This window comes from Populus nigra, chromosome 9 (assembly GCF_951802175.1).
Source record: "Populus nigra chromosome 9, ddPopNigr1.1, whole genome shotgun sequence".
Lineage (NCBI taxonomy): Eukaryota > Viridiplantae > Streptophyta > Magnoliopsida > Malpighiales > Salicaceae > Populus > Populus nigra.
The window spans coordinates 5,209,383-5,281,471 of record NC_084860.1 but is presented as its reverse complement, the minus strand read 5'-3'; the positions used below and the strand labels follow the sequence as shown (position 1 = coordinate 5,281,471).

The window sequence follows — 72,089 nt, the reverse complement described above, 5'->3', positions numbered from 1 at the left end:
CAACTCGAGGATCAATCTGAGGCCAGACCTGGATCACGAGTTGGGTTGACTATTGACTTAAGTCAATGTATGGATAAAAATGGTTGTTATCATAGTTTTAAAACCCGACTTGATGATCGACCAAGGGTTAGACCTGGGTCACGGACGGGTTGACCATTGACCCAGGTTAATGTAAGGATAAAACTGTTATTATTATAGTTTTAAAACCTGATTCAGGGATCAACCCTAGGCTAGACCTAGGTCACAAGTCAAGTTGACTATTGACTCAAGTCAATGTAAGGATAAAAATGATTATTATAATAGTTTTAAAACCCAACTCAGAGTTCAGCCTAAAGTTAGGCCTGGGTTATGGGTTGGGTTGACTAATGACCCGGGTCAACATAAGAATAAAAATGATTATTATCATAGTTTTGAAACCCGACTCAGAAATCAGTTAGGGGTCAGGCTCGGGCCACGAGTTGGGTTGACCATTGACATGGGTCAATGTAAAAATAAAAATAGATATTATCATAATTTTAAAAACCGACTCAGTTGTAGGCTTTAGGCCAGACATGGGTAATGATTTGAGTTAAACATTGACCTGGGTCAATGTAAAGATAAAAATGATTCTTATTATAGTTTTAAAACTCGATTTGGGGGTCGATCCAGAGCCAAGTCCGGGTCATGAATTAGGTTGACCATTGATTTAAGTTAAAGAAATGATAAAAATAGTTATTATCATAGTTTTCGTTTAAAAGAGGATTAATTGATGAAGATGATAGATTTTTTTGCACTTTCTGTAGTCCCTGCCAATTTAAAATAGTTTCTCATATCTTCCTTCACTGCCCTCATGTTTGGAAATCATGGAGTTGTGTGATGCGTTGGTGGGGACATGAATGAGTGTGGTTCCAATTTCAGTTGATGATCCTTTGCAAAATTGGTTTTTTTTTTTTGAAGAAAATAGAAGCCACGCAGAAATAAAGATGTGGTTTCTATTACTTGATGCTGTATTATGGTCTATTTGACTAGCCAGAAATGCTATACGATCTTTGATGAAGATGTGGCGGATTGGGAGGCAATCCATGCTTTAATCTTTCATTGATTAGCAGAATGGGCAAAGCAAATTGATGAGCACTTCATCTACACATGAAATGATCTTCTACAGACTGCACAAGGCATTCACCTATGAATTAATCCAGCTAGATGTCATTTTTTTATATTTTGTTTTCATTTTTTCTCTGTTTTAGAGAATGGTTTTACGTATCTAGGCCATTTTTTAACCATCTCCTTGATGGTATTACTTTTTTTAATATATCTTCTCGGTTTTCATTTGAAAAGAACATGTGTGCAAGGTTGTATAATAAATGATAATATGCACAAATAAATTGATCTGTGCCTGAAATATACAGGACAAGTTATGTGAGCTTGAACTTGAACGTAGAGATTTTCCACAAACAATATATATTCGACATCAAATTTGCTAACGTAAAACCACAGAAGATATATTATCAGTGATCAATGATTATTCAGTCATGAAGACCGATCGCACAGCCAGTTTCCAATAAATCGCAATAAGGATGACTACATTAAAGGAAAGCAGCAATTTCGTAGAAAACGTTCACGCACAAGCAAAAATCCCCTCGACTTGCGCTAAGTCAAATCTCTATTGGAGAATTTTCTCTTCTTTTAGTTCTCTTTTCTAGACAAATATACAGTATCATTACATGGAAATTTACTCGATATACTTGTTCACGAACCGCCCTTAAAATTTCAAAGTAAATGCACAAGAACAACATACTGAACGTGTTTTTTTGCTAATCTTCAGGGGGCCAAAACTGTTGATTTTCCAGCAATGGAAAACAAAAAAATAAGGATAGCAGGACAAGCAAGTGCCGGGTCGGCCTGTTTGACGAAGTCTAACTAGCTTGGCTTCTATGAAAGGAATTTACTTCGATAATTTAGTGGAATCAGGCCCCATGTACGTGTTCTCTTTGAACACTATAATTAGCCCACCTTGCCTTTCCATTTCATACCACAACTACACAAGCTTCTCTTACAGATCTCCTGCCTTCTCTCTACTTTCAAATTGCTTGTTTGTTGTAACATTAAAAAACTGTTCCTTTGTTTCTTGTCCTGAGAAACATGCAAAGTCCAGTGAGGTTTTCAAGCTGCCGAGGAGTGGCCTTTGAAATCAAACCTCATGAAAATCCATTTGCCATTACTGCACCATCCAATGATGAGCTAAAAGGCAGCAAACGAATTTGGTTTCCTTGGCCTCTAGGGAGCTCCTCCAAGGTGTTCCCTTCTTTCATCATCAGGTCAACTAGTAGAGCTAGTAGCCATTTCTGTGACCTAGATCTCGATGGTGAAGATGACATTTCTTTGGAAGCATTAGAAGAAGGAAAAGAGGAGCAAAAGGGGCAAAAACTAACTCCATTTCCATACGCAACTAAGAAAGAGCAGCCACCAAAACCTGCTCGAAAGCAAGAATCAAGATTGTCAGTTATATTGCTGGACCAAGGTTTGTTCACGGTATACAAACGACTTTTTGTCGTCTGCTTGACCCTGAACATCACTGGTTTGGTACTTGCAGAAACTGGGAAATTCCCATATGCAAGAAATAGAGCTACCCTTTTCTCCATAGCCAACATTCTTGCATTGACACTCTGCAGGAGTGAGGCCTTTTTGCGAGTTGTTTTCTGGCTTGCAGTCGAGGTCTTTGGAAGGTCTTGGATCCCTCTTCCAATAAAAACCGCCACCACATCTCTGCTTCAAAGTCTTGGTGGCATACACAGCAGTTGTGGAATTTCTTCAGTTGCTTGGCTCATATATGCCTTAGTCCTTACTCTTAAGAACAGAGAAAACACATCGTCAGAGATTATAGCAGTGGCCTCTATTATTCTTTCCCTCCTCTGCCTCTCTTGTCTGGCTGCTTTTCCTCTCGTCCGCCATCTCCATCACAATGTCTTTGAAAGGTTTCACAGGTTTACTGGATGGACAGCTCTAGCTCTCCTCTGGACCTTTATCATTCTCACTACCTCATATGACCCCAAAGCCAAATCCTATAGTAATGAACTAGGCTCCAGGCTTATAAAACAACAAGAGTTTTGGATGACAGCAGCAATCACAATTCTAATTATAATCCCATGGATAACAGTGAGAAGAGTTCCTGTCAAAGTATCCGCTCCTTCTGGCCACGCCTCCATTATAAAATTTGAGGGAGGAGTAAAAGCTGGTATATTGGGAAGGATTAGCCCATCCCCATTATCTGAATGGCACGCTTTCGGTATTATTTCTGATGGGAAGACGGAACATATGATGCTTGCTGGTGCTGTTGGTGACTTCACCAAGTCCTTGGTCTCAAACCCGCCAAGCCATTTGTGGGTTAGGCAAGTGCACTTTGCTGGTTTGCCATACCTAGTGAATATGTATGATAGGGTTCTTTTGGTGGCAACAGGTTCTGGCATTTGTGTTTTCTTATCATTCCTTTTGCAGCCATGTCGAGCCAACGTATGTGTACTTTGGGTAGCCAAAGGGATTGAACAAAACTTTGGCGAAGAAATTCAAGATATGATGAGCAGACATCCTAAAGATAAAGTGATTGTGCATGATACAGCAGTGCTCGGTCGGCCCAATGTATCTGAAATGAGTGTTGAAGCTGCTAAAAAATGGGGCGCTGAAGTTGTCGTTGTTACTAGCAATCCAGAAGGAAGCAGGGATGTCGTTAATTCCTGCAAAGCAGCAGGGATTGCAGCCTTCGGTCCTATTTGGGACTCCTAGTTCAATGATGATCGAACTTCTATTTCATTTTTTAATAGCCGTACTGTGTTTATGTACTGGAATGCAATGGTTACAAATTCTTCTACTTTTCGAAACGGGATAAAAGTACATTATTACTTAATGTGTATCGTGTTGATAATTTTTATGGTTTAAAAAACTATAAATTGTAGTTTTTTTTTTAAACTAAAGTTTCAAGAAAGAGTTTCTGTACTATATGTTAATTAACTAAATGTTTTTAAATTTATAATTAAAGTAAAATATAAACCACACCATAAAAATATACAGAATCTTAGTTAGCAACAAAACCCATGTTTTTCATAAATTAACAAAACAAAAAAAAAATTGAGTCAATAAAAAGAAACAATTCATTAATAGCTTTTGATTATTATCTCAAGATAGAAAAAACAGAAATAATAAAAACATATATATAAAACATATCTCTTTATACTTTCTGTTTTGAAAATATAAAAATTCACTCTAAAATTATTATAGGGATAAATTTATTTATTTTTTATTTATATCTCTTCAACCAAACACCTTTTTGTCCTTATTATTTATGTTTCTTATGTCTTAAGATAATTACTAAACACTAATTTTATGATATTTAAATTTATTCCATTAGTTGCTGACAAAAACAAGAGGAGTTAATCCCACTACTTGGTCAATTTTAGCAAGAATCATTTATTTTATAACATATTTTATATTAGCATCTCATTATTAAAATTCTTCTTCTGGATACACTTGAGAAACTAGAGGATCATAGGTGAACTTAAGCTCTATTGACCACCTAAACTTTTTGGAATTTTATACATATCCTGTTTTCAGCTATTTCAATTTTTTTAAAAAATTTCATATATGTTCTCTTACTTCTCTAACCTTTTTGTGCTGATGGTTTTTAGCCCCCCAACTATCATCATCATCATCATTATCATCTACCCACCACTCTCTCTCTCTCTCTCTCTCTATATATATATATATATATATATATATATATATATTCATTAAAATTTAGAAAGATATATATTTTGGTACCCTAATCTTAGAATATAACACAATGTGATGTGATTTTTCTAGCTATTGAATATGTCTATGGCACATGCTATTTTTGTTACCACATATTCATTTCTTGTAATGGTCCCTAGGTTTCATATTTATAAAGGAAACAATTAGTAAATAGTCTTTTATGATAAAGAAAATTGATTTGTCAGAAGAGGATTATATGGACATAAGCAAAATCAAAAGTGTATGATCCATCAATCGGGAGATGATACCACATCAATTATAGGTGGAAAGCAGTTAGGATTCACTAAGGAAGAAATGACAGTGCTTGGGATTGTTTTCAAGTTCAATAAAATGACAACATAGAGGGAATGGATTTGTTAGAATCAAATTGAAAATTGAAAATCCCTATCTTTTAGATTTTCTTTGGGTTATTTAAGTAAATTGTTTGTTAGGTATGCATAAATGTTATAAATGGATTTTAGTCCTTTGAGGATCAAGTCACCTCGAATGATTCACTAAAAATTGTTTCTTTTAATCCAGTTCTTATTTTCTTGTAATTACTTCCATTTTTATTCAATAAAATTATCTAGTTTTGTCCTTAATAATATAAGGTTGTTACAACTTGATATTAAAGCTTGACAAACTATGGCTGATGGAACAAGGATGTCACAATTATTGAAAACAATCTTTAGCATGAAACTATAATAGGAAGAACAATAACAAAACTGACATACACAACAAAAGGTTTTGAAAGTTCTTCAACAATTACAACATATAACCATAAGGTTGACCAAATAGAGAAGGTAAAAAAAAAGGATGGTAGACTTCTCTCCTCACACTCCAATAACTTCAGTTAATAGGCATCACCACGCTAGAGTAGATCATGCAGGAGACCAACAAATTCATTTGTGAGCAATGAAGTTAGATTTTCCGTAGTCAATAGGGATGACCTAGTTAATAGGTGTACTAAGCAAATCAATTCTTTATCTATCACAGTACTCCTTGTCAAAATAGGTTATTTATGACAAGTTTTCACATGGAATGAAGGGTCGTCATATGGTTTTAAGAGATGGAAGAAGATGGAGAAATCGCCACTTAAGAATATTTTGTATAAGCTTCACATAATCAGTTCGGGAAATCCATATATAATGGTCCTATAAAAGCTTTAATAAATCTATAATATGTTTCTATAATAGAGAGTTATAAGACTCAATTTAAGTAAATCTCAAATATAGTTAGAGACTTTTTAGATGCATATTGTTTAAGCTGTTTCTTAAGGGGGCTAAATGAGTAAATCAAGATCGAGGTTAAAATGTTAAACCTTTAGAATTTGGTTATAGTTTAGAGGTTATCAAGGATGTAGGAAGAAAATATCACAATAACTCACTAAAATTAGAAGTTCGATACTAGTGAAATCCTAATGAAGGGTTTTTCATCCACCCAACACAAGGTTGATTCAAAATCTAATCTACCAATTCAGAAGTTGACACTGATCAAGATAAAGGAGAAAAAGAAAAAAGTTTGTATTTCAAGTGTAATGAAAATTGGATTGAGCCACAAGTGTGCAAGCTCATAATTATTTCTATTTGAAGAAGAGAAAGGGGAAGCTCAACTGATATTGAAGACCTTATTTTTTTTTTTAAAACCCTTATATTGTTATTGAAGAGGTTAAGATACCCCTAAATGTTATAGTTAGAATTCCTAATCCTAGGACCATAAGGGTTAAGACATTATTAATAATCATTCCATTATAACATTAGTATACGTTAGCAACACTTATAATTTTATCTATTTGATGGTTGTTAAGAAAATAGGAATTGATGTTAAAGAGCACAAGCCTATTGAGGTGATGATAACATATGAGACTATAAACCAAAATGAAGGTAGTTGCTTAAGGTTCATATTTGGAATACAAGGGATCCATAGATATGCCTTGATGATCCAACTAAGAGGATGTGATATGGTTTTTGATATATAGTGGTTAAAAGGCTTAAGACCCATCCTTTGGGATTTATCTAATTTAACTATGAAACTCTAATTGAATTGACAAAAAAATTAAACTTAAAGACATAGGAGAGTTCACAAATTAGATATTGATTATGGGTTAGGATTTATGCATAAGAAAAAAAAAAGGCCAAAGAATTACTATTGTTATAAGGGACATCTTAACAAGCTTGATTTAAAATTGATAAGGAAAATAGAAAACATGAGTCACCACTTAGTTTTATGGTAACAAAAAATATTAACTAGTCTTTCTAGATTCTCGGTTAGGGGTTGGTTATGTTAAAGTGTGGACAAAGATCATCAGAAAACATCACATCTAAGGTAAGATGCACTAATGCTTGTTTTTAATGATAAGAGTATCTATTGTACTATTGCTAAAGTTTTCTTATATGCATTTTTGTTATTAAAAAGAAAAAAACTACCAAAACCTAAGACACTGATTTGAAATCTGAGCTTAACAATAAAGCCTAATCCTCATTTTTAAATTATGTATGTTGGATCTAAGAGGATGGTGAATAACAAATTTGGGCTTTGACCCATTTTCCTTGAATATGTTCAAAATGAGCTCGAATGCCAACAATCATACTCAATGTGATTTTATAGGGTTATATAGACCTAGTCTAGGTTTACTTGCAATGATAAGGTAATAGATTTTTCAAGGATTAAGACAACTATAACACTTAAGAGGGGGCTGAATTGAGTATATCACTAATATTGACAAATAATACAAATAACTTCAAATAAATTTAATGTTATAAAGTAAAGAGATAAAAGAAAAGAATTTGCAAACTCGTTTTTAACGTGGTTTGACAAGCTTACACCCACACTTTATGTGCCGATATATACTTGAGTATTGTATTCATTCACTAGTCCAAGTTCAAACGTACAACAGTCACTTGATGAAATGACCTCACCAATACCAAGATTTTTACACCACTTGAAGATATTTCATTTTCAAGATTTTTTCTTGATGAAATTACTTCACAAATACCTAGAGTTTTTACCTAATTCTCAAAGATTTACAAGACTAATTTTGTTATCATAATTAACTCTCTCAATAGAGTGGATAATAAAATTGCAAGTTCTAATATCTCTATATCTCACAAGATAGCACTTATAGGATTTGAAGGTATTTATGTGTAGTGAAAATGATATGAAATACTATTGTGCTAGATTATAAAGGTTTAATAGTATAAATTAGTTTATAATCAAGGATTAATGATTTTGTGGTGTTTTTACTTTTATAATAGCTTGTATATCATATATGTCTGAAATCCCTTTTTAGTTATATATTTATATATAAAGCTAGACATTTATAGCCATTAAAATCCCACTAATGACTCAAATGGTCGATCGATTTAGATTGGTTAAGCCAATCGATTGACTGGTTCCTATAGAATTTTCATGTGTTTATCACTAATGAATAAATAGTTGATTGATTCATTTGGTTATACCAAACGGTCAACCAGTTAATGTAAAATTCTAGTTTTGACATATTAATCTATGTGAATTCTTAGAACCATTTGTCTTAGATTCTATCATATGATTTATCAATCCTTTAAATGTATGAATAATGTAATGTGTGATTTTATTTTAATTGTGCTATTAAGTAAGATATAAAAATTTAAATTGAGCACTTAAAATCAATACTTAATCTAAGTCTTCACTTTGCTTCTTTCTTAGATTGCTTGATTGATTTTTTTTATGAAATCTGTCATGCTTGTTGATGTGTTCTTTGAATAAACTTGTGTAAAATTCATTCTTAACAAGACATATTATTAGTCAATTTTTCATTTTATTATTATCATAAAAATATATAAAAACATGAATATTTGACCTAAAGGTCAACAATCTCCCTCTAGAATGAATATATAACTTAGATATGAAAAAAACATCTTCGTTTATTTTTTGTAATGCAATATATAAGAGATTTTAACAATCTAAGTAATGTCAAAATAATTGCATGTTCAATAATAACTTATGCATTTAGAAAAACATATCTCTCCCCCTAAATATAATAATTTATGCATTTAGAAAAATATATCCCCCCTAATTGTATGTAGATGTTGTTGATCGCATTTCTTCCCTTTTTGCAATGGAATTCATATCATATCTTTTCATTTGTTCTCTCCCTCTTTTTCATCAACAAAAACATATATAATAGAGAGGAATTTAGCAAATATATTATGAAAATCATAAATAATAAATTCATTGCATAATCTCTAAAATACATTATCCATTATAATTAAAACATAAATAACATGAAAACATGAAACACAATTTATATGCTAGTACTAGATCTAAGGTAGTGGATAACGAGTGAGAAGATTATCCATCATACTCTTTATCTCTGTCAAATTGTCGACCATATCATCTTGCTCACAAATACGACTATGTCTCTTTAATATAACATAAATTCATCTCAAGCCGTGTTATGTGACTCTCAATCCTAAAAGTCCATGTACTAGTTGAATACTCTTTAGGCTAGAATGAAAGCGGTGTTGTTTCAAACATTGCTTTAATTTCCTCAATCCTCCCAACATTATGCTTTTTTTCCTCATCATACTCTTCTTTAGCATATACTCTTATATGGTCCTTAGAAACCCAAGCACCATCTTCATTCAACACATACTTCATCTTGGTGAGGATCCTATTATCTATTTTCATGAGCTTAGGATACGAGTTCCTATTTATACCCGTTAAAAGAATCCCAAAATACTCAAATATAGATGTCAAAACTTGACCGTAAGAAAGAGATTTCTGCTTTTGATCATGTGTCATGATTATATTTCTAATCATTATATATGAAAGGTTAATAGGATAACCTCTAATCATACATTCAATCAAGCACATATCAATAAAAGTGACCTCATCATAATGTTATTTTTTTGGCAATATGTTATCTGCTATGATTCTGTAAAGTACCTTAGATCGTAAAAACAAGTCTTGGATTTTAATTTGAGCTCTTAGTGCAAAATCACGCCTATTAGTATGCAAGACTATAACTTCATCATATATAAATCCTTTATTGATGAGTATTACTTTCATATAAAAAACTCCAAGTCATTCATTTCTAATACCTAAAATGTCTATAAGTATTTGACAATCAAATTCAATGTGTTGACCTTGTAAGTTACTGACATTCCTAAGTTCAACATTAATCCTATATTGGTAATAATCAATTTAGGATAAGTAACTTTCTTTAAATAGAATAATATGGTCCAACCTATATCCTCAAATATAGTATTTATCTCAAAGACACATAAATCAACTCTTAAACCTCTTTCTATTGCAATAAACCTATTAGAAAAAGAGTTTAAAAACCTTTTAATATTGTCACATTGGTAGGAGGTTGGATTATTAGCCCCTTTTCTCTTTGATTTGACCTTTCTTGATGTTTTCTAGGTGCCATGTCTCTTTAATCTTTAAACATCACCTAGAAAATATGATTGATTTGGTGAGATTGAGTGAATTTTTGAGAGATTGTTTGGGTTAAGGTTTTAAATAAAGGGTTTTTTTTTTCTTTTGCTATGAAAAATGACATATATATATAAACACACACACACACACACACACTATTAAACAACCGATTGATCGATTGCTATGAATTAAGTTCAATCGGTTGACCAATTAAAACCCAAGCTGATAATTTTTCAAAATTCTTTTTTGATCCTTTATTTGCACTTAAAATAAATAAAGCCTTTTCATGTAAAAATTAAGTTCAAAACACAAAAAAATCAAGGGCCAAAATCTCAATATTTAGGTAATAGCCTTATTACCAGTCTTCTAGCTCAATCAGCCAACTGGTTCATACAAAAACCATAATTTTTTAAACTTTTCTTCCAAATATATTTTATGGTCAAAATATATGTCTTTGTATAACTTGTAGACTTAAAAACCTGATTCCAAATAAATTCTGAAAAAGTTACTTTTCATCTAGTAATTGTCCTTCTATTTTTTTGGCTTAACCAGTTGGCTGTTTGAACTAACCATAACAAACTGTCAATTGGTTTGTCTTAGACCTAGACATGCAATAAAAATTGTAGAACAAATATGGTTTTCATGCTTAGAGGGTATTCATTTGATCACCAAAATATGTTTGACTAATATCCATTAATGTATACATAAAATGATAACCTCAAACATCTTTAGCTTGAATAAAGCCTAAATTCTTTCTTATTTTGCAAAAGCAATCCTTACTTAAAGGCTTATTATACTCAACTTGTTTATCAAGGTCTACATCCAAATAGCTAATCAAACTCATCCAGCTTCCTTTCGGATACCATAATCCTAAATGTATAGTACCATACAAATATTAAAAAAAAAGTTTTATGGCACCAATATGCGATTTTATAGGTAAGCTTGAAAATATACACATAGACATATACAAAGCATGATATCATATCTATTAGTAATTTAATTATATAAGTGAACCGATCATACCTTGATATTTATATTCTTACCATTTTCATTCATATCAAGTTTCGTTGATATTCCTCTATGTTTCATCCAAGTCTTTAGAAGATTTTTGATGTACTTGCTTTAGTTGATGAAGATAGTATCACGGGGTTAAATTTTTCACAACGAAATTCAACCCAATGCGGCAGTCTAGTCCCGACTAGACTCAGCCTTGCCTCACCCTTTTCGCTCGTGTTTCCTACGACTATGTGTTTCGCTCACCCAAAGAGGTTCTCACAGTAGCTTCATCGTAAATAAGGAAACCAACACAAGCAAGCACAACAAGATTACAAGAATCCCTCTCAACCTTTATTTATCTCATTAACAAAGGAATACACAACAAGAGTGTGTGTGCTATGCACAAAATCGCATGCTACACAGCAAAGGCTTGACAGCCTATTTATAGACAGATATGAGCTGCAGGCTCCCCTCCATTATCCCTTATTTTCGGGACCTAGTGGAGCACTTCCTCTAACCCATGATCCCATGTTTTTAGGACATAGTGGAGCACTACCTCTTACCCATGATCCCATGTTTCCAGGACTTAGTGGCATGGAGAACACCCTAGTTATGCTCCCACGTTTTGCCTCCCATGAAGCTGCCACTTCCCCCATTTCCTGGTTGTCTACTTGGCAGCCCCAACTGCCAGTTTCTGCTGCGTCAATTGCTGACTTAGAAGGTCCGTTATCTAAGTTCCCTCGTCCATGCTAAGTCGCAAGCTCGCATAGACCATCGCACGCTGCCTGCCGAATTCGTTTCTGCCTATGCAAGGCTACCGCTGTCCATCGCTGCCGAATTCTAGGCAGTGTGCTTTCGTTGGCGCGTCCCTGCGCCTAGAGCCCTAACAGATACCATCTATCATTTGTTGAGAAAACACTATCTAAAAACTACTCTTCATACTTTCTTGGTTTCTACACACAAAGATCAAGATAAAGTTTTTGGTATCCATACCTTCTTGGGTTTTTTTTATTATTAAGGGTGGTTTATTTTGGAACCCATGCTATATTATAAACTTTTTTCTTTTTAACAGGACAAACATAAATTAAATGACCTATAGTTCCATAATAATTTCATTTATGGTTAGGGTCATAGGATTGTTTATCTTTAACAAAATAATTTTTTCAAATATTTTTAGTTCTTCTTAGGTTGATAACCTAAATCTCTTTTGTTAAAAGCACATTTTTGGCTTAAAAGCATAGTTTCTAGAATTTTAGAACCTTATGTGAGTTTAGCTAAGGTTGTGTTCAACTTATCTACTTTTCTTTAAAGGATTTGTTTTTATTCTTATGTTGATTCACATTATCATTTTCATTAATAACAATGCAAGCTTTCTTTTCTAAAGTTTTTTTTAATAAGTAAGCATGTATAATTCTTTTTCAATGTACTATATTTTGAACATAACTTCTTAAATTCATCATATAAGGATTTAAATGCATCATGCAATTCATCATAAGTAGGGTCATTCATCATCCAAAGATTGCAACTCATTCTCGTTTTTTATTGCCATGAAGCACATGTACGCCATGAACTCTTTTTCATCACTTGAACTTGGGTTCGAATCATCACTCCATGTAGCTTTCATTGCTTTCTTATGATGACGATTTTTATTTTTATTTTGAAAAAATGGACAATCTACTTTTGTGTGACCTATTTTATTATATTGTAGAACCTTAAAAGTTCCTTACTTGATTCTTTTTTTTTTCCATCATTCTTGAAGTTTAAGAATTTTTTATTCCCTTACTTATTCTTTAAGAAATTTCAGAATTGCACAATGTACTCTTCAATGTCTTCATGATGATCTTCACATCTTTATCATCATCATTATCATTGTAGTGGATGATTTTGAATGCCAAATTCTTCTTTGGATTTTCTTCTCGTTCTTGATTCTCTATGGCAATCTTATGAGTCATTAGGGAACTAATGAGCTCCTCCAATGAAATTTTTGTGAGATCTTTGGCTTCTCAAATTGCCATCACCTTTTCTTCCCAAGTATTTAATAGAGACCTAAAAATTTTGCTCATAATTTTTGCATTAGTATAATATATGTCTTACCAAGTGCATCCAAACTATTAATAATGACAGTTATTCTTATAAACATGCTAGTTATGGATTCACTAGGGAGCATTTTAAACAATTCATATTGAAGAACTAACATGTCATTTTTATATTCTTTGACTTGGTTAGTTCCTTTATGAGTTACTCTAATGCATACCAAATGTCTCTAACGTTTTTACATGATGTGATTTCATTAAATTCACTTCTAATTAATGCATAATAGAGAGTGTTCATAGCTTTAGCATCCACAAAACTTTTTTTTTATCATTAACTGTATATTCACTTTTAGCTTCAGAAATCTCAATATTATTTTCAACTTTAATATGCATATGAGATCCATTCTATATAGATAACTATAAATCATAATAAATAGATTGAAGATAGATAATCATTCTAGCTTTGTAGCATATGATATAGAAGTTTGATGCCATAAATCACCACATCTGATGCACTAAAACTTATAACAAGATCTAGATCTAGAACCCTCACTAATGGTTTGTTTAGCTACTGACTCAAAATAAATATATGACTTCTACTTGTTGGTGCACCTTTATTATTTTGGTTAAATCGAAAGCCACCTTTGTTAATTATCCTAGTAACTTATTGTTTCTCCACAATCAAAGCTCTCTAATATGCTTCTAAAATTGTTCTTTAAAAACTACAAAACATCACGTCCTAGATTGACAAATATTTAGATACTTGGCGAATAACTACTTTTATATTTATGATAGATCATTTTTAGTTATTAGTTGATAGAAATTATTAGTCTATTCATCAACATTTTCCCACCCTATCTTAACGTACAAAGTCATTGGTACAAAGTCTAAGTGCACTCAAATAGAATAAAACATTCTTTCATCTTCTCCTAATCACTGATCTTTTATTTGTCTTATTTTTCCCAAGACATCTCAATTGCTCTCATTATGCAAAAGCTCACCCATTTAATTTGATGGTGATTAAATTCACCCTCATCTATTCTAAGACTTTCTTGAAAATACTCTCTAGTTTATTCAACTAGTCAATAAACTCATATGTGACAAAGTTTTGAAAAACTTAAAGAGTTTTTATCTGAAACCTTAAATATCCACAATACTCATCCTAACAAGAGGTTATCGTTTTTGCTCGTCTTTGAAATGAATTTTCAAAGTTGGTCATTGGTTTGTGATCAGTCTCTTCATGATCTCTCAAGTTCCTCACTTTTATCAATTGACGGGCCAGCTCTTTAATTTGTCACTGTATTTCTTATATCATCTGTTCCTTAATGTCTCTTTTTCGAAGGGGAACCTCATCACCCGTTTTTACACGAGCACATTCTGTTTTATGATTTCTTGAAAAAAAACACTAAAAGAACTCGAAAAATAAGCTGGAAAAAATATAAAAAAACTTTTAAAAAATAAATAAAAAACTTTAAATTCCTAGATAATAAATAAAAAACTTTAAAACCAAAGAGAAGAAAAGAAAAAAAAATCTTTTTTATCCTAGAAAACATAGGAAATAATATACTGTGAAAATTCAAGATTTCAAAAATCCTAAAATAATTAAGATGAAAAAAAATTGAAAAACTTAAAAAACAATTGGTTTTGCTTAAAAACAACTGTTGGCGGTTGTAATTTATCTTTATATCTAGCATTATGCTTTATCTTTCATATATTTTATTTTTATAAATTTAGTTCTTTCTTTACCACTTTTCTTACCTATTAGTATTTTTTTAAAAGTTTTGCTCTATTAAAAAACCTTTATAGTTTATTAGTTTTTTTTTTTTTAAATCTAGAAACCTTAACTAATCTCTAAGTAATCTATTTTGATCTAATGTTTTTTTTAAAAGAATAAGTGATCTATTTGATTTTGGAAGCATAACCTTTTAAGTGATAATTTTATATTCACTTTTTTTTTTATTTCTTTTCTTGATTATATATTTATGAAATTTGTATTTATTTAATTGTAAAATTATTGACCTCTTCTCATATTGATTAAGTCCTTAAAAAAAAGACAATTTGATTGATAACATATACATGTTTTTATTTATGGAAAGGGTTGTGCATGGGAATCATTCATGCATTGTATGGTTAACTTAAACATTTAGTTGGTTTATTCATAGATAGTATTTCGGGTTCTTTTGTGTTTTTGTTAACGATAAGAACTTTGAATTTTAAAGTTAGATATTAAATTTGATATTAATAATCTTAACTTCATATATTGTTCCTATAATCCTAAATTTATAGTTACATACTTGTAACGATGTTTTGAAATTTTATGGTATTTTAATATACAAAAATAAAATTTAAACTTATAAAATTATCAAATAACTTGCATGTTTTGCATGTGAAATATAACTTAACAACCCATTATCAAAGAACTTACATTCCTCGAATGATTCTTTTATTGTTTAAAAAACACACGGAAATTCATTATTTGCCTAAAATCATACAAGCCTATTCTTTTAGTTTGTTATTTTTTGTTTGAGGTGACATTTCATTCATGTAAAATCTGAATTTTATCATGTTTTGCCTTGTTTTTCTAATCTAGATTTTGTATTTTGTATTTTTTTGTGAATTTTAATGTGTAATGGATAGCTAGAGGTGTAGCCTTGCATTGTCGTGTGCAGAAGAATGAAGATGGTCTGCAAGTTAACAGGAGAAGACTTTGAACAGCAAGTCAACACAACAAACTAAAATTGTCATTGAGCGGAAATTGGGATTTGACGGACTTGTGATCCCCCCCAAGAAAAGTCAACCTCAATTTCTTAAATATCTCATGTTTACATTGATACTACCTACCATTGAGTTTTGTCCTTAAATGATGATTGATAGAGAGTTAGGATGCGTTTTACATTGATATTACGGTTCAATTCAATGAATTTTCAATACCGAAATGGAATATATAAAATAAAACTAGAATATTCTAGTTGGAATTTAATCAAAAAAAATCTAGAATAAATCAAAATTTAAAATGAAATATTTTTTTTTAATTATTATAAAATGTTTCAGTTATTTTAAATGAAACAAAACAAAATTAATAACTTTAATATTATTTCCCGTTAAATTTTATCCTTGAATAATAATTGATCGAGAATTAAAATTATATTACTTCGTTCAATGACAGTTTTTTTAATATCATGTAAAATTAATATAGTTAAAAGGGTTTTTTTTATTATTATTAAAAGAGTTGAAAATAAATTAATGCCAACTAAATTCAATTATTAATTGGCAAATTGAGAATTATCTAATCTGCAGGTCAGGTCATGGGTTACATTAGTGTTAGATAATTGCAAATTTTCATTATGCTTTTTCTCAGAACATTCACCGTTTGTCTTATTTTGCAAAGAGAGTCTGACTCCATCAACCAATGACTAAATGCTTCGTTGCAGATTTTTTCTTTGCCAAGCCGCCTCTTGTCCATATTATACTTTATTATTATTATTATTATTATACTAAATATTAAAAGGCGTGGAAGTTCATGTTAGATGCCGGCACTGTTCATGCACAGAGATTATTAATGGATAATCCTGTTTATTTTTTGACAATTTGTTTTGATTGCGATTTATGACCAACTTAAGACTAACTGCATCTAATTTCTTTATAGTCAAGAGTGTGATTGGAAATGTGTATGGGAATTTCTCAGTGTGCTGCTGTTATCAATCACGCATCAATAATGTTCTTGTTAATAAGCATTGACTTTGAGGGTTCGGATTCAATTAAATAATTCACACAAGGTCGGTTTAAGTTAGTTTCGATCAATAAATTCCAGTGTATGTACCTTTGCTATGCTATATGTAGAATTAAAATTTAATTTTGAAACTATTTAGATGGTAATTTAATGGTAAAAACTTGAGACTGAGAGGTTTGCTTCCTCTGTGGTCTCAAGTTTGAGCCCTATGGTTGTTTATATGATGATTACTGGAGGTTTATATGGTCGTTAACTTCAGGGCCCGTAGGATTAGTCGAGGTGCGCACATATTGGGTCGGACATCCACGTTAAAAAAAAAGATTTAATTTTGAATGAAAAAAAAGTATATTGATATTATAGATACCTTTTTTTTTATACCATGAAACTTATCAACCGATAAATGAAAAGATAATGCATGTATTTAATATAATAAATTAAAAGTATATTAATAATAAATCAAAAATAAAATTATGATCGCTAATAAAATAATAAACAAAAAAAAATGTTTCTTAAACACTGTGTAGTGCATGACTCATGTGTGCTGTAAATTGGAGCAATCAAATTATGATTTTCCAATTGAATTTAAAATACTTATACTTGGAAGAAATATATATATATATATATAGAGTCTTGGGATAGTCTTGGTTTTTTTCTTTTTTAATGCACGATTAAATTACTTAAATGTACATTTAAGGTAAAAAAATAAAATAAAATTATTCATGTTATTTCTCGGCCTCTCAATGCTACTGACATTAGAAACAAAATGAACTACGATTGTGTGTTGGGTTTTCATAGCCATTTCATGGCACATTGTTTTTTTATTTTTTAGAAGTCCATTGCTATAAATATTGCCCCTTATGTCTGTTGTTAAATAAACAACACGCCTTAACCCTGAAGAAGCTTAACTAGTTAAGTTTTAGGATTATTCTCTAATGATTATGAGTGTGTTTGAATCTTTTCAGAATTATTAGAGGTTTATATAATCGTTAATTTTAAAATTCGTGAGATTAATCGAGATACAAATAAACTAACCTGAACACTCAAATTAATAAAAATAAAAATATACACAGCACACCCGGTTCATCTTTCAGTTGTTGTTTTTTTGCAACTTCTTCTCAAACAAACCTGGGCTTGTTTTGCTTGCACGATCACTACCTTTGATAACACCTGTGTGCTTTTTTCATGCCCCCGACACCTAGGTTGGTTATATTTTCTTGCAGAACTTTCATGGCATCACCACCTACTGATCAAACAACGCACTGCTTCACTCCCTTGCGATGCACTACTATATTCTTCATCAAACAAGTTACTTATCTTCATCTTTTGACACTACTATGGAACCCTAAATTTTTGAACAACGATTTACATGCACATTTGCTTTTACTGCCCCTTGACATGATTCATGTTTCGAAAAATGTCCTGTCTTCACTTGATTTTTCTTATTAAATTATCAATTATTTTTTACATTTTAAAACATCTAAATTCCAAAATCACACTCAATTTCGTCAAGTAATAAATTAAATCTATTTCCTCTAAATATCAAACAAATCCTAAATTGTTTATTAATATAATAAAATTATTATTATAAAACAAGAAAAACACTTAAATATACAACTAAATCACAAATATTACAACTAAATCTCAATAAATTAGCTTAAAACAAATAGTGAAATAAAAGGAGGGAAGCTCAGGCTTTCAGAGATATATTACTTTAGTGCTAACGGGTTATGGTGGCCAGGTTTGTGAGGGGGTGGGCCTGTCAAAATTTTTAAGGGAGAGAGAGGGCTGTTGTAATTTGGATTGAAAAAAAGAAGAAAATATAGTGAGATGAGAGGAATGTTGAGTTTTAATTCCTCTTAAAATTGTTGATGGAAACTCCATTAGCAATTTGACACGTCAACAAAAAATTTCATCGGCGATTTGGTGGTAAACCACGATGAAATATTTCCCATTTGCATATCCATTTATTTTTCCCATTCTATTAGTGACATATTCCAAACAATACAGGCTCAACTTTATTCTATAAAAATACACTTAATTCTCTGCCATGAGCATCTAGTTTCATTCCCAGCATCTCATACTCCTCGAGTCATAAAAGTATATGTTGCATATTTTATGAATTCAATTGTAATTTCAATTATCTCAAGGATAAGGAAAAATATCAAAAATGGCGAAAAACGAAAGAGTTATAGGGTATCCAATGAAGTTAAAGCACCTACTAGCTGCAAATTCAATGAAATATATATATCATATCATGAGATAATTATATCAACTGAAGTTTAGTTGAAAAGTCCTAAGTTGAATAGTTGTTTAAATATCTATCTCTTTATAGTCGAAAAAGAAATCAATTTAGAATGAACACAGAAAAAAAAAAAAAATTTAGGCTTTTGCTAAAATCACAAATTCCAAAATAAACCTTTTTTCCTTGCTTTATAGATTAGATTGTATATTCATCAAGAAAACAAATTATGGATCAGTGTGAAATGTATTAGTTTCAGAAAAGTATCAACGAAAATTGTCTTATATTTGATACACATGTTCTATAGTGTATATATAAAAGATTTAAATAATGGTAGAACTCTAACTGTTATCCTACATAAATGCTTACATATGTGTTAATTTAAGATTTGAATTTGTCATCTGAAGCTTTTAAAGAGGTGAAGTTTGTTGATGTTTGAACTTTTGAGGATAAGGAGTCTCTTATACGTACATTGGAGAGTGAGCAAGTTTTATACCAAGATCATGCAGTAAGGACTTGAACCATTGAATTTTTGTAGCAGCATTAGCAAGGGCCTTGTATTCAGCTTTGATGCTATTGCGAGCAACAGTTTGTTGTTCCTTAAAACTCCATGAAATCAGATTTGTGCCAAAATAAGCATTAATAAAACGTTTGTCATCTTGGTGTGGTGCCCAGTCGGCATCATTGAATGTTTGTAGCCGAAGATCATGAGATGGTTGGATTAGTAAAGTATAATGAATGGTTTGCTTTAAATAATGCAATATATGTGTGACAGCTACCTAGTGCAACTACATTGGATTCTGCATATACTTGTTAACTTTATATATAACAGAAACAAGGTTAGGTCTTGTAAAAGAGAGATACCGTAAATCCCTAACAATATTGTGATATAAGATAGGATTATGGAATGGAGCACCATTGGATTTGGTTAAATGTTGTGATGTTGACATTGGAGTAATATATGGTTTGGCTTTGTTCATCTGACTGTGTATAAAAAGATCAAGAATGTAGCATTTCTGAGATAAAAAAAAACCAAAATCATTATGATGGCTTCAATGCCTAAAAAGAAGTTGAGGCTGCCCATATATTTGACAATAAAAAAGTCCTGTAGTAGAATTATGACAGGATTAATAGAAGAAAGATTAACACTGATTAAAATTATGACAGTGAGAGGAGTTACCTGCAGACAAGGAGTTACTAGAAGATGATGAGTTTATGTTAGGTGGAAAAACAACAGGATTTAACTAGGTAATAAGTTTGACAGATTCAAGAACTTTATATGGATAAAGAGATTCATTAAAGACAACAAGACGAGAGATGAATATTTTTCCAGTAGAGAAATCATTATCAGTGTGTTGAGAAATCACAACAACCATAACTTGTGGCTGAGTGTAGGAGTTTATGAACCCTGATAGGAAAGATTAAACCTATGATAGCATTTTCTTGCAACATGACAAGGTTTGAAACATACTTGATAAGTGATTGCAGATAATTGATATGCATCACGATAGTAAAAACAACCAAGACATCCTCTACCATGATAACCATCACGACCATGGTTGGAAGTCTGTTGAGGTTTCCTAGTGACGAGATTAGGACGAGAAATAATGGTGGAGGTTAAGGATTCATATTCTTAACCAAGGCCAGTAAGTACATATGTATAATATCATCATATTTGAGGGGTTATCTAGCAAAGGTAAGTTCATCAACCATGTGTTTAATAGAGAGAGAGTGTCATTGGAAGACCATATTAGCCGGCCAACTGCACCTCCAACACTAATAATTAATCCATAAGTGCCGTCTCTAGATTATCCTTATCAAGATTAATATTGACTTTCATGATTAATCGATTGAAGGAAAAGCCAGACATGTTAGGTGGATAGAAAAACACTTTATATCCGTTTTGTTTTCTACAACAATCTTTATATATATTATATTAATCTTAATAATATAATTAAATTTAACTAAGTCTCTCTCTTTAGCTATTAAGTGAAAATTACTCCTGAGTTTATAACTAAACAAATAACATATATAATGACTCAAGTGTAGACTAACTATATTTTACTATTTATAAAATATTTTACTGAATAATAAATTATTCTAGAATAAGCTAGAATAATTAAGTTGCTCGTTGTTTTGCTTGATTGTGCCATTAGTGGGAAATGTTAGCTCTCATGAGAGTGATTGGTGAGAAAGTTGACATCATACTTGTCATTGGTGATAGTTACCGGAGAGAAAACCAGATGCTACACTAACAATTCATGCACCCACTCTTGCCATATAACACCAGTGAATGGTTGCTTGTCACCGTATTTACAAGTCCCGTGTCTATAATTTGAGCTAGAGCTTGGACCGGCATCGTGCTGACAAGGTTAGTAATATGGTAGGTGAGATTAGTATTTTCCCCCCTCCTTTTCCTTTTCCTCTTAGCATGTATATATCCAGTTAATTTAATTTTGGAGACTGAATTGAAGAATCATTAAAGAATTAGCAATTGAAGCAGAGGAAAGCAAGGAAAATTTGTTGATGCATGTAATACACAAGATAGCAAATGAATCATGCTCCATCCCTTTTGAGCGATGTGAGTGGCTCGATCCCAACTCTAATGGTGGCTTTGTTTGCTGTTATTAAATTTATCTCAAAAAAATGTTTCCAATAATGTCTTCCATCTCTCTAATATCACTTCAAAGTCCTGTTCTTGAAAAGGTTGCTGTTTTTATTTGAAAGTGTGGTTGCGATTGTTTTTTAAAGTGTTTTTCATTTAGAAATATATCAAAATAATATATTTTTTAATTTTTTAAAATTATTTTTAATATCAACGTATCAAAATGATTTAAAAATATTAAAAATATATTAATTTTTTTAAAAAATAAAAAAGATAATCTCCTCCTCTCCTGTTGTGTTGTCCTGCCCTTTTCTCATTTTGTTTTCTGTTTGTTCGGTTCTGTTTGGGCCTAGGCGCAAATGGAAAGACTGTCTTGTGTGGACAGCCATGCTAGCCGTGACTTGTTAGCCCATCAGTGATCAAAATAAGGAATATGAGCTCCTCCTTGTTTCTTGACGCCTTTCCCCTCTCTTATAATTTGTTTTCACTATAAGATTTATTCTGTCACCGCTAAGGCACGTAATTCTCCTTCTTTTACTATGTTTCTTTTTCTAGTTTAGCCATGAAAAAAACACCTTTACTGGTGTATGTGTGTGTATATAATACAAGTGGAGGCTTGGGGAAAAGGAAAGAATGATTTCTTTTTGGTGAAATAAATAAATAAATTCCCAAATAGTATATTGAATAAAACAAAAAAATGGTAAGTAATTTTTTTGTTTAAGTTTGTATTTATTTATTTTATTATTTTTAAGTGCTTTTAAGAGACAAGAAAGAGTTAAATAATATTTATATAGTATTTTTAATTTAACCTATATATATATATTATATTTAGATTAACACTAAATACTCATAATAAATAGATTATTAATAATTCTAATCTTCTTTTCTTTTCGTATTTGATCTTACAGAAAAATATTTTGGTTTCTCCTTTAATAAATGCGTTTAATTACAAAAATAAAATAAAAAAGCATTTACTATCTATATGTTCATAATAAATTGAGTTTTTTTTTTCCATGCCAAAAAAATGAGGACACGGGAAATTAGGTTATGTATTAAAGAAAAACCTAAACCCTATGTCCAAATAACATAAAGTGCCTTACATTTTGAAGCTATTAATTATATGATTATAAGATAGGCTGATCATAAGCAATTGTTTATTGATATAGCTACTTATAATTAAAATATTTACCATCCAAATTACACAGAGCTTTGAAAGACGGAAAGGAATATGAGCCCTCTATTACGGATTCCAAAATCAATTTATAAGTTGCTTCTGTGTAATGTATGCCATCCCAATTCATATACAAGGAAGGATCATCACAAACACTTGCAAGTGGATTGCCGCATTCAACTGATGAATTGTAGTTATATGTTCCTCCCCGGCCACACCATGCTCTGAGAACACCTCCAGTAAACCCTAGAAAAAAAAAATGGTAATTAGCAACATTTGAACATCTCTGCACTACAGGATTATAAAGTATGCTTATACATGGTAACATGGAGAAGAAAATGAACATACCGAATTGATTTGGTGAGTGATAAAGAGGCATTACAGCATTGTAATAACTGCATAAATGATCTTGGCATGTGGATGAAGCTTTTGGATTTGCTTTAGTTCTGCCAAAAGTTGTTCATTATGATCCTCGGAGAATCTGTTCAGCCACTCAAGACAACCGGTAGAATGATCATAGTCTTTTTTTATCTAAACTCTCAAATAATGTTAGATAGGATGACAAGCAACCAATTGGGAGATTCCCAGGAACCAATATTGTTATGGCTCCTAGTTCAATTAACTCCTGCATTGCTCTTAATTTTGCGTGAAATTTTTACCTTGATGGCTTGACCTATGATGTTAACAACGTAAGGTACAAGATCTTGAATACTCTCAGTGCTAACTCCTCCAAAGAATGCATGGTTGTAATCATTTCCTCCGATCTCTCCCAAAAGAACGAGCGAGTTGCCAAGTAACTTCTTATGGTCTATAGATCATAAAAAAAATTTCAAATTTAAATCTTACAAGTCTTTCAAAGAAGAACACTTCTTTTTAACATTCATGCACATCCAAAATTATTTTTGATAGGTGTAAGGAGGTCTTACATTATGATTGGTAATTTGTTGCCTATTGGATCCATGTGGCTATAATATGACATTTGATCCACATGATTCTATGAAATAATTTCTCATAATAACAATTGCTACATTGATACATTCTAATTCTAAAAATAACTAAAAAACAATAAGAAGAAGATTTGTACCTTTTTCAAAAAATAATACGTGCTAGATCTAAAAACATGTTACCCTAGAATAAATTGATTCTTCAAAAAATATATATATGTTAATTTGGATCTAACAATGATTTATTTGTATTTAAGTTTTCATTTATTAATATTTTTATTTGAATCTTGTTTTAACAAGTTAATAGCTTGCGCTTTTTCTTTTCAAAAACTTTGTCCTTATGAAAAAATATCTATTGATTCTACCCTCAAACTTGTGTTTCTTGTAAGGATTATGTCATTATAAAGAAATTTTATTGAGTTCAATATGTAACTAATCAAATTATCATGTTATTTTAATTATACTTAATCAAAAACTAGATGAAAATTTTCAATTATAACTCTATCTCTAATTTTACGAACCCAATTTCTCATTCACTTATTTTATTAATCAACAAGAAAATTCATCAAAGGTTTGCAACTTTGATTTCAATTCTTGTTTTTCCTTACCTTTTGCCACAACAAAATGTTAAACAAATCAAAACTCATTTTTCTTGGTTAAGTTTTTGTATCTAATTCTAATTTATTTATGGCTATTTCTTTCTTGAATGATTCTCATATCATATCAAGATACTCGTACCATTTTTACATGAATAGAAAGAATTTGTTGAACAAAGAAAGGTGGAGAGGAATGAACCAAGTTAGAAATTGAGAGAAAAAGTTGGTTGAAAGAGAGAGATAGTGTCGAAAGAGAGAGATTATTATATATATATATATATATATATATATATATATATATATAATGATGTGGCATTTGTTTTAGTGAGACCAAATTATAATTTACCACTTGAGTACAACAAAATTTCTCGATCCTTCTATGTTGTTTCATTAAACATGATGCCACATATAGACAAGCATTCCACTATCACAGAAATACATTTTAAAATTGTAAAAGATGATAAAAAATAAAAGAAATAAAATTCTACAAAAAAACATGTGTCAAATTAAAATAAACAAATATTTATAAAAAAAACCATGAAATTATGACTTAAACCTAAAATACCAAATTCTCTGCCAAGAATCTATAACGATAGCAAAACCCAATAGATCTATAAAACCCACTTCTCCTAACAATCAACATCCACTACACAAAAATTACATGGTATTTAATATTTAGTATTGTGATACATCTTTTTAAAAGTACTTTTCAAATTATTTTTTATAATTTTAAAATGTTGATATTAAAAATTTTTAAAAAATATTATTATAATGTATTTTTAATTAAAAAACACGATACACACAGCCACTTTACACAATAAAAAAAGAAGCAGTTTTGTTGTCTACAAGATGTTTTCCAGATTTGTAATCACAATCACTACACTTATAAATGTGAACTCTCATCTCGAATGAATTCTCTCTCACTTTGAGAACAAACTCCTGACACCTTACAGGGTTTAGGGTTTTTCTATACTTCACAGGCTTATTAATTCCCCTTTTCTTCTCAATTAAAAATCAATGTGCTATTTGGGTCAAAGGCAAGGGTATCGTGCGAGATGGTCAGAAGCCATGGCTTACTGAAGACGAGGAGGAAGAATTAATATACCCAAATGACATGTCCTTGGAGGAGATTACCAAGGTTCCTCTTAGTCTTTGTCTTGTTTTTCAACTTTCTTTTCAAGTTCTCTTTTGTATATATATATTTTTTTGATGTTCATAGATGACATTGAAACCTATATTATTCCTTGTTAGCCCCTCGGAAGCTATGGCTTGTTTGGTCGGTTAATTTAGGTAGAATTTTATTTCAAATTTTGAAAAATAACTATCATAACTTAATTTTTAACCTTTTTATTTTAATTATTATTATTATTTTATGAAAAATAAAAAAAAATGATGAAAAACAAGTAAAAATAAAATAAATAAAGAATGAATTAAAATTTAGATTAAGAGCAACATGATTGGAAGTTTAAAGATTTAATTAAACTTTTGACTAGTTTAATTAATCAAATCAAGGGCTTAATTGGAGGATTGATAAGTTTTGAGACTTAATTAAGCTTGGAATTAATTTAATTAATGAAGTCAGGGGCTTAATTGAAGAAATATCAAAGTTTGGGGCTAATTAGGGGTAAAATTGCAGCAGATTAAAGTCCAAGGACTAGCTTGTAAAAGGCTCCGAAATACAGGGGTCCAATTATAATTTACCTAGGGGCTTGATTACACGAGTTCAGAACTTCAGTGACCAGATTGAAAATGGCTATTCCCATCACACAAACGGCGCCGTTGTTTTAGAATTTGTTAATCGCCTTCTTCGTCTTCCTCCTCAGGAGCTGTTGCTGGAGTAAAGGATGGAAGCTGTTTCAAATGCTAGGCATTCTTTGGCTATAAAGCCAGAGAAGATGAGAGAGCGCGGAGGGAAAAAAACTGAAGAAAAAACTGGGGAAAATGAGAGAAAAGGAGACCCAGGACCCAAAAAAAAGGCAAAAAGACAGAGATAAAGGAGAAGCAAAAAAACCCAGGAGACAGACGAAGAGGGAAAACAGAGAGAGACCGAGAGAAATAGACCGGGAAGAAAAAGGACACAAAGAAACCGGAGGAACTCTTTTTTTTAGAACCCCCATAACAGAAACCAGCTTTCACTCTAGTGAAGAAACAGAGCACAAAAAGAAAAACAGAGCAAAAACAATTCACTGACGAGAGAAGAGGAAACAGAGGGCAGGAAAGCAGAGATAGAAGGAGAAATTCCAGTTTCCTAGCAACGGACGCCTTCACTGATCTTCGCCTAAGACGCTAACACTCCAGCGAAGCAACCTGCGGCAAGGTAAGCTCTCTCTTCCTCTTCTTTCTTTTTGAAACTTCAGTGCATTTAGCACTGTGCGAAGGTAATTACCTTCGCACAGTGCCATGCACGTGTGAATCAAGTTCGCGCATGCTTTGCCCAGCCAGGTCACTAGCTTGGGCCAGCGACTGGGCCGGGCTGGCTGGGTCTAGCTTAGCCCATGTGGACTGAGCTAGGCCCGGCCCCAAAAAAATAATAAAAAAATAAAAATATATGCATGCATATGGGAGCATATACAAAATATTAGAAGCACCTCAGAGCTAGCGACAACAAAAAGTGATGTCATGTGCAAAGTGTTCCTTATAACTTTCCACGAATTTGTTACGATATGATATCCTAACATTAAACCTGGCTTCATCCTAGGTCTTTCTAATCTATGCGTGAAACTAATATCTCATTTCAGCACTAGCATCCTTGCCAAAAAAAAGCACTACAGAGTTCTTTGCCATTACACAATGAGATAATGAAAGCATTAGAGCATATCTTTATGGATTCAATGAGGAAATGCTAAGTTTGGAGAATTTGCTTGAACCTATCGTCACCAAAGCCCTGATCAATGAAGTCTACAACTATTCATAATGAGAAGGGTTATATACACTCCTTGAAAAAAAATTTATCAGGGTCAAACACACTATACAAAATTATATTATGGTGGAAAAAGCTAATGTGACCAGGATCGACCATGCTTTTATACACGGGCAAAGTCTCCACCATGCCATCAATCTCCAACAAGAACATCCAGAAGCTAAAAAAGGCACATTCATGATTGCCTTACATTTTCTAAACTCATAATTACACTTTTCACCACCACAAGAACATAAGTATTAGCTACGATTAAAGGGAAAGGATTTGTTTAATATCCTCCTCCTATGAAAAGTAACGCAGACACAATAAACCTTAATAAGCTATGTCTCTATAATTATGATCATGAACATGACACAAAAAAGTGTCATACATTAATAATAGAGATAGAAAGATTAATATTCAAATGGTACATTATAAATTTATGAAGGATGAGGAACAACATGAACAAACAAGAAATAATACTTGTGATTTAGTACCTTAGATAATAGAAGATGAGTCCCAAAATTGTATCCCTATTGTATTTTGAATTTTCCAAAAATATATATGATAATATATATAATAAAATAAATAAATAGTATATCTCCATTTCTCAAAAAAAAAATGTCTCTATAAAAATTTACAAGGAAAAGTCTTTATTAATCTTTAGATCTACGTGACCAATTATCTCTAGGTTTTAGCGACCCAATGTTTCCATTGTCTCAAAGTCCATTTGCTTCTAAAACATGAATCTTTCTCCATAAACTATTGACAAAAATCTTTCATGAATTTAAGCATTCAAATACATTGCTATAAGATAATTTTTTACAATGTAAGTATTATTTTCTCTCTCCCTTGTTTACTTGGTTATAGTCTTACAAACATGAGTTTATAAGACTTGGGGCTAAACGATGTGCCAAGCAAAAAAAAGATACCAAAGACCTAACCCAACTCGCCTTGGATAGCCCAGGCGAGCTGAGTTGCTCGCCTAGTCAACTCAGGTATTTTAGGAGCAGCCCGTCTACGAGAAAAACTTGAATCCTTTTTTGTATTTTTTATTTTATTTTCCATAATTTTATACATATTTTATCCTTCTTTTTCTTTCATTGTACAAATATTTTTTATATATTCCTTAAATTCTTTTGCTTTTTTTCCCACACAATCTCATAAATTCTACCTATCTTTACGCCAAAACTTTTATTAGACAACTTATATGGTTCTAATACCATAAATTCTACCTGCTTTAGATTCGAACTTGTAACCACTTGATCATCAAGGTTCTAATATCATGTCAAAAAAACAATTCAAACTAAAAATTTAAACTATTAAGTGAGGTCTTAAGATATGATTTATATTATTCTCTAACACTCTAAATTATAAAAAGATATAATTATATCAATGGAATTGGAAATTACAATATAAGTGGGAGAAAGGTGTTAGGTGGATCAAGATCAATGAGTTTTTTATTTAATGGTAACGGATATCTTCATGCCAATTTACGTATCAATTGAAATTAAATTTATTTTCAAGTAATTTAAAAACACACCCCTGTAATGGTATGATGCATTCAAAAAAATTAATATTTTTTTTTTAGATAATAACATTAAGGTTGGAAGGAAGCACTTATTTCCACCACCAAAACATCCCCTTAAAGTTACCAATGAGTTTAATGGACCCAGGAGTCCCAACCCCACCACAGTTAGAGTGTGACTCATTCAACAATTAAGACATGTAAAAATCATATGACATTAACTTAAAGATTACTGTGTCATGTATATAATTGCATTTTAAATCATAATTTTATTTAAGTTTAAATAATTTGCTTTTTATTTATATAAATTAATTTCTTATTTATTTTTTATATAAAAATTTATTTCACACAAATTTTAATCAAACACATATATTTTTTTTTAAATTTATCTTTTAAAATCACAATCATAAAAACTATAATGCCAAGTGAAAATTTCGATATCCAAGACACAAGAAAATATCGAACGGCTAATAATCAACCACACTCGTTATCGTGAGGTGACCACTCGCCAGACTGATATAAAGCACGAACTCTCATTCTACATAATTTAAAATTGAAAGGGCGACAGTGGGTATAAAGACAAGCATTTCAAACCTCGTTCACTGTTTTTGTTTTTTTTAATCAACTTTTTGATATTACAAATTTATATCCTGCTTCTTTTTTATATAAAAAATTGATATTTTTTTATTTAAATTAATTTTATATCATTTCAATATGATATCAAAAATAAAATTTAAAAAATAAATAAAAATATTATTTTAATATATTTTTAACTAAATTTCTCACATGTCAGTCACCATCTTCAGATTTATATGCAGAGGTTCGTGGAGCACTGTTTATCAAGAGAAAAAGAAGCCTACCTGAGCAAAGTCAGTCATACTAGCAGCGGATTTTTTTATTTTGATTTAATTTTTATATTAAAAAATCTAAATTAATTTGAAAAAAGTTAAAATTGCTTCAAACCGATTGGTTTCAGTTCGGTTCGGTTTGATTTTTTAGAATAAAAATCTTTTCAGACTGGTTTGGCTTGATTTTTCCAGTTTTGCTCAGTTTTTTCCGGTTCTGGCTCGTTTTTTTTCCGGTTTTACTTGATTTTCTTCCAGTTTAGCTCGGTTTGGGTTCAGTTTGGTTCGGTTTTAGGCTTATAAAACCAAAACCGAACCGATCGGTTTTTTCAAAATTTTAATCGGTTTAATAGATTTTTTTTCATAATTCGGTTTTTTCGGTTATTTTTTTCTAGTTTTCTCGGTTTAATCGGTTTTTTAATTTTTTTCTCACCCCTAGTTACTAGATTTAAGATTCCGTAAGTGGCTATTCACTCTTATACCATTCAAGAATCAAAAATTATTTAAACATTTTCTTGTTCTTTAGATTTATTGATGAAATTTAGGCCATGTTTATTTTCCATAAAGTAGTTTCTGGGAAATTACTTTCCAAACTTTCCTGTGTTTGTTTACCATTAGAAAATATGGTCAACGGAAAACACTTTCTGGTCAACAGAAAAGACTTTCCAGTCAAAGGAAAATACTTTCCGGTCAAAGGAAAACACTTTCCAGTCAAAGAAAAATTTGACTTAGTTTCCAGAAAAGTGTTTTCCTGAAAAATTTGGGCGGAAAACACTTTCCATAAGTTGTGAAAAATTTAGAAATGTCATTATTTGCTGATTATATCAAATTTGATCCTCAAACTTTTGATTGTTATAAATATTTTGTTTTGAATATTTATTTTTTAATTTCATCTCTTAAAATTTATCTTTTATAGTAACTTTGGTCTTTATTTTTATAATTGTTATTTGCTTTTTCCTTATCATTTTTTTATTGAAATTTTTTATCTATCAAATTTGATCCTCATTCTTTTGATTGTTACTTATTTTATTTGAAATAATTTATGAAATGTTAATTATTATTATTTTAATTTCTTCATCTTTTAATTTTTTAATTTTTTATTTGATCTCTATTATTATGATTATTACTTATTTTATCTGAGATAATTTATGAAATTATATTTTTTCAATTTCATTTTCATTCAACTTTTTAATTTGTAAGATTTGTTTTTCATTATTTTAATAAATTTGAAAAAAAATAAAACATTAATAAGTTATTTTTCAGCTCATTTTCTATAATATAACCAAACACTAGAAAATATTTTTTAATTTATTTTTCATTACACTACTAAAAATCAAAAAATACTTTTCCAAAATTTATTTTTCCTAAAATTTACTTTCCAAAAATAAACTACTTTCCAGCAAGCAAATAAGATAATACCTAAAAGAAAAGGAAAAGAAGGATTTCTCGATCAACTAATTGTTGAACTTACCTCCTTGGTTCTTCCCTCTAAGGAATTGATGAGGTTTTTTTTTTTTTCGTTGCAACATGGAGTGCGGCAAATTTGACTCCCCTTCTCTATAGAAGCCTTGAGTTCCGGCTTGAAGCTTTCAAGACCCTGTTGTTCGTAGTCAGAAGAAGACTCAATCCAGAGACTTCCTCCACGCCATTTTTTCCTAGCCTTACCTGCAGCGTCATGGAAGCAATCAGCTTTGAAAATTAATCCATATCAGATTTGAGCCCAACTTGCGATGTGAAGTCTGTGCCTAGCTAGTGACCCTTGACTCTCCTTAGAGACGAAGAAAGGCAAGTCACAGATGCTTGTTTGCACAAAGGAGCATTCAACAGTATCTGGAACTCCTTAGCAAAGACAGCTCCAGCATCGTTACAAGAGATTTTAAAGTCATTTAACAGAGTAGCATTACTTTTTCGTGCGAGAAAAATGGTAAGAGGTATATCAAGACACTACGCCATGGAAGGTGTTGGTGATCCCTTAATTTCTAGCCTTCGCTTCCACAACCTCTGCTCCTCCATCCTGTGTTCTCTTTGTAAGAGTCTGTGTGTCCTCATCTGATAAATCATTGGATTTGGGAGTGGCCTGATTGTATAATTCAACACAACAAAGATTGAAGCTCGTAACATTAGTAGATCTCAGAGGTTTAGCTCTTATAAATCACTTGAAATGAAAGCCAAAGAATGACGAGGGATAGACCTGAGAGGGAATAGGGAGGATGGTTATACCAGCATGCCACCAACTACTGGCACCTTAACCTCTGCAATGGGAAGAGGGAACAGAAAACTCAGCCATACATTTCCTTCGAAACTCCACAGAATTTTCTTCTTTCATTTGGCTTTCAATGGCATGGATAGAAATTAAAGAGAAGAGGCCAAAGCTCATGCTATCTTGGTCGAATGAGGAGCTTACACAATATCAAAACAGCTTAGTCAATGAGAATGAGTTTAGCACAGGATGGCAAAATGAGATAGTTAAAAATATATGCAATCAGACACTTAGAGTGAATTTGAAGGAGGACATTAGATATCAATCCATAATGTCTCAACGAAAATCCCCTAACATTATCACTTCAACGTAGACATCAGACTTGTCTGCCACTTAATCGTCACTAATTTGCATATTTTTCATAGAAAAGTTTTCTTGCTCTTGCCTAATTTTGAAATCCTCAGTGTCTAAGATAGCTTGAATAGTTAAAGAATCAAGAAAGCAAACTAAAACAAGAAAATATAGATATACCAGCCACAGGAACTTTAACCATCCCAGCGTAGAAAGTTTTAGCTCTGACCACATCGAGCGTTGTCACCCCAAACAGCTTCCTCTCGTCAATTGTTCATGCCTTCTTGAAAACTTCAGCAGCAGTATTTGGAAATGGCTGTGCTTAAAGATTTGTTAATGCCTGCTTTGATTTTGAAGAGATTGTCACGAGTCATTCCGGGTTTTCTTGGAACACCAGCAGGAATAATCACAATAACTTATCCCTCTATTGCTTCCGCTAGTTGTTCTACTCCACCATACCCTGCAACCTGACAAGACCAGATCAGCACGGGAATTGATGTGGCCAACATCAGCAGCAACACCAGGGGTACAGGCTATATCATAAAGGGAGAGAGAGGAGACTAGTGGGTTTAACATCATAAGCAAAGCTAGCGCTGGCCTATGCCACCTGCAGCACCTGATGTTGTCACTTTGCTTTCGGGGCTACACTCTGTTGATGAGTACGATCAGCAGACGAGGTGCCTGCTGGAGGTGCATGGCCTTAATGCTGTCCAAGATGATCTTAACATTGCAGCCTTAATTTTGTAGAAAAAGAGGGAATGGAACAGGAATAGAGTGGAAGAAGATAAGACATTAGTTTAGCGTGGGGAACCTATAAAGGGCGAAGCTTTTAAAGTCGAGATTTTGAGGTGGCGAAGTCGCCGCCACTCTGGATGCTTTAGAGCATGAACTTATGTACATCAGCTAAAGCAAACTTTGAAGTATGTGGTGATTTACAAGGCTCATGCTCATGAAAAATGGTCATGTCAGCTTGCGATATTGTCTCCAATTATCTGAGGAAGTCTGAAAAAAGACCAACTACCAACTCCATGTAGTCTGATAACATAATGGGCAAGGGGATGGCAAAGGAAGAATAGTTGAGCAGGGCTGCAAAATCAATTCAGATACAATCATCATGGTGCAAGGACTTAATAAGATGAACAAGAATTGGCTTAAATTCCATTAAATCGAAGTGTAAAATGCAATCACTACAGAATGGAGTCACCTTCGTGATGAATTTTCACTACAATAACCTTCTCATAAACAGAGAATACCACTGTTTCATGACCAAACATTATAATCTTTCTTGAAAAATGCAGTTGTATCCACCTCATCCTTTTGTATTCCCTCCCAAAGACTCTAGAAAGTCAAAACATTTCTATGTACAGCCAAATCAAATGTTGTTCCCAATATAACGAGGCAGAGCTTGAAAGCAAATGTCAAAATTCATTCTTACCGCCATGTCTTGTATTATTTTTTAAAAATAAAACAGCTCAAAATAAATTTTATCTAGATTTCTCAGCTCAATTCTAATTAAGATATTTCAGTTTAATTTGGTCGTTTTATTTTTTAAATAATATTTTTTTTCAATTTTATTTTTCAACACGTGATTTATTGGAGATTAAACTTTTTAATTTATTATGATTTACTTTCTTTATTGTTATCTCAATTTTATAACTTGTGTCACGAATTTGATAAGTTAATAACTTAATATAGTTGGCTCAAGTTTTTTTTTTTGTTCTTTTTATAATTAATCTTTTTTTATATAGTTTTATCATTCAACATCTTTAAAATTTCATTGATTATGAATTAAGCTGTTATTTTTTTTGGTTTGTTTTATATAAAGTTATCACAATTTTATGCCTCGAATCACGGGTTTTGAGAGTTAAACCGAGTAAACTTAAATGATTTTATTGTGATCTTTTTTTATATTGAATTTTTATCAATTTTATTGTTCAATAATAAATTTATTATTCATAATTTATTTTGATATATTTTATTTAGAGTTATAATAATCTTATGACTTGAATCATAAAATTAAAAAATTAACCCCAAAACAACATGTTGAAATGCTCATAAATTAAAATATATCATTTCAATTAAAAAACTAAAACGTCAACCAGAAATTGAGAACCTTGGTTGAAAGGGATGGTGGGAGATACAGAAAGATGCACGCTTCTGTCTCGTCTCTTAGTTTCTAGCTGTAAAGCATGCATGCTCTAATTTGTAACGATGAATTTATGGTAAGAAATTTAGCTTCTTGTGTTTTACATCAACGTACCTATAAAGTGTCGCTTGAAAATCTGGAGACATCAGGCAGCGAAGGGGCATCACAGCATATATAATCCATGTGGGATCTATTTCCTAAAGTTGGGGAGGGGGTCGTTTCGGAACTTGCTGTCTTGAGAAAGATGAGTTAGTGATGAACTGATGGAACAGAATCAGGAGAAGTTCTATGAACTACACAAATAGAACACAGCAGAAAAAAAATGAATTGCAGAAGCCATTCATACAGTTGAGCTCAACTCCATTTGTAGTTTGCCATATTAAATTAAACCCGTCAACAAGACGGCTCGATTTAATTCACATCACAGATCCAACTCCTTTCCGTAATTCACAAAGTGACATAACAGGTTCAAAATACAGCATTGATGGGTAATAATAACAGTTAGCTGAAAGCAGTAACAGGGCTAGTGGCAATTTTAATACAAACAATGGAATCGTATCTTGCCACTCAATTCTAGTTATGAAGTAGAATTTATGCCTAGGTCTATATTACTGAGGGTTTGGAGGTCTGCCGTTTGCAGCTGCAACTCGAGATCCCCACTCCAGCAGCTCTTTGCTAGTGTCATCCTTGTGCACAAAAACCTCAATGAAACAGAGAGAATCCTTTTGTTCCCCTGTTGCTGTTGCTATTGCTGCTGCCAATTCATCTTCGGTGTGCACCTGTATTTCACAGCAGAATTCATCAGTTTATCCTGAAGAAATCACTCTTTCAGTCACTATTTGCAAATTAACTGCACAAGTTTTTCGTCTTGGTTTGTAGGATGTGTATATTGACACCACCCTGTTCTCTGAGGTTTGCACTTTGGAAAAAGTTTTCGGATTAGGATTACTTGCTCTTGCTTGGGTTATAAAGCCAAAGGAGTCAGTAGAAACTACTCATTGCTGCAGTTAAGAAATGATGGGACTGTGGGAACTAAAAGGGAAAATTTTCCTAACAGCACAATAAAAATAAGTGAAGGGGAACAACCTGAATTTGGTGCAGAAGCAAAAAAAAGATCGAGGTAGGAGGGGAAACAGAATATCTCAAACATAACTAAGAAGAGTAGGATATCAACCAAATCTACTTGTGCTAACCTTTGCAGTCCAGCATTTTCCTTCACCATTGTGGATGGCATTAACAAGGCCAGTGTAGTCCCAGTTCTTGATCACATTGTAGGGACCATCATGAATCTCTACTTCAATTGTATAACCTCCATTGTTTATGAGGAATATGATAGTCCTTTGCCCACATCGGATCATAGTTGAGATATCTTGAGCTGTTACCTGAATAACAAGAGAATTGTTAACCATATGGTACAACTTAAAATTTTGCATACATCAAAATGGACCACTGATAAGCATAAAGAAGTTATAATGACAACACCATTATCAGGATTCCAAACCTTTTCTTTAGTATTGGTATGGCGGATGCCTTGTTCAATATACACTGTTGTAACAATAACTAATAAACAGTATCCTATTTAAATTTCCCTTGCGCTATCTTTATAAACACAATGACAATTTTTATACAATAATTCAGTTTTTTATACTCATACAGTCATTTTTTTTTGCTTGTTCTTCCCTTACTATGTGTTTCTTTTATGCAATATGATGGTGAAGAGTTTCCTATCATTACAGATGAGAAATTGAAGTGTAAGTCAAATGGTATCACTCACCTGAAAACTCCCATCACCTATGCAAGCAATTACACGCTTATCTCTGGCTGCCTGAGCATAACCAAGAGTTGCACCAACTGACCAGCCAATTGATCCATACTGCATCTGAAATTCATACCTGCAGAAAATTGTTAATGAACAGTTACCGACCTGTTAACATTAGGCGTAAAGGAGCTAATATTGCTCTTATTAAAGACTCCAACTTACCCACAATTCTCAGGGAGACGGAGTTTCTGACAGTTAAACCATGAGTCTCCAGTTTCAGCAATTACTGCAGTATCACCCCCTAAAATGTCCTGTTTAATGTTCAATTTTTTTACAAGAATTGGCAGTAAGTAATAATCAGACAGGAATTAATGGAGATTGCTACTTCCTAAACATTCACTAGCTAAATATTTAACCAACACTCGTTTAAGTCACCAACCTACACAAGCTAGCAATTCATGTCCTCATGGTGACTGACCCCTATTATTTACATAAATGGAAAAATGACAGTGGATGCTCAAACACTTAGAGGTTACAAGCATTTTTTTTCCATGTCAATATGAGAAGGAAACAGAGGAAAAAAACATTGACCAACATGAGAAGCATATATTAACAAACATAGCAATTGATTGTATGATCATTAAGTTCATAGATCTCTAACATGATCCAGAAAGAAATATTGTTTGACATCAATCGTTTGAGGCTTACCTGAATGTGCTTAAAGAGTACATTGACCCTAAGAGGCTCATCTTGCACACGCTTCAAAGGAATGCCTGGAGGGACAAAGATACGTCTGTAATTTTCCAAAGCTGTACTGTTTTTCTTCAGCTTTTTGGCCAACGCGCTTAAGAAGTCAGTCATGAAAACCCATCCAAGAGAAGGGCCATTTCCAATAGTCACACGATTGGGCTGCACTATGATTGCTTTCTCCTTCTTGATCAACAAGGAATATCCAACAGAGCTGTAATCATTGAAGATGGGACCTACAAAAACATATGCATCAGCAGACTCCACTATCTCCCCACAGAAGCCGGTGCTGACAGCACCCCAGTATGTCCCAATGAAGTGAGGGTGGTGCTCTGGAACCAGCCCTTTCCCTGAAGGCATGACTGCTACGGGATACCCACTGGCATCTGCAAATTCTACAAAGGCCTTCTGTGCCTTTGCAACTCTAAGGTTGGGTCCACCAACAATGACAGGCTTCACAGCTTTATTCAGGAATTCAGCAGTTGCTTCAACAGCTGCTTCTAATCCTAAAGGATTACTAACCCTGCATCAAAAACAAAAAATAACTGCTTCAAAATCTCTGTAACAAGTATCGCATATAAATAACAAATTTTAAACTGGAAAAACACAATCCCTTGAGCTTTGATGTGTCCTTGTCTATCAATAAAACTGTTTGCATAATGACATCAAAACAAAGTTTAATACGGGTTTTTAGAAACAAACTAGTACTTCAATTTTATGAAAAACAAGATTCAGAAAAAGAAAAATTAGTACTTTTTTTCAAATACAATATTTTTCCATCTAGAAAACTACAAAATTAGTTTTCCAATTTTCCAAATTTGTACTTAGTTTGGAAAATATATTTTAGTTCTTCGCAGTTATTATATTTATTGAATGTCATAAATTTATTTTTTTATTATATATTTAATATAAATATTTTTTTTTGAGTTATCAAGTATAAATATTTTCATGATAATTTTTAATTTGAATGAAATTGAAATTGAAATTTTATAATTAAATTATCATAAATACAAAATATTAAGATGACTATTATCAATCATGGTTTTGGTTTTTATTAAAACTAGCACTAATTTTGACATTTTTCTTTTTTTGATAAAAATTGTCCTTGTTCTTAACAAATAAACATGCTTTTCAATTTCTCTAGAAAAGAAAATGATGACTGAGAATGAAAAAGAAAAATGGTTTTATGTTATCAAACATACCCAAAATGTGTCAATTTCTTTTTCCTTTTCTCTTTTCCTAAATTTCCACTATGGGAGAAATGAACTCTCAACAATCAAATTGTAGCACTATAATAACTGACCAAAAACTTCTCTAAATTATACACCTTGTATGTGCTTATTTGGACCTTAATTTTACCCCCCTTTTTTTTTCCTTCTATCTATTTCAACATATAACAAATTTCATAATTTGTTATCTCCATTTAAATTTTGTATGTCAGCATGTTATAGAACCCCAGTGTCATCTTCATGTTCTTGCTCAACTTATTTCTTTCCATTCTTCTTCTAACAAAATAAACTCCGTTTATCAAATATTTTACCAATGAATCATCACTCAAAGCATTTTATGGACAATTCCTTCTATCTGCTCTTCAATGATCATCAAAGCTGTCTATATATATAGTAGTTCATTCCAATCATGCTCCATTATTCACATTGCTTCTAATTTACCATTATCATACTAAAATTTGACAGAGCAACAAAAAGTCATAAATTTTAGTAGAAATTAAACCTATGATTTTCAATTCAACTAATCAATCTGGTTCAAAGTTCATGATAAGCGAACAAGATACCCCAAAATCCAAACCAAGAGACCTAAAAAATGAGAGAAAAGACTTACCTAGGTGCCAGAAAGAATGGCACAGGATCCCTAGCGAAAGTAGGATGAGGAATTCCAGGCAAATTACAGCTTATACTAATATAAGCTGGTTTACTTTCCTTCAAAGCAGTAGAAATTGCTGTGTCAATCTGCTCATGTGCATCATCCAAGTTGTTCACCACTGCCTGACACACGTTACCACCACCATTACCCCATCATGATAAAACACATGCAATACACACTGAAGTTCCTTGTTCACCAAATCCATTACACAAAACATAAACAGGATCCATGTTTTTCATTAAACACAAATGGAAATGGATAGACAGAATTGCTTAAGGTATGAATAATTATGCTTTAATTTATTGATGACTTACTTGAATGCAGGTGACAGTCTGAAAGCACCTAAGCTCCTGGGAAAAATCAGGCAGCCCAATAGTGTGATGCAAAATCCTGTTGGTTCCATAATCATTGGAATTGGGCCCACCAACAATACAGATAACTGGCAAATTCTCACTATAAGCACCAGCAATCGCATTAAGCACACTAAGCCCACCTACAGTAAAAGTCACCACACATGCCCCAATACCCTTGGCACGTGCATACCCATCAGCAGCATAGCCGGCGTTCAGCTCGTTACAGCAGCCGATCAAGTTCAGCTCCGGCTCAGCTATCAAATGGTCTAAAAGTGTCAAGTTAAAGTCTCCAGGAACAGAAAACACATCTCTAACGCCGATCTCTGCCAGCCGCCGAGCCAAATGACTCCCCAAAGTGCCGCTGCAAGCATGGGCAGGAACAGGAGCAGGAGCTGGAGATGATGCTGAGTTGTGGTGTGCCGTTGAGCCAATTTGGATTGCAGAATCCATGCTAAAACAACACTCAAGCAAAAATATGAAAGTGCTTACAAGTTTTAGAGAGAGATGAAAGAATTGATTGTTTTTTTTTTGTGGGTTTTGAAGGGTTTTGTGTGTGTGATAATATAGGTTTTGACAAGTTGGGCTTCACTGTAAAAAGAAATGCTGGTTCTGGTTCTGGTTTTGAAAACCATGGGCAAGTGGTATGGCCATGTTGACGAGGCGAGGTCATCTTGAGAGAAAAGTAATAGTATTAAAGACGGATTATTCTTCGATAGCTGTTTTTATTGAAATAACAAATTATTTTGTTTCAAAAAGTCTATTATTAAATCCCTATATTCTTATATCTATCTTATGTTAGTCCTTTTATAGGTTTTCCATGACAATCAAACTGTTCATTACCTCAAATATAAATGGAAAAAAAAAATCTCAATCTCACCTAATAAAAATAAAATTAGAAAATTACTAAAAATTCTTGTAGCTTGACCGGACAAACATTCCACCACTTACTAATTCTTTAAAAGTTACACTTTACACGTAATTAGTATTAGAAATCATTTATTTTAGGCATAGTTATGTTTCATAAAAATTTAATTTTTTTTAATAAAATTTAATTTTTTATATATTTTAAATTGTTCTGATACGCTGATCTAAAAAATAATTTTATAAAAAAAATATATTATTTTAATACATTTTAATATAAAAAATATTTTAAAAAGTAAATTAACACTTTGTGGTGTAACCTTCCAAAAATATTTCTTTTTTATAATAATAGATCATTGTTATGCCATTGTAATTTCACATGTTTTTTTTATATAGAAAGTAATAAAAGTTGTTTTTTTAAATATTTTTTATTTATAAATATATAGTTTTTAAAAAATTATTTTTAATATTATCATATCAAAATAATTAAAATAATAATTTAAAATAAAAAAATATATAATTTCATAAAACTCCAATTACACTGCTGCCCCCATACCAGGCGCTGTAGGCAAAAAGAAAACTATAACTTGAAAAGTTAAGTGTATAAAGTGATTTATTTTTCTTCTTGTTCTAGAGACAAATTGAAAGGAAATAAGTCGTGACATGTGAAAAATGATAAACTTGATAAAAAAAACAAAATTAAAATATATAATATAAACTAAAATACTCTTTATGAAAAGTTTGTAGACAAAGTATCCACACCCGATGGATGGCTTTATTAAGCTTTCAAATAAATTTTTTTAAAAAAAATGCATGTGAAAAGGTGATCTTGGAGATTTCTAGAGGAAGCCCAGTCAACTTCAATCAAAGGGACTAAGATATGATTTTAAAAACAAGAGGTACTAACTTGCAAGAACACTTGCATGGTGGGGAAGGGGAGATGAAAAACCAGGGTCTATAGTACCGTGGTGGGCTTGTATTAGGTGTGGTTTTGGTGTTGGCATGCTACTTTAATTAGTATTTAATTACGAAGGATATTCAACTGCATGTTCTAGAGCAGAAATCAACAATGGCTGGAAACTAAAATATAGAAAAATCAGTGGTGGAGACTGTCTGTTGTCTGGTTTCTGGTTTTTTGTATCTGTAGGAGAACAACGTTTTTTTGCTCTATTCACAGCATTGCTTGACGGGAATCTGTTTCCTTGATGTAAACTATGGAGGCGGCTGCCTTGGTTTTTATGCTACTTGGAATTGCTGCTTTTCCCTTTTTTTGAACACTCTCTGGCCAAGAGAGGGAGTTTTGCTTTGCCAAAACTCTTTTTATCTACAATTTAAATTTGTTCTTATTTAAAATTATCTTTTTTAAGCATAGTCAATCTCAAATCCAAATCCCCAAGTGTTGCTAATTTTTTAAGCACGAGTTGACACCCCTTGATTGATTAGCAAGCATGCCTTGGTTTTGTTTTTAATTTTTTTCAATGGATCAGGTGATTATTGTTTTCTTTTTGCTCCTGTCAGCACCATAAATGAGACTTAATTATGCACATTCGTGTACGTTAAGGGATAATTAAGCCACTCAAGCCTATAAAATCTTGTGTTTGCGTCTATGCTTCCAGCCTAAATATATTTTTCAAATCTAATCATCCATGGTTTGGATAGATTTCATCATTTGGTTTAAGATTTGAACCTTCTTAAATCTCTTTCTAGCCATCAAGCCAAAGCCACTTTGTTACTCATAATTCCTCGTAGACCAGCTGGTTTTTTCTTCTTCTTCTTCTTCTAGATGAAGCAGCAGAAGTTGAAAATTGGATGGAAGAGGAATTATTGCGAATTGCAAATAGTCTCCAGGCCATTCCCACGCAAATTAATAAGATGGAGACCATAAGAAATAAAGGCCACAAGTAGCCTATGCCCTACTGGAAGTTTTCTTTTTCTTGATCATGACATCCTGTATGCCGGTATTGGCCCGTTGGAGTAAAACAGGCTTTCCATGACAGGAGAATTGGTCCATCTGGTTCATCTACTGAATTTTTTCTCTTGGGAGAGGAAAATTTCTGGATTTGAAAAGAAAGGAGGAGGAAATATCGTCATCCATGGCGATCGCAGGAACTTTTTTGTGTATAAAAAACACTGTGATCTGTTACTATGATGTTCATGAATTTTAAGCCTACCATCAATCAATATAGATAGGCGGTAACTCTCTCTTTTTTCAACACACAATATTCATGAAATAAAGTATATAACAAAAATAGCAATGCTTGAATCTTGATATCTAAACAAATGTCAAATAATCAAAGGAAGGAAAATTCAATTTTAACAGAAGCCATAAGGTGAAGGGACGGAGGAATCGAGAGAGGCCAGAAAATAGAGTCATCCTACTCCCATGTCCAAATAAAAAGTCAAACTACAACCAGTGCTATTCAGCAATGAATGGAATCGCATACACTGTAAAACAGAAATCGATGACATCTATATGCAAGAACCCTAGCAAGGAATCTTTGAGGTGAACCACTTCATGACCAGGATAGGAGCCTTGATCAACCCCAGTGCGAACTCAACTATGATGGTCACACAGAAGCAGCAAGGGCATACGCAGGACAACACCAGTCTGTAACACACACACGAAAGAAAAAAGAGAAGCCGATTACATGTTAGTTTCATGGCATTATTAACATCTACTTCCTACGCAGGCGGATATTTATGCGTTGTATAACATCAGATTAATCAAACTATAAAGAAACAAAGATAAAGATACTTACCCAACAATCCATATAAGTACACCGATGACAGAGAGGAGGACAGAGAGGAGAGCAAAGGGTAGGCCTAAGAGAAAGCCTAAAGGCCTGCATTTACAATCATCATCGCAGCAGCAGCAACACATGGTTTTTGCTATGAGGTTTTCTTGTTTTCGCTGGAAGTCTATGTTAGAGGTAGAACAAATATATGAACGTTTGACGGAGTGTACAAAAGAATATCAATAAGACAAATAGCCAAAAACTTAGTTTATTTATTAATACTTGCCGTTCAGCCTTTGCCAAGCACAGAGTCATTGAAAGAAACGGATGACCAACCACCAACCATGCCATATTCCCACGTAATAAGTTCCAGTAGTTTACAGGGATGAATGACATTTCCCTGTGAGGGAACCGTTCTCCTATTCTGCTATTGATTTGCTTTGCTTTGGGATTTCCTTATTCAATGAAGATTTTTCAAATTAACCCAAATAAGCTGAGCTGCTTCTTTATCATGAGAAAAAAAAAACCAGGATAAATAACAAATCTTACACACCAGAAAGTGACCGAGTAGGATTACATCTGGACTCATTTCCATATGAATAGGTTTTACCCAAATTATACAATTGCTTCCGCGACGGAGGTGTCTGAGAAAAAAAAAATTATTGCAATCTACGGTGGGTTACGGTTGTTTCACACAAATTTTATTTTAGTTTTTTTTTAATTTTGATTTTTTTTTTCAATTTAGTTCTGGACATCAAGTTGGTGATTGATTTTACAAAAAAAAAAATTGTATTTGATTGCTTGCAAGGAATTAAAAGCAAGGGAAGAAATTGAGGAATTAAAAAAATCTTTCTTTTATTTTTTTTTAAATATCAATTTTGGTGTTTTTTTTTTTTGCTGATTTGTTTTTCATTTAGTTCCTTTAATGTTGTGTTGATTATGATTTGAAATTGAAAATTTATTTTGAATTACTTTTTATATGGTTATATCCATCACAAAAACATGTCTTGCTATTTTGTCATATTTGGTTTCATAAAAAAAAAACTAATTTTATTATCTAAGAAGGATTGAAAATGAAAGGGCTAAAATTATAATAGTGAAATATTTGAAGGTCCATTTTAGAAAAAAAAACAATATGTTAGCACCTCTATGCCTTTTGATTTTGTCGAAAATCATTTTTGATCTTTTTAGTTTTAAAGTCTCATGGTTAAGTCCAAAACTTCATTTTTTTTTCATTTGAGTCCTTGAGTTTGAGAGAGAACACTACTAGAATATTGCATATCACCAATGAAATATTATGTCATTGTTTAAACATTCATTCAGTTAGAAATAACTTTACCAACAGAATCATAGATGGAGAAATGTCATCGTAAAACATATCGTCGGTGATTTATATTCTTTTAGTTAATATGTTGGTAATATAATAATCGATAGATTTGCAGATGAAAATAGCACACCAAACAAAAACATTTATGGGCATTAATTTCATCGATAAATCTATCAATAGTTGTTGCATATTATCAACAGAATAAACTATTGATAAATCCATCGATGATCATATGTATATTACCGATAAAATTAAATTGTTGAAGAATTACATCTAATTATGACAAGTTCTGTAATTTTTTTCAACTCTTTAGAACTTTCCAATGGACTTAGTCCATTGGTGATTCAAATTCCATCGGATCTTTGTTAGAACCAAAAGGGCAACGAGGTTGACTACATGTACCAATAAGGGTGACTAATAGCTGTTTGAGGACATTATATCCCTCTGGTTGGCCATCTCAAACCTAAGCTAGGTCGTCTTAACACTAAGCTAGGTCATCTAAGCTTGAACCTATTCCCGTACAATTGCTTGGACAAGCGGAGATTGTTGGCTCGATCCTAATTATGAGGAACCAATAGTCAATACATTAGGGTCCACTTACATATCCTTGGTTTTAATTTTGGAGATAATGTAAACGCGATTTCTATTCGGTCCACAAGTAGATCCAACCTCCAACAATAAATCTGGATCAATTGTCGAAGGACCATCCCTATATCTCTCATGCAATTAGGTGATATATGTTTCCTAAAAAAATTTAGCAAATTAAATAATAATAATAATAATAACTGAAGAAAAGAATTTTTGAAATCCAACTTACCACAAACTTCTAGCTCGATTATCCACAAGTTGTTGCACCTCTTTCCAACAGTCCTCTTCATACATGAGTTTCAAGAAAAGTCGTGGATTGTATCCAAGCACCTTAGCCTACAAAAGTAAGCTATTATAAATTAAATATTTTCATATAATACAGCAATGATAAAATAATATCTTATAAAACAAAATCTTAACATCTGTTTTATATGTGAAACAAATAGAATGGATCTGTAGATGTGCATGGTAATGAAACTATGAATCTCCTTGGTTCGGATCTCTACACTAGGCTGTAACCACCACAAGAAACTCTTAGACATCATATAATTCTTCACCCGATATTATGAGAGGTGCAACATCCCTTTTAGTTTTACTTTTTGGGAAGTCTTTTTTGTTTTTTCTTTTGTATCGATAATGACTAGACAAGAACCTCTTATAACAATAATAAAAAAAAAAGCTTTACCATCATTTATTAAGGTAAAGTTCTTATTGTTTTCCATACAATATGGATATGCTATTTTTTCATGTGTGTTCCATTCAAAAACCATCTCATATACAGGAAAATTACTTATAGTCCCATCAAAGTTGTCTTTATTTGAAAATTTTGTTTCCTTACAACATCATACGTCAAAGCCTCAAATAACCAAACTGTTTCAACTCATCAATTAATGGTTAAAGACAAACATCTATATTCTTACCCGAACTATAAGTTCCAACTATAAATGTTGATAAGAACATGAATTTTATCCTCAAACACATCCCTGGGAGCAGTTGTAAACTGTTAGTATGACCAACCAATAAAAATAGGGTGTAACAAATGTTCCAAATATATTGAACTCATATATACACGAACCGAGACATGTATTATGTGGTTCTATTAAAAACTATGTGCCATGACTCCATCCTTCACATCATGTAAATGATGTCATGTTATATGCTTGAACGTCTTCAAAGACACAAATAACTTTCGCAGTATAGGAGTGATTGGGAAGTATCTTGCTTTTTATTTGCGACAAGTGTCCTTTCTCTACTCGTATTGGGTTTATACCGATCATGTCCATAAATTTTACACTCGGTTAAATTTACATCACCATAGTATAACATGCAAAAATTTAGGCACATATCATTTTTTTTAGTATTTTAGGTCAAGAGGTTTCATCGTGGATTTTGAGTATATAAGTTCTTTTTCAACCAATTATCATCTATAACTTTTTGTATATTGCTAGAATTAGATGTTGAGCCAACGATTCTTTCTAACATGGTCTCGCAAGGAATATAGGGTTCCCCTGTGCAAACTAATACTAGTATTTCTTAACGAACCCTTTTTTAGAAGATGCATCATCACAACATCTGATTGGTGAAACTTTTTATTTTCACACTTCACACATGAATATCTAAATCCGCCACCACTAATATTCTTTGGATTTAAAAGTGTGAAATCAATAAAACCCTCAATTCTTTTATAATAATCTTCTCTATACAACCCTTAAGGTGAATCTCAATGTAATACATCCAAGAATGATCATCCATTACTTAGAAAACATTTATAGAATAATGATGCCAAAATTTCTTAATAATGTAACAATCAATTCAAAATTCAGCTTTGGTAATTAAAAATAAATTCACAATCTAATAACCAATTATTATTTTTTATACAAAAATATAGTGATGCATCAAAATATTAACTAAAAAAATCAAATTGACAACAATTAATTAGTACCTAACTAACTATTTATGATTTTTTTTCAATTTAGACTTACTTAGTCTAAATTAATACCATTTAATTGTTATCAATTCAAAAAAAAATTAATTTCCCCAAATTTCAAACATAACAAAAAAATTGACAAAATATGATTGTTACCCATTAAACAACCTATCATTTCTTTTATTATAACAAACATAGTTACAAAATCAAATTCAAAATCAATTTCAACAAATTACAAACATAATCAAATTTTTTGAATTTACAAACAAACCATAACATATAAATCAAACTTTAATTTTTTTTTATGAAAAAGGTGTAAAACAAATATTAATACATTATCTCAAAACATAAACAAATATGATGTTGATACAACGGAGTGTTAAGTGGCTAAATTTGTGATGATAGGGCCTAAATTTATTGCAAAATAGGTGGAGGAGTTGTTGTTTTAATTTGCAGTTCAAGAAGAAGAAGAAGAAGAAGAAGGGGGTATGACACAGATGTTGGTTATAGTACTTTTAAATTCACCAAAGGAATTTTCAATGGAATTTTATGATGGAAAATACAATAAATAAATTTGTTGGAAAATGATGATATGTCATATTAAAAATGAAATCCCCGATAAAATATTTTTTACTTTTTAATTAATTTATTGTGTCATGATTTTATCGTTAATTACTAACATAATTTTTTCTATCCGTAATTATATTGGAAACTATCAATAAAAAGATTATGTCGCTATTATAATGAGACATTTCCAATGGAAAATATTTTGTTGGAAATTCCATTGCTATTTTAAAAATTTTTAGTAGTGATTCTTTTTTTTTTTCAAAAGCATTTTGAGGGTTCAAGCCACAAAAACTAGGTAAAAGTTATTTTTTTTAGTTATAAAAATCATACTGCCTTTTATGTACTATCTATGCATTTTAAGGGGTTAGGCCACAAAAACCAGGTGAAAGTTATTTTTTTTAGTTATAAAAATCATACGGCCTTTTATGTACTACCTATTTAGTAAAAATAAAAGATTAGGTGAATTCCCTATTCATCTCCTCATAAAGTATTCTTTATTGAAGGAGTGCTTTGATTTGTTTTTATTTTATTTTCATATTCATCCTTTAATATTGAGTATACTAGGGATTGGACTTTATATTTGTTTTGATTTTTTTTAAGGTTATTTTAATTTCATGACCTGAGTTGTTGGTTTTACAGGTTAACCCCAGTTTAATTGAGCTTTTTTTGTCTTTTTAATTGATTTTTTTTAATTTTATTTTTCAACATTGGGTTCATTGAGAATTAAGATTCATAATTTATTTGAATTTATTTGAATTTATTTGAATTTATTTTCTACAGGGTTAACTTGGTTTTATGACTTGAGTCTCGAGTTTAACAGGTTAACTTGAGCTTTTTTAGATCTTTTTTAATTGATTTTTATTTTTATTTTTATCCTTTAACATTGGATTTGATTATGGATTGTGTTTCATAATTTATTTTAATTTTTTTTCTATGAGATTATCATAGTCTCATGACTCGGGTTGTGGATTTGGTGGGTTAGCCAGGTTGACTCAGGTTATTTTTTTTATGTCCTTTTGCTTGACTGTTTTCTTGTTTTGTTTCATCCTTCAATATTAGGTTGATTGAGAATTGAACTTCATAATTTATTTTAATTTGCTTTCTTTTCAGCTATCACAATCTCATGACTCAGATCATGAATTTGGTGGATTAACCCAGGTTAATTAATTTTTTTTAAAAAAATTCATTCTTCAATATTAGGTTGATTGGGAATTGAGTTTTATTTTTTATTTGTGTTTTTAATTGAATTTTTTTTTATCAATTTCATCCTTCAACATTAGGTTGATTGAGAATTGAATTTCATAATATGTTTTGGTTTACTTACTATTGGGTTATCACAGTCTCATGACCCGGGTCATGAATTTGACCGGTTAACTCCAGTAACATGGGTTGATTCATTATGTTGCAGTCTAGATACTTTTTTTTTAAATGTGGTCTTGAATTTTTTTAGTCAAACTACATTTTTATTGGTCATCCTATTTGTCTATGAACTAGTCAAGTTAATCATGTTACATCGGGTTAACCTCTACACGATTACATTTTCTTTCTACTAAAAAACATATTAATAATGTTTGGATTTTTTTATGTTAAAAAAATATTCAACCTTAATGTAGTGTGTCAATGATCTACTAACAATTAGTACATTCTACAAATTTTCCATGTTAGTTTTCTATGTGAAAAGGAAATGGCATCAATAAGAAAAATGACCAGCATTGCTTAACTGAAAATCATATCATGATAAGAAAAAAAATTAATGTGATAATTTTTGTTTAACTTTTTTTATTTAATTTGTGGCAATTTCCATTTGATTTTATAAATTTCATGACTCACTTTGTTGGTGGATTAGAAAGTGGATCATATCTTTCTTCTTTGTTTTCTTACATTCTTAAAATGGTTGATCACAATATATAAAGATTATTAGTTATGACCCGCACCATGCAACGAGGTCTGATTATTATTATTATTATTATTTTACATAAAAAAATAGTTCGAGTGCCACAAGTGTGTTTTAAAGAAGAAAAAAAACATATGACTTGGGTCATAGTCCCAACTGAGTCATGATAACCTAAAAAATCTTTTTTTAAGTCAATTAAATACAGAATGATGAAATTAGATAAAAATAACAAAAACATCTAGCACAAGATAACCCAAGTGAGCATGATAAACCTATAACCCAGGTAAAAAAGGTCAACCAACTCTAATTAACCCACCAACTCGTAGCATATGAGATGAGATTGAGATATTGCAATAAAAAAACAAAGAAAATCACAAAGCCTGTTTTTTTTAAAAAAAAATTCAATTTTGAATGATGAATTAAAAAAGAAAAGTAAAAATAAAAAATTGATGCCAACTCATGTTAACTTTTCAAACTAATAACCCAAGTTATTAGAAGAGAAATATCTCATTTGAAAAAACCATGAAACTCAATTCTCAATCAATCAAACATTGAATGATGAAATTGAAAGGAAAAAAAATGAATCAATTACATAAAAGGATCCAAAACTAAAAATAGCAATTAAAAGAATAAGGATCAAAATTGAAATAAAAATAAAATAGAGGGCAACTACAATATTTTTTTTATTGAAAGATGAAATTCAAAAGAAAAATAAATTTAACAAAAAAAAACCTATAAAATCAAAAGATTGGGGACCAAATATAAAATAATTACATATCACAAATTGCAATTGAAGGATGAAATTGAAAAAAAATCAAACTTTTTGAAAAGGGTCAAGAAAAAAAATAAAAAAATCAAAAGAATAAGAATTAAAGTTGAAATTTCAATAAATAAGAGGACACTTATGAAATTTTAAATGCCCAACATGAATTTTGACAAATCACCGCATCACCGCTACCATACATCACCCCAATAGAAAAAAGATGTTATGATGATTTCAATAATACGGTGGAATGGAATTTTTGAAGAGACACCACACATACCACCAAAATACTGCAAATGCCTCCCACACGTGAAGACACACATAGCACACGCCAATAACTTTTGGTTTTTTAATTATATTAATTAATATCAAATTACCCTTCAATCAACTTGATTATAATAAAAAACCCATGTTGAAAATATAAAAAAGCCCTTTGATGGTAGTTTAATTTTTTTTATTTATTTTAAGGGTATTTTAGATATTTTATTGTGTTTTAAAAATATAAAAATACCAAGTTATTCCCAGTTAATATAGTAATGACTAATAAACCTTGTAAAAATACAATACTATAATGATTTTTTACAAGAATGGCAAAACACTTAACATATTATTTCAGGGAACAATAATCTTTGAATCTTTCTCATAGTTAATACTAGTATATTGGCTTTAGTTAATACTAGTGAAGAATTATTTCCCCGATGAATTAGCTTTAGTTAATACTTGCATATTGGTTCACGCTCCACCGTGGATCAATATCAATTTTTTTAAAATGTAAAAAAATTCTTAAGAGCATGGAGAATTTTTTTTAATAGTGTTATTAAACCTAACCAAGTGGGTTAATTTTGAAACCTCCAGATTCAACTCTTTACCTAACTCAAGTTTTTAATTGAACCGTGTGAGAGCTAATTCGACTTAAATTGATCGATTTTATAGGTCCAAATACAACCTTGATGATCGATAAAAACATGATTTAGTGTTTAAAAAAACTTTAAAGCCCTTCGCAACCCGGGTCATGGACTCTATTGAGTTTAATAATTTTTTTTAATTATATGATAAAACAGATGCTCACAAAATTACGCGTTAACCTAAAAATAGAAACTTATTTAAGACAATAATCATTAGGAAACAAAAAGAAAAATCAATAATGCAGTATATTTCCCAACCAAACCAATATTAAATGATAGAATAAAAAATAAATAGATAAAAAACAATTAAAAGGAAAAAAAGCATATCATATCGGTAGGTAAACTTGTTAAACCTATGAATCGGGTAAGCCGAGCTAACACACCAAACTTTTGAACTGGGTTATAGACTCCACTGGAATTAAAAAAAATAATCTATTTTTTATTTAACTACATGATAAGAAAAATAGATGATTGCAAAATCAAACATCAATCCAATACCGAAATGGTTTTTTAGATCACAATAACCTAATAAAAGGTGAAACGAAACCAATTATGAAAATGAATTCCTAATTAATCCAATATCTAAGGATGAATATAACATTGAATGATGAATTATCACAATTATTCTTATAACAATTATTATTCTCATTGTTATTATTATCATTACTAATATTATCATTATCATTACAACTACTACTATTACTACTATTATCAATAAGTAATATCATAATTGTTATTAGTATTATTCTTATGATCACTATCATTATCATTATTATCGTTATTATTATCATTGCTATTATTATTATTGTTGTTGTTGTTGTTTATACTATTGTTATAATTATTATCACTGTCACTATAACTAATATTATCATTATTTTTATTCTTAGTACTATAATCATTATTTTTATTTTTATTATTATTGTTATAACCACAATTATTATTATTGTTATTGTTGTTATTATTCCTATTGCTATTACAATCACAATAACTATTAACTATTACTATACTACTACTACTATTTGTTATTGTTATTGTTGTTGTTTTTATTTTCATTATTATTAATATAATTATTAATGAATTTGAAAAAATATTATTACTATTGAAAAACAACAATAAATTTAATTTGAAGGGTAAAATTAAAAATTATTGTTGTTGTTGTTGTTGTTAATAAATTTTAAAAAAATTAGTATTACTAATGAAAAAATCATAAATTTGATTTGAAGGGTAAAATTAAAGACTATAAGAACTTTGAAAAAAAACCAATGGAAAAAAATAAGAATCAAAAGTAAAAGGACCAAATTGAAAAACATAATATACACAAATTAGAATTAAAGAGCTAAATTATAAACAAATAAAACTCAAACAAAAGAGAAAGGACTAAATAAAAAAATCAAAACAAAGAGGATGGATTCTGAAACACGAACCAAAAATAAGGATGGATTTAGGAGGACTGAAACTATAAAATAAATAAAAACAGAATTAAAAATTAAAAGAATAAGGACTACAATGAAAAACAAAACATATAAGAAATTGTAATTAAAAGACAATTTTTTTTTAAAAAAACTAAACTTTTATAAAAGGAATAAGGACGACATAAAAAATTCAAAAAATGAGAACTGAAATTGACAAACAACAATCAGATACAAATATAACAATTGTGCATTTTGATTATCATGAGAGAGAAAAGAAAGAAAAAACACAAATAATCGATCACCGGAGACAATCCAATCATTATTTGTCCACACGCACCACACCATGTGAAAGAGTACACGGCTATGGATCCAGGGAGATGGTGAATGACCAGATTTGGCCATCGGGCGGCTGCACACGCCTCACTTGAATGGTGTAGATGTCATCCACTCGCTAGGACGTGTGGAATACACACTAGTAGCTTTTCGATTAAAAAATAAAACGTGAAAAATACCAAAACATCCCTCATTGTCCTCTTAATTACATAAAATACCTCCAAAAGCGAAGCCTTTTTGGGTTTGTCTTTTCTGAGGCTAAAAGTGTTATTTTACTGTACATTAAAATTGAAAAAACCTGAAATACCCTTATCCAATAGCCCTTTTTTTTTTTATCTTAGGGGCAAAAAAGTATTTTTACGGTTACAAATATTGTGAAAAGCCAAGAAAGCATTTAGTCAACAATTCTAAATTTTATTGACTCTAAAGGTAAAAAAATATTTTTACTATGTTAAAAAATTTAAAAAGACACATACACCTCCAAATAATTTTCTAATACATCCAACACCTCCAAATAATTTTCTAATTAAAAAAAATTAAAATTGCTCAATGAATCCATGTATATTGTGTCTAAAATCACTGTGGATTCCTGTGCTGTTTTTACTGTAGATTTGAAGTATTTATCGGGGAGAGTTTTATTCACACAATGAAAGTTCTAGGCTTTTTTCTTTTGTTATTTTTAGTGGCTACGTGGCAAGCTCCCTGCCATATTTCTCCATGCCTTTTTTCAACAAGTTACAGCTTTTCCATTATTTTTGTTTTTTTTTTTATTTTATTTTCTATGCCTTTATGGTTTTTTTTTTGCTTTTTTCTTTGTGTATTTTTTTTAATGAATTTTTTTTGTTTAATTTAGTTTATTAATGTTAATTTTTTATTTAGTTATCAAATTTTCATAACACGGATCCCGGGTTTGACGAGTTAACCTGGTTTGACGAGTTAACCTGGTTTGACAAGTTAACCCGAATTTTTTTTCTTTTTAATTAATAACATATACTAAAACTATTCAGTGTTTCACTATGCAGTCCACAGTGAAATGCTAAACTGTTTTTTTTTTTAATTTTTTTATGTTTTATTTATTTATTTATTTTGCTTTTTATGCCTTTATGGGTTTTTTTTTTTTGCTTTTTTTCTTTGTGTTTTTTTTCTTTTAATGAATTTTTTTGTTTATTTTAGTTTGTTAATGTTAATTTTTTTTAGTTATCGGACTTTCATGACACTGATCCCGGGTTTGACGAGTTAACCTAGATTTTTTTTTGCTTTTTTAAAAGTTTGACGAGTTAACCCGAAATTTGTTTTTTGTTTTTTTTCTTTTTAATTAATTTTTTTTCGTTTAGTTTAGTTTTTTAATGTTAAATTTCTTTCTATTTAATTATCAGACTTTCATGCCACGTATCCCGGGCTTGACGGGTTAACCCGTCAAATTTTTCTATTTAGTTATCAAACTTTCATGACGCGAATCCCAGGTTTGACGAGTTAATCTAGTTTGAAGGGTTAACCCAGTTAATTCAGATTATTTTTCTTTTTCTTCATTAGTTTTTTTTTCTTCCTGTTGGTTTTTTTTCTTTGTTTTTTTAATTAATCTATTTAATTATCACACTTTTATGACACAACCTTGCAGCCAGACTCACATTCAAGACTCTTGGGTCCGGTGTTGTAGCCAGACTCACATTCAAGACTCTTGGGTCCGGTGTTGTAGCCAGACTCACATTCAAGACTCTTGGGTCCGGTGTTGTAGCCAGACTCACTTCAACTTGAGTCATGTAAGTTTAATATTATTATTAATATTATAAATATTACTCTTGGGTTAAGCGTTGCAGCTAAACCAAAGGCTCTTGGGCATATCTTTCCAAAAAGATCCAACACTCTTAGATCTTAGTTTTTTTTATATATTTTTTATGCAAGAAGAAAAATTAACCCGTGGCGTGTGCCTTTGTTTTTTTTTCTCCTTTTCTTTTTAAGCCTTTTACTGTGGATTGCACAATACAGTTCACAGTGAAAAAGCTGATGCCTTTAGTTTTTTTTTGTCTTTCTTTTAATTATTTTTTTATTTAGTTTCTTAATATTAAATTTTTTCTATTTAATTATCAGACTTTCATGACAAGGATCCTAGTTTCGACATTAATCTTTTTTTTAAATTTATTTTATTAATAATAAATCATTTTTCTATTTAGTTATCACACTTTCATGACATGAATTCCAGGTTTGATGGATTAACCTGGTTTGGCGGGTTAATCCAGATTTTTTTTCTTTTTCCTCAATAGTTTTGTTCTTCTGATTTCATCTTTTAATATTGTATGCAGTTCACAGTGAAAAGGCTAAAGCCTTTAGTTTTTTTTTTTGCTTTTTTTTATGTCTTTCACTATGGACTGCACAGTGCAGTCTACGGTAAAAAGGTTGATGCCTTTTTTTTTCTTTTTAATTAATTTTTTAATTTAGTTTGTTAATATTAATTTTTTTTCTATTTAGTTATCAAACTTTCATGACACGGATCTTAGGTTTGACGGGTTAACCCAGTTAATTTAGATTTTTTTTCTTTTTCTTCATTAGTTTTTTTCTTCTTATAAGTTTTTTTTCTTTTATTGTTTCTTTTTATTTAATATTTTTTTATTTAATTTAGTTCATCAATATTAATTTTTTTTCTATTTAGTTATCGACTGATGCCTTTAGTTTTTCTTTTTGTTTTTTGCCTGTTTTTATGCCTTTAACTATGGACTGCACACTGAAGTCCACAGTGAAAAAGCTGATGTCTTTTTGTTTATTTTTTTCCTTTTTAATTAATTTTTTTCATTTAATTTAGTTTATTAATGTTCAATTTTTTTTCTATTTAGTTATCAAATTTTCATGACACGGATCCCGGGTTTGACGGGTTAGCCCAGTTAATTTTGTGTTAACCCGTCAAATTTTTTTTTCTATTTAGTTATCAAACTTTCACGACATGAATCCAAGGTTTGACGGGTTAACCTAGTTTGAAGGGTTAATCCAGTTAATTCAGATTTTTTTTTCTTTTTCTTCATTAATTTTTTTCTTCTTTGTAGTCTTTTTTCTTTTTAATTAATCTATTTAATTATCACACTTTTATGATATGAGCTTACAGCCATACCCACATCTAAGACTATTGGGTCTGGTATTGCAGTCAGACCCACTTAAACTTGAGTCATGCAAGTTTAATATTATTATTAATATTATAAATATTACTCTTGGATCAGGTGTTGCAGCCACACCCAAGACTTTTAGTTGTACCTTTGTAAAAAAACCTAATACTTTTAAATCTTAACTTTTTTTTGATATTTTTTATGCAAAAATCATTGACCCGCGGCTTCGCGCGGGTCATGTAACTAGTAACTACTAAATCAGATAAAAAAAACTGAAATACCCCTAGATTTAAGCTATTTAAAAATAAAAATATAATTTTACTGTAACAATCCAATGTATTTATAAAAATACAATAACTGTTAACGCTATTTAAATTTTTTCATTTTAATTTTTAGACAATAAGCTGCAACTTTTTAATTTCGGACAACAAGCACACCGATCTTACTTTGCATGCTGTGATTGAGGAGTTGCATCACTCTCATCAATCTTCTGTTAATGCCTTGATTATTGTTTTATTCAACCTAGTGGAGCGAAATGGGCCCCTCACAAAATTCCACACGTTTGTCTCTAACCATCGGACACTTCAAATCACACTACATTAAGAATTATCTTGTAAAAGCGACGGTATGTAAAAGATATCCTTAATGAATATTTTATTATCAATGATATTAAGTTTTGTTTTCTTCTACTATGAGATAATCAACTAGGATATCCTACATAATTGACCTTAGCTATGTTGGTTCGGATGTAAAAAAATGTGCAAAAATTACTAATATATTTTCTAGTAAAAAAATTATTTTTATTACAAACATAAAATTTAATATATATATATTTAAAAAAATAAATTAAGGATTATATATAATGATAAATGTTAAAAAAAAATTCTTAATTTTAACTAAAACTAAATTGTGAAGATAAGAAACGCATTTAAATTAAGATAATTGTTCTTGTGTTGTAGGAAGCCATTCAAATTTTTTTATTTAATTATATGGTAATATTTTTTTTAATAATTTAAATTTTATTGAAACAACCTAATTTGTTAGTATAACTCTTCTTTTTCTTATTAATATTTTTTATTCTAGAAAAAAATATGATATTTTTTTATATTAATAAAAATCAAAAGTAATCAAAACATATACCTAGAAACATTCAAACAATTTAAAACAAGGATAAATAACATCTTTTAATTAAAACTCCTTTGTTTAATTAACATGGTAAATTTTGTTTTCAGATATGTTTTAGTATGATATTTAGTAATGTCATTAAACTTGTGTTTGAAAGGCAACCAAGACATTTTTTATAACTTTTATCTTGCTTTCAAAACCTTAAAATTACATTCTACACAACATATAAGTGATGGTACCAATAATTGAAAACTTTTCTTTTTTAGGGTTCTTCTTTCTTAGTAACTTAAAAAATTGAATCACAATCGTTTGCCAATTGAGATATAAAAACGAGCAATATAATTTAAATATCTTATAAAGCTTCATGTTTCTTTTTTAGTCTTGAGTGTAAGCATGACTTGTATTGTCTTAACTTTGTCTAGATCTACTTCACTATCTTTATTGCTCACAAGAAATTCCAATAACTTTCCAGATTTCACTCTAAATATGCACTCCAATTTCAGTTCTAGGCATGGTTATAGATGATATAATTTCAGTTTATACTTTTTCAACCTTTTAAAGAGTTTCCACAAAGTCTAGGCATGGTTATTTCTCTTTTTTTAACTTAGAAATTATATCATCTACATACACCTCGATCTCTTTATTCATCATGTCATGGAATAGAGTTATCATTTCCATATGATAGGTTGCCTTGTATTTTTTAACATAAATGACATAATCTTATAACAAAAGGTTCCTTAAGGAATAATAAATATGATCTTTTCCTTGTTTTTTTTTTCTGCCATTCTTATATGATTGTATCCAAAATAATTCATCCATGAAAGAATAAGTAGAATTTTTATTAGCATCGCCTACAAATAGATCTATATAGGGGAGTGAAAATTCATCTTTCGAGCTTACTTTGTTTAAAGACTAGAAGTCAATACACACCTTAATCTTGTAGTCTTTTTAGATACTGCCATAATATTTAACACATATTAAAGGTATTTGACCACTTCTAGAAAATCAACATTCCATTATTTTTTCACTTTATGCTTAACATTGATTAGTATATTGGGCCTTATTCTTCTCAATTTTTTGTTTAACTAGTCTGCATCATGATATTAATGGTAGCATGTGCACTATAATACGTGTATTAAAAGCTGGTACCAGCATAAGATCATGCAAACCCATATGAATATTTTTTTCAATAGGAAAACCAAGCTATTTTTCTCGTCTATAAAGGTCAACACTGTAATTTTCTCTTAACCACTACCTATACTTATAAATTCTAGCTCTTCCTTATTGGGTTTCAAGGCACATTTTAGATTGTTCAATTAACATAGTAAATTCTTTGACATCACTTTCTTCTCATTCTTCTTCATTCCTGGCAATTAAGTTTTCTTTAAAATTTGGCCATTTATTGTCAGTGTAATAGTTTTGTGTTCATTGAGGATCCACTTTCAATAAAGTCTTTTTCTAGTGAATATACAAGTATGTTTGGAGCATGTAATAAAGATAAAAGGAAGAGAAAAAACACAATTGAATATAAAATTTATTGTCTTATTAATAGAAAACTTTTAAAGGCTTAACACAAGTAAAACCTTTGGTTAGCATCTGGAGCCACACTCATTAATTAGGTAAATCAGTTAGCAAACAAGACAATTACTTTAGATAAATAATAAAGTTTTTCTTAAGCCTCCTAGTTACAAAGCTATTCTCCCTCAGCATATATTCGCACAAACTCCTCGGAAGGTGGAACATCCTCTAGTGTGTTCATAATTACTTGGAGTAATGTTATATTTGGGGTGAGAGTCTTCTTTCATTATAAGGCCTTCATCACAACCCTCATTTTTATATTTCTCTAAGTTATGTATTGAAGAGTCAACAAACATCTGGTTCAACCTTTTCAATTCTTTTTCTAGCTTTATCTTATAAGTTAGGTGTGGGAAGTCACTTTGATCGGTGAAATATCCATGTCTTCTTCATTTGGATCCCTACCTTTAATACGAGCCAACCATTTTTCTCACTTTCTTTTAGTAGCCTTGTGGTAGTCTTTCTTTCTAGTATTAAAACTTAGACCAAATATTTGATCAACACATTTTATCTTTATAATATTGATCATTTAAGCATCTTTGTATCTGGATCATATTTAAATGGTAACTCATACTTCAAAAAATATTTTATAGCAACCTTTGTTGCTTTTGAGATTTCTAGCTTTCTTCTTATAGTATTCTTCGATACTCATTCATCATTCACAACCTCAAAAGCATGAAAGTTTCTATTTTTACACTTTGTACTTCAATGTAAGGGATAGGCATATTTTTAGTCAAAGATAAGGCTTTCTCACCCTTCACAATGATCAATCTTTCATTTACCATAAACTTTAACCTTCGGTGTAGAGAGGATGCCATGACACTAATAGATTGAATCCATGATCATCTGAGTAATATAATGTAATATGGTTGGATACCTAACACCCGTAAAGTTACTTAAAAAGATTGTGGCCTAATAACCAAGTTAATATCGATGTTAGCAATCACCTACCTTGGGTACTCTTTATAGACTCTAACCTTCATGATGTTTAACATCACATGTGATGCATTGACTGGAGATAAATTCAGGAAATGTCTTGATAACACATTAAGAGTTGATCCATTATCAATAAGCACTTTTATAATTACAAAGTGTTTGTGTTTCATAGTGATATATGATGACTTTTTATTTCTAATTCCTTTAGGATACAACTCATATTTTTAGAAGAATAAATAATTTATAGTTTGGATTCTTCCCACTAAATGCTCTATTAAATCCTATAAAATATCTTGGGGGATATAAGCTTTATGGAAGACTTTTTGTAATCTCTTTTGGTATAGCATCGAAGCTCAGGATAAGTGAAAGAAAAAAAATCCAAGTTAATGTGTTCTTTAGTTTTTATACTATGCTATATGTGCTTTATTTGTTTTAGGAATTATATGGATTCCTCTTCACTTAATGATTTATTGACCAAATCATTGGCCAACTTTTCAATTATCTTTCAATTATCTTTCTTTGTTTTTCTAGTTCTTCAAATCTGAAACAACTTCCACTTCTTATCAATTCTCATATTTTAGTTTGCAAAAATAGTGAGGGGCTTTTAATATGAAAGGTATACCCATAGTTATAACGTAATTCACTAGAATCTCCATTATTTAGAAGAGCTAATTTGGTTAAGATCATTTTGGGTGAATCGTTTATGGTTGGCTGATATCTATATAATTTTATCTTCATATTTTAAAATACCACCATCCTTACTTCACACTTTGTCTTAACTTCTTCAATCATTAGCAAAGAAAAGAAACTTTTAAGATGTTTACTAGTTCTTTCTAAGAGTCATTTTATTCATTTTGCTTTCTAGTTCTTCCCAAAAGTCATCAGATTTTCCACCTCATGATAGAATTCTTCATAGTAATCAATATCATGTCATGACAGTAATGATATTTACTATACTCTTCAGGATTTCTTACAACCTATACCTTTGAAGGTGACCAAAGATAGTTTACCTCTACTAGTATACCTAATAACCTTCTTATAGATACCCATAAAACTCCCTCATGTTGGTTTTTTTAGAATCAACAATGATTTTATTTACTTCTCTATGGTTTGGAAGAGGATTAATATTCACATTGGGCATTTCATCAAATGTTATCCAACTAGCCTTGATTAGTTGCAAAAATTTATTGTTAAAGGCGAGGAAACCATGAATGTAAATTGCATTGTTATTTATTAAAAAAACAATGAAAGATGCTTTTTTTTAATATTTCAAAAAGCCTAAGCACATCTAACCTGGGAAACCAATACATGAGTCAACAAAATAAAAATTGAACTCCCCTCGAAAAAAGAACCTATTAACACAAAAATCCTGATTTTTTATGGTAAGATTGTGGTCAAATGACAACTTCACCATTTTCCAACGACTTTTACTCTTATCTCTCTAACTCAGGGACTGAAGAAAAAAACAAAATGAACTTTGAACCAAAATAAAATTTTAAAAAACTTTGAAGTTAGCGCAAAATCTAGACGGTATGATTTCGATCGTAACTTTATTAATAACATCTATCACGGGGCAATATCCAAATGGCACACTTTAATGCCTCTTGAGAGGTATTGTTGAGAAGGAAGAGGTTTTGAGTATAATAAAAAAATTATAATTATAAAGTTCAGGAGTCGCCACTTAGTATTATGGATACTAAAAAACCTATAATTTGCGAGAGTCTGGTAAGGGACTGGTTGTGCAAGGGAAGATGCATCACCCCCAGTGCACCCTACCTAAGGTAAGCTGCATTGTTGTTTGATTGTTTTTCTAGGTTAAGTTTCTATTCATTGATCTTTTTCTAAGGTCCAAGGCAGATCTCTTTCATGAAGAAATCTCTACCTTATTTGATGAAATCCTAATCATTCTAAAGTTTAAATTTTAGCATCGCATTTATTTTGCGCTCTATATCTTTAATACCTGAGGTATACTTTATTGTGTAGTTTTACATTTCCAAATATTAAAGTCTATATCTAAACCCTAATATAAAATGAACAAAATGATTAGTAAAGGGTTTTTGATATTTTGTCCAAATCCTAAAGGTTAATCGTAAACAAGTTACAGTAACTACTTTGCATTTTAAAACATGAAAAAGATGCAATTTTAGTTTTTTTAATGAAAATTTGCTTGAAAAACTTTTAGGATTTAGTTGTATGCATGAAAATAAAGTATATTTTTTTTTTGGTTTTTTGAAAGAGGAAATTAATTTTAAAATTTTGAGATTTTTTGAAATTTCAAAAAAGAATTTAGAAACATTTTGGAGAAAACAGGGTATTTTAATACTGGATTTGTATTTTATAGTGTAACTATACAACTCGATATTATGCGAAATTGATAGAAAAACGTATGAGAAAATCAGAAATATTTTGAAATGACTTTTGGAAATTTTCTAGAGTTTTTTTTATATTATTATTATTATATTGGGTTGGGCCAACTCCCACAGACCTAGCCCTTTTTTCTTACTGGGCTAGACTCGACCTAAAAATATAGGTTGGATCCAACCCAGCCTAGTGATCATGGGGTAAAAATTCATTGCCACTCCATGTAAAATGCAGTGGCCGGTGGGGTTAAGAGGTATATGCAGTGGCCGGTGGGATTTATAGGAGAAAAATAGGTGGATGGCTTGCCTGGTCGGGGGAAACAAAAGGCTAACGATGTTCCTCGTGTTGTAGGGAAGACCGACGATTGGTTAGTGGTTGTAACAGCGGCTAAGGCACGACGAAGAAAGTAGCCAAAGTGATGGCCAAGAGGAGGTGGAAAGTAAAAATTCACGGAAATGGTTTTTTTCTCAACTTTGACTTATTATTTCTCCTCCCTCAAACCATGAAATCCACCTTTATTTATAAGGGGTTGAAAAGGGATATTTTATCTTTAATGGTGTCAATTCTTGACTCTTAATTCAACCTAGAATGATGTTAATCGTTGGTTCAAAATGGCCATCATGGGCTGTCAGATTTGTTGCAGAAAAGAGATGGTCGGTTTGGCTATTTTAAGGTAGTGCCATAGCCATTGTGGCATCAAAAAAGGCTATAATGGGGTGTAGTCAGATGTCAGATTTGTGTTAAATTTGATGGAGAGATAAAACATTAAATACCTTGAAAATGAGGCCACTTGAACAACTTTTTAGTGAAAATCTAAAGAAGAAGATGAACAATAACCTAACATGATGCCATTTTGGTAAAGTTTATCTTAGTCCTTTGATTTGTGACTTCTCTCAATTACACCTCTGCTTGGCTTCAAAATTTTAATTTTATGCAATTTTACCCTAACAAACTTTAATTTCAGCTCTGGATTTTAGCACCTTTTTTATTTTGGTTCTCAATTTGGATTTCTTTAATTTAGCCCCTAATTGACCATTAAACTTTCATATCTCTTTAATTTCACCCCTAATTTCAACCAATTAGGTTTGTAGAGTTTTGTGCTTTTTTCAAAATGATCATTGACTGTAAATTTTTTCAATTTAGCCCTTAATTGGCCCTAAAATTTTGATTTTATTGTAATTTTATCCCTAATTTCAATTAATTGACTTAGTAAAAATTAAATTTGGTCTCTTAAAATTCCAATCTTCTTAATTACGCATAAATTGGGCTCCTAAACTTAATTTTTCACCAATTAAGCTCCTAATGAAATTAATTTGATCTATTTAAAGTATAATTAAGCCTGTGCACTTAATTAAATTCTTTAATTGGACCCAAATTAATTCATAAACATAATTAAACTTTAATTTGGCTTATAATTAAGTCAAATTAGCCTATTAAAATCTAATTATGTCCTTAGACTTAATTGTTATGCAGATTCAACTAATAATCATGTAACTTGACATTGAATCTGTATTGTCTCTTTAATTTTGGGTACAATTAGGATCCATATTCCATCTGAAATTGTAACTTGATTTTTTCTACATTTGAAATCCTCCTAGCTTGTTTTTGTCAAAAAGAGAGTCTTTATTTTATTTTTTGATTATTATTTCAGAAAGAAAAGGATGAATTTGAGGAATAACCTAAAAATGAGTTATGAAAACATCAATTAAAAAACATTATATCAATTCAAATAATATTATTAAATATGACACGTTACCCAATAATCAATTTAAACCTTAATTTTCCTAATCCAAACCTAATTATTTCCATAAGTAACCTCAATTGTATTAAAACACATAATTGCAATATTCAAAACCTAAAATTATCTAATTATGAAACATAACATAAATACCTAACTAAATCCAAATATAAAATTTATTAATAAAACCCATCAAACTAATAGACAATGAAAATGTTTTACCTTGATTTTCTAATTTCTAGGTAGAAGTTCCACCAATTGTGGCAGTAGGGAGACTGTCAAAAGAAGTTTGGGGTGACATTTTGCAACAAAAAAAAATGGTAGAAAAACTAATGGAGACAAAGAGAAGATGATTTCAGTGTTTTGGTAAAGGATTGGACATTGTTTTGAGGCGATTAAAAGCTGGTTTTTTTTGGGGTTTTTTTAGGTTCCTAGTGTTTTCTTCTTTGTAGGAGTGACAACTATATAAAAAAAGTGAGATAATATATGCATCGTAATCGTGATTCAGAATAACAGTTTTATTATGTAGCCGCTATTATGAATAACGGTTGCACTAAAACCGTGATTTAAAGTCGTAATTTTTATTTATTTAAATCATTATTCTGAATAACAGTTTCTTAACAATAATAATTAAAAAAAAGTAATTTTGAAATTATCCTATTTCCCCAACACTTTTTAAAAATATATTACTCTTTAACAACTTTATTCTAAATGTGTCATTTGTTTTTTAAAAATCAACATTTAGCCTTTGCAGGAGCATGATTTTTTTTCTTCTTTCCCTCTCTCCTCGTCAATTTTCACACTAACCCTGCAAAAAATAAAACAACCCTTCACTTTGTTATTTCTTCACATTTGGTCCTGGTCTTTTGATTACTATTTTTTTTTGATATGATTTATGAAATTGGATTTTTTTCCAATTTCTTCCTTATTTTTTTTTATCTTTCAAATTTGATCCTCATTCTTTTAATTGATATTTTTTTTATATGCGATGATTTTGAAAAGTTTATTTTATTTATAATTTCACCCTTTAAAGTTTTTTTTCTACCAATTTGATCCTTATTATTTTAATTACTATTTTTTTCCTTGGCAATTTTTTTAGATTGATTTTTTTTAATTTCATGCTCCAACACTTATTTTGTTGGAAATTGAACCTTTTAATGATGATGATAATGATAATGATGAGGCCTCATGTTCAGGACTTGATCATGATACTGGAGTTGACATGGTTTTTTTTTTTTATGTATGTAATGGTACATTTGTAATTAAACAAATGTTTGGTTTGAACATTGAACGCAATATTCAAGTAAATGTGTACTGTGTCATTATTTAAAAGTATTTACCAAATTATCTTTAGTTATGAAAGTTTGTCCGACAACCAAATCACCACTACCAACTGATTTTATATATACATTGCAATTGGGATTCAGAATCGCAATTTTATTATGTAATTGCTATTATAAATAGCGGTTGTATTAAAACTGTGATTCAGAATCATGATTTTTATTTAAACTGTTATTTTAAATAGCAGTTCTTTAATAACTACGATTCAAAACAACAAGAAATTTTAAAACTATGCTATTTCTAAAAAAAAATAAAATAAACTATATCATTCTTTAATAACTTTAATAGCCTTTGTTTTTGTTTTTTATTTTGGTTTTTGTTTTTATTGTGAAAGCTCACAATTATGTGGGCCGCTAGTCAATATGCATATGCCTAGGAGATGATTTGCCTCAATAAATTTAGGTTTTTAATTTGAGGTTTTCTAGAGTTTAAATAAAAAAAACATAATTGATTGTTTTTTTGAAGAAGAAAAAATTTGAATCCAAATAATTAAATAAATTAATAAAAAATATTTAGATTAGATTTTGATTCGAGTTCCTTTACGAGAAAAAGAATTTTGTTGCTTGTTTGGTTGTATTATATTATATATAAAGATATTGAAAACGTAAATGTAGTTTTTTAAAGTAAAGAAAATTAGCCACATAATTTTTTTAATTTATTTTATTAAGAATAAATATTATATTTATATTTTTTAAAATAAAAAATTATAATATTTAAAAATATATCTATAAAATTGATAAGTTGGTTGGTTCTTTCATGAGTTCGTAGCATAATAATAATATATATATATATAATAATAGTTGTTTTTTAAAGTATATTTTTATTTAAAATTATATTAAAAAAATATTTTTTTATTTTTAAAAAATTATTTTAAATATTAAAATAATCTAAAAATGAAAAAAAATTAAATTTATTTTAAAATATTTTTAAAACAAAACATGTTTCAACGTGATATTAAGAAAATGCTTGGTAGTGTGGTAGCGATTATTTTTTAAATAATTTTTTTATCTAAATACATGTTAATAATTTTTTATATTTTTTAAAATTATTTTTAAAATTAGTATATTAAAATGATTGAAAATATATAAATTATATTAAATTTTAATAAAAAAAATTAAATTTAACTCTTATTGAGTAGGGAGGCAGGAACTGGCCTACCAACAATCAGCAAAAGCTTCCTTGGACGAAAAAGGACGGTTGCTCCATCGATGTCGCCTTATCCAGAAGCCAATCCACGACTGACAGCACGAATTAATGTAAAGTCAATACTCAATAAGCAGTCATGTCACCCTTTCACTCTCAGTTCAACAAGCAATGATACCCGGCCATGTGGTCCCTAAAATAATTTCTGAAAATATTTTTTAATCGATGTGACAATAATCCTCTGAAGCCAGGTACACAAGAGAAAAATAAAAATAAAAATCTCCCAGGTTTATTATATAGTTTTCCAACAGAAGATTTAACATTTTCCCGAGCAGATCGACTAAATATTTGGTGATTTTGATATACAAATAAAGAATTAAATTAGAGCAGGATCGCATCAAAACCCACCATATCTATCCCTTTGTTTTTTTCCCCAAACATGCGGTTGAAAGCCCCGTTGGATGCAATGGTAGGAAAGCAGCAACAGCGCATTCACCGTTGGATTGTTAGTGGTGGCTGCACATCTACTACTAGCCATTAACGGCAACAAGTGGGGCCATGCCAGTGGCATATAGGTAATAATATTGATACATTAAGACCACATTGGTTCTTGAATGGAGCCTTCATCAGAAATAAATGCAACCGTTGGCTCAGTAGGCCAACTAAGAAACCGGCCTTTTGATCCGATACAAGCTGTGGGATCCAAAGCTAGAAAACAAGGAGGTGGGCATTGAAACGGTGGGAAGGAAGGAAGGAACCAGGAGAAGGCAAATCCGAAGATCAGAAACTCGCTTCATATTGCATGCGTCATGCGTCAAGATCGGCAGAAGTCCAGGTGTTTTTGAGTTGTAAGAAGATCAACCAATATCCTGCGCGCATCTACAGATTTTTCAAAGATGAGACCAAAGATTTATCTCTATGGTGACTCTATAACAGAAGAGTCCTTCGGTGATGGTGGTTGGGGTGCCTCTCTCAGTCACCATTTCTCTCGCACGGTGATAATCCACTTCTTTCTTTCATATTATTTAAGCTACTGTATATATATATATATATATATATATATTCTTGTCTCTGTGTTTCTTGATCATGTTTGGTTTTTTTTTTTTTTCAGGTTGATGTGGTGCTAAGAGGGTACAGTGGGTATAATACCAGGTGGGCTCTGAAGGTGGCAGAGAGGATATTTCCGCCGGTGGAAAGTGGTGGTGTACCGCCATTGGCTGTTACGGTGTTTTTCGGTGCTAACGATGCTTGCCTTCCCGATAGATACTCTGCCTTTCAACACGTGCCACTCCATGAATACAAGCAGAACCTTCACTCTATCATCTCATTTTTCAAGGTATTACGTTCCTCCCAGTTTTGTCAGGGTTCTATTTTGATTGTTAAATAAGAAGAGAAAATCCTAAATGTTTTTCTTTTCATAGATTAGCATGTTCATCCTGGAATCTTCCATATGGCATGCGTAGTCCACTCATTCCACTGAAAGGCCGGAATTAAGGCATGTTTGTTTAATGAAAAATAATTTCTTAAAAGCTACTTTCTAGTTTTTTTTTTGTTTTTTATTATTAAAAAAATAATTAAAAAAATATTTTCTAATTAAAAAAAACTGGTTTTTAGAAAAACAGTTTTCAAAACTTTCAAAGTGTTATAAGAAATTAAAAAATATTTTATTATTTATTAATTATATCAAATATAATCTTTTATCTTTTAATTATAATATATATTTTATTTTGATTTTTTTTCTTTTAATTTGGTTTTTTAGATATAATGTAATTAGGTTTATATATTAACTTTGATTATTTTTTTTCAACTTTTTAGTTGATTTTTTTAATTATTATTATTTAAAATAATTTATATAAAATATATATTTTTATTTGTCAAATCTAATTTTTATTTTATAATAAACTTGAAAAAATATTATTAATTTATTTTACAGTTTTTTTTCATTACATAATTAAATATTTAACACTAGAAAATGTTCTATAATATATTTTCTAATGACATTAATAAAAATTGAAAAATAATTTGTTTTTTTAAAATTTATTTCTTATAAAAACTATTTATGGATAGACTAAATTAATCTTTCATCTATTGAATGTTAGTCTTACAATGATTAACTAACAATAATAATAAACTAGCACAGTACACGTATACGCACAAACAATGCTGAGTATGAGTGATTATTTTTTGGTTGGTTTAGTTTTTATATATATAAAAAATAATCAAATTAAATTTTTATTTTTAAAAATTAAAATCAGTTTAAATAGATTGATTTCGATTAAATTTGATTTTTTAAAATAAAAATAAGTTCAAATAGATTTGACTTGATTTTTTTAATTTCATTTGGTTTGTATAGGATTTGATTATATTTTTTTGATTTTAGATTTATAAAACTAAAACCGAACGAAACTGATTGATTTTTATAAAATTTTAATTTGTTTAATTTTTTTTTCATGATTTAATTTTTTAATTATTTTTTTTTAGTTTTCTCTATTTTCTCACCCTTAATTCTGAATAAGAAATCTCTTAACGTGGAAACAAAAGATGAGAAAATCATATTGGAAAAAATGGGACCGATAGTGACGTCATAATAATGACCGTACATCAAGTTGATAAAAAAGAATGAAATGGGGTTTTGGAGTTGGGCCAAGGAAAATATCAATTAAAGAGAAAGATCTGCTTAGGGTGGGTGAGTCCCAGTTGTCGCTGTTATTGTTGGCCATTGGGCTATTATTATTACTACCCATTTATATATATATATATATATATATATATATATATATATATATATATATATATAATATTTTCTAAAAAAAATAATAATCGCACTGCGTGATATGATATATATAATATAATATAATATATTTATATATATAATATATATTTTTAAATTGTTTATTTTTATTTTTAGATTATTTAGATGTATTTATATAAAAAATAAAATTTAAAATTATAAAAAATACTATTATAATATATTTTTAAATAAAAAACACTTTTATATTTAGTCAATTTCAAAAGTTGATGGGATTTTTGTTATCGCAAGTTTTGTTGGGCATTTTTTTGTCTCTTGGAATTTTTGAATAGGGATCTTGGACTGCTCATCTTATTGATAACCACGTTGAGTGAATATTTTCTCTTTTAGTGGAAATATCCATTTTTTCTAATATAATGTAATATTAAAAAAATATAATGTAATAACAAAAAAATAAAGAAGAAATAACTTAGATAACAAACATATATTATTTATAAAAAAAAATATCAACTCGTAATTGTTCTTGTTTTTCCTATAAAGCCAAACTATCTCAAACATATAATTAACCATAAAAGGGTAAATTTCTCATTCATTATTTTATTAATAGTGAAATTCTCATTAATTATAATATTTTTTGTTGGTATTTCCTAAACTAATATTAAATATCCAATAAAGCACAATATTTTTAACTAAATTCTCACTTTTCTAATTCAAATTATCTTTTTTTTTTCATAATTATATATATTCAAGTAATGATTTATCAATTAATACCATATTTTTAACATGTATTACATAATTTAACAAAATTTAATGAAAGAAAAAAAAAAGCATAACGAAGCAGATAATGGAAGGATAGAGAATCCGTGATTTTTTTTAATATTTATAGTAGCAAAATCCATAAAATAAGAGTATAAGGATAAAATATGCTATTTTATCCTTATACTCTTATTTAATACATTAAGGTATTTTTCCTTAATGTTTCGCTTTGCTCTTTTTTTTAATCTGTGCTAAATAGAAGAAATCATACCCTTTGAATTTATAATTTTATGCCTTTTCCTTTGGCCCGAAAGAGGGTCTAATGATTTTGTCATGGATGAATCCGAGTTAACACACTAAGAGGGCTAGAATGTAGCCTTTTATTTTCAGAGGACCATTTTGTTAAATTATCCTATAAAAATGTGCAAGTTTAGGGGTGATCATGGAACTTCAAAAAACTTGGGGGGTCTGGTCGTCTCGAAGTTTTTTGCATATGCACAAAGTGTCTTAAAAGTTGGCACTTTGTGTGGTATCTAGCACTGGAACATGGAGGACCTACCATTTGATGTTCTTAAACTTGTTCGTGCATATGGATCCCTTGATGTGGTCACCAAATAACATATATATTAGGATTTGTTTTTGAAGGATTTGTTTTTTCCTTGAAAGTTGTCAAACACTTGCATGGTGAGTGCGTTTTTTCCTTGAAAGTTGCCAAACACTCGCATGATAAATCAACCTTAATTTTTGAAAGAACCTGTTAGATGATCAATGATTGCTTTGCTATAGAATCAGTGTTTATATAATCTAGTAGGTTGCAGCCATCCCGTCAACATCTCCGTTTGCATTATAAGTTCTTTGAAGTAGAAGCTAACATCTTTATATTTATGCTGAATATCAGAAGCGGTGGCCAGAGATTGTCATTCTCCTCATTACTCCTCCTCCGATTGATGAAGATGCACGCCTCCGGTATGATTCTAACACACTTGCCCTTTACATCTTTGTACGTGTCTTCTTGAATACTTCTTATGGGTGTGTCATCGTTATTAGCTAGTATCCTTGCAGAGTTTTATATAGAATAAAGTATATAGAAACTTGGTGAAAGAAATAGCATTAAAATTTTGCAGACATCCATACATAGAGAACCCATCAGGTCTGCCTGAGAGGACAAATGAAGCTGCTGGTGCTTATGCTCAGGCATGCATGTCTGTTGCCAAAGAACATGGATGCCCAGTGGTAGATCTCTGGATCAAAATGCAAGAATGTCCTGACTGGAAGCAAGCTTATCTAAGGTATTTTAAGTTTTGTCTTGCTTGTCTATATACTACTATACATAACTTGCAGCAGGGGTGAACAAAATGGATTTTAACCGATCATTGATCCTTTATTGTTATTGTTCTCACTAAATGGTGAATTCTTTGGATTTATTTCAATGAAGAGTACCCTGCACGTCATGAAATGAGGAAATATTTGCTTGTTTTCTGCTCATGTTTTCACCTAATTAAGTGTTCTTGACATTTACAATTGTTCGTAAATCCATCATCTCTTATTGCGAAGATGTTATTGACAGCTATTTGGGATCCAAGTACTTGCTTGTTTGGTAGGGTACACTTGGTTCATACATGTAAAACATCTAATTGTTATGGTGTAGGGTTCTTTCCCGTATTTAATTAAGATTGGCATCCATTTCTGAGATTTTCCATTGCCATGGATTGAATAAATTAAACTAAAATTTTCTTCATCAATCTCAAGCCATTGAAATTATATTTCATTTTTCCTAATAAGCAATAATTCTGAATACTTGTTAAAATGGAATTGCAGTGATGGTCTGCACCTCACCCAGGCTGGCAATAGGATTGTGTTTGAGGAGGTGGTCAAGAAGCTGAAGGAGCAGGGCATAAGTGTGGAAAAATTGCCAGTTGATCTCCCACTTATCGCCAACATTGACCCTCAAGATCCGCTAAAAGCATTTCAGGATTATTAACATCAGCTCATATCTCAAGCAAGGTCTTTTTTCTTCTTCTTCTTTTTTGAGCAGGGTGAGCTGCGCCATAGATATCATGGTGGTCGAATTGTGTTGAAAGAATAGCAAGTGATGTTTGGACTAAGGTTGCGATCATTTTGTGAAAAGCACAATTCCTGCAATTCTCCATACGGTGTAACTCACTCTTTAATTCCAGTGAATGCAGACACTGATTGATATAGCTCTTTGTTTTCTTGGCTTAGAAATTATCTTTGGCATGGCCTTCTGTCTTACCTTCTAAACGCAAGATTTCTTTCTGAGAGTAACGGTGTTCATAACCACTACTATTTTCTAATACTATACTCTACACATTCATATTTTACTATTAATTACTGTCACATTAAAATGAAAAATATAAAATTGCTCCTCATATGTATAAAAAAACACCCAGCTTAGACTAAATAAGTCTGCAACTCAAACTCTTTCGATCCTCTTTTCTGCAGCTTCCAATTACCCGCTCGTGGAGGTAGAGTTTTACATGATGGGTGCTCTTTAAGATAAAATGATCATAATTTCTTTAATGAAACATTAAGTGCTCAGGATTATACTATTTGTGCAAGTGCGAATTTCAGGACGGATGGAAATACCAACGAGAACCGATTTTAATAGGTAGAAAATTACGTGATGTGTTCAAGCTCAGGTAAGATTCAGAGGTAAAAAATTGAGTTTCATGTTAGACATGAATACTATTATATATTACTTGAACTCGACTTAATCTAACCTAAATGAATAT

General features: G+C 30.7%; 4 protein-coding genes and 1 pseudogene across 4 annotated transcripts; 2 read left to right on the top strand and 3 right to left on the bottom strand.

The window, feature by feature from the left end:
• Window positions 1-2,026: 2,026 nt before the first annotated feature.
• LOC133703933 (adenylate-forming reductase 03009) lies at window positions 2,027-3,880 on the top strand. Its single transcript, XM_062128682.1, has one exon. It carries the CDS (start codon window positions 2,122-2,124, stop codon window positions 3,757-3,759), a length of 1,638 nt encoding a protein of 545 aa, XP_061984666.1. The 5' UTR covers window positions 2,027-2,121; the 3' UTR covers window positions 3,760-3,880.
• Window positions 3,881-19,644: 15,764 nt separating this feature from the next.
• Window positions 19,645-33,596, bottom strand: LOC133703678 (malate dehydrogenase, mitochondrial-like; annotated as a pseudogene).
• A 1,220-nt stretch (window positions 33,597-34,816) lies between these two features.
• Window positions 34,817-39,895, bottom strand: LOC133703474 (pyruvate decarboxylase 1). Its single transcript, XM_062128020.1, has 7 exons — window positions 39,170-39,895; window positions 38,814-38,977; window positions 36,936-37,497; window positions 36,450-36,538; window positions 36,243-36,360; window positions 35,662-35,850; window positions 34,817-35,247 (listed from the first exon to the last, which is right to left on the bottom strand). The coding sequence occupies exons 1-7, from the start codon at window positions 39,656-39,658 to the stop codon at window positions 35,077-35,079; spliced, it is 1,782 nt and encodes a 593-aa protein (XP_061984004.1). The 5' UTR covers window positions 39,659-39,895; the 3' UTR covers window positions 34,817-35,076.
• Window positions 39,896-42,357: 2,462 nt separating this feature from the next.
• Window positions 42,358-43,315, bottom strand: LOC133702560 (signaling peptide TAXIMIN 1-like). Its single transcript, XM_062126868.1, has 2 exons — window positions 42,829-43,315; window positions 42,358-42,677 (listed from the first exon to the last, which is right to left on the bottom strand). The coding sequence occupies exons 1-2, from the start codon at window positions 42,948-42,950 to the stop codon at window positions 42,554-42,556; spliced, it is 246 nt and encodes an 81-aa protein (XP_061982852.1). The 5' UTR covers window positions 42,951-43,315; the 3' UTR covers window positions 42,358-42,553.
• Window positions 43,316-66,450: 23,135 nt separating this feature from the next.
• LOC133703853 (GDSL esterase/lipase At5g45920) lies at window positions 66,451-71,537 on the top strand. The gene is made up of 5 exons (XM_062128558.1): window positions 66,451-66,826; window positions 66,943-67,167; window positions 70,235-70,302; window positions 70,461-70,625; window positions 71,155-71,537. Exons 1-5 carry the CDS (start codon window positions 66,728-66,730, stop codon window positions 71,315-71,317), a joined length of 720 nt encoding a protein of 239 aa, XP_061984542.1. The 5' UTR covers window positions 66,451-66,727; the 3' UTR covers window positions 71,318-71,537.
• The last annotated feature ends 552 nt before the right edge of the window (window positions 71,538-72,089 follow it).

Coding starts and splice junctions, on each gene's coding strand:
- LOC133703933 (XM_062128682.1), top strand. CDS start 2,122: ATGCAAAGTCCAGTGAGGTTTTCAAGCTGCCGAGGAGTGGCCTTTGAA.
- LOC133703474 (XM_062128020.1), bottom strand. CDS start 39,658: ATGGATTCTGCAATCCAAATTGGCTCAACGGCACACCACAACTCAGCA. Junction 36,361..36,449: donor CGTCTCCCTGAGAATTGTGG/GTAAGTTGGAGT, acceptor AATTTTCTGCAG/GTATGAATTTCAGATGCAGT. Junction 35,248..35,661: donor GAAAATGCTGGACTGCAAAG/GTTAGCACAAGT, acceptor TGTGAAATACAG/GTGCACACCGAAGATGAATT.
- LOC133702560 (XM_062126868.1), bottom strand. CDS start 42,950: ATGTGTTGCTGCTGCTGCGATGATGATTGTAAATGCAGGCCTTTAGGC. Junction 42,678..42,828: donor GTACTTATATGGATTGTTGG/GTAAGTATCTTT, acceptor TGTGTGTTACAG/ACTGGTGTTGTCCTGCGTAT.
- LOC133703853 (XM_062128558.1), top strand. CDS start 66,728: ATGAGACCAAAGATTTATCTCTATGGTGACTCTATAACAGAAGAGTCC. Junction 66,827..66,942: donor GTCACCATTTCTCTCGCACG/GTGATAATCCAC, acceptor TTTTTTTTTCAG/GTTGATGTGGTGCTAAGAGG. Junction 70,303..70,460: donor GATGAAGATGCACGCCTCCG/GTATGATTCTAA, acceptor AAAATTTTGCAG/ACATCCATACATAGAGAACC.